Raw genomic sequence first — 72,089 nt, 5'->3', positions numbered from 1 at the left:
TAGTTGGGATTTATGCAGTTTTCTCTATATTTGATCTTGAGACATTTCTATATTTATAGATACAAGCCATAAATGTACTATATTTCTGGATTATTCTCCATGATTCAAAGTGTCTGGACCATAAAGGATCCTTGTGCGTGGAACCAGCCAGCACCATCCTTCTCATTGTTCTTCCACCTGGACTGTTTCAGTCTCCACATGCATGAAAACCTTCACTCATCCTTCTGAGCTGATCTTAAAAGTGTGTTCTTCACTTCCAGGTGGAAGAGCAGTCCTCCTTCATCTCTAATTCTAGAAAATTTCACCTCTAGTACATTGAACATTTTTTTTTCAAATATTCGTTGATGTATTTCTTCTTGTTGTCTGTTTAGTTCCTTAGGTTTCACTTTTAAGAATGGACTTCTCCTTGCATTATATCTGTCATTAGCATCCCAACAAGCAGCAGGCATCATGATGTACACTCTGCATGTTCCAAATGCAAATTAGGCTGAGAGCTTTTAACACCAGAGCTGTGGTCCAATTAAGGTCTGATATTTGTGGGTTGCAGGTAACTTCATGTTTCTGCATTAAGGGATTGACCTGGACTATTCTTGGAAGGGTTTTATTGCTGTCACCCCAGGCCACTGATGAACTCACCAATCGTGATGAGAAAAACACCATTTGTGTCACCTCTCCTGGGCACCCATAGTTTGCACTTTGTATTTACAAGCATCACCCCCTTGACCCCTTAAAATATTCCCATGAAGTTTATATAATTAAGGCTGTTTTTCTGGGGAAATTGTACTGCAACACCATGTGGAGCTTCTTTAACACAACTGTAGATGTGCAAACTGAATTCTGGCACTAATTGTTGACAGATGTTGGTCTGAGTTATGACCAAACACAATCGCCCTGAAGTGAATCTTGCTCTGCTTCTCCTTCTTTTTCTCAAGGTTCTCCCCATGATGACCAGGTTTAGAGACATGTTGGTAAACAGTATACATTGCCCTCCATACATGAGAGATTTTACATGGGATTATTTCTATTGCTATAGTTGTGTGTACTATTCTTTTAATTTTCCCTTAATCCCTTATAGCATGGGAAGTGAAGGTATGACCAGGCAGCATCATACTTATTTTCTTTTTCTTCACTTTGGCCCTTTAGCATCTCAATCACATTTTTGCCCTTGATTCCCAAATCATATTAGCTTTTCCCATCATCTACAGTCTTGCACTGAACCCCTGAAGAACTTGCTGACTGCTTAAGGTCAACCTGCTCCAAAAAAGTCTTTTAATTTCATTTTTCACAAATTCCAATCATTCAACTAGTAACCACAGGTTCAGTTTTGGCTCCTTGTTTCCATGCAAACCAGCTGTCAAGAAATAGTGAGTTGTATCTTTCCAATGTACTTCCTGACCTCCCTCCTCCAGGATTTCTTTATCCCAACCTGTTCTATATCTCTCTCAGTATGGTTCTGATCACACTAGCTCTGCTGAAAAACATTGGCATTCAACAAGAAGTACTGAAACTACTCAATCTCCTGTTGGAAGCTTCCCGTTCCCCCGGATCAGAACCATATTGAGAGAAATATAGAACATGTTGGGATAATGGGACCCTTGATTAGACAGAGGGGAGTGAAGGAAGAAGGGGAGGGGGATGAGGGTAGGAAGAATAGTAGAATGGATTGATCTTTATCACCCTATGGACATATAAGATAACATAACTGGTATGATTCTACATCATGTACAACCAGAAGAATGAGAAGTTATACACCATTTATATAGGATGTGTCAAAATGAATTCTACTGTCATATATAATGAATTAAAACAAATTTTAAAAAGGAAATATAAGCATTCAAAAAAAAGTGAAATGTACAACATGAACATTAATACCACACTTCTGATGATCTCATGACAAAGCATTCACTGCAAACACTGGTCATATTTTCGTTTTATTAGAAATATTATAGAAATATTATTTTGTTCTATTCTTAAGTCATTGAAATGAGTTTCATATACTCAGTCTTAAAATTTCTCTGTGTTACAACATGTAAATAAACAGTGTAATACTCAATCCTAATTTCCACATTCATCCAGTTAAGCTGAAGTGATGGCAACAAGGACACCATTTGGTCTTGTGGAATACCCTCGCATCTCCTGTTCATCCCTGTAGCATTATCTTAACTATTGCTGGAGGCATCATTGCTCTGCTTCTGGGCTTTCACTATTTTTGCATGGGTGTTCTGTAACTTAACCAATAAAGATTAGATAGACACATGGGTCGATAGGTGGACAGATTGAGAAATATAGTATGAGATATATAATATAAATTATGCACAATTATTTTTTACTTTCTAATTCTTAAAACAAGAATACATAAAATCTATTCATAGATATATTAATTTTATATAGAATTGCATTTGTAAAACAAGGACAATTTATAACCTCCTTTATTTTCCTGTAGATTCTGTGAGGTTTATGGGACACATATCATTGTTTGAATTTGACAGATGAAAAGTTGCAGTTTATAGGTTTAAAAACATTTTTTTAGTTGTAGATAGACACAATGTCTTTATTTATTTTTATGTGGTGCTGAAGATCAAACCCAGTGCCTTACACATTTGAGGCAAGTACTCTACCACTGAGCTATCGCCCCAGCCCCAGTTTATAGATTCTTAAAGACTCGCTGAAGGTTGCTTAATAACAAAGAGATAATCCTTGTATTAATTATGGCATTTTTGTTGCATGCAAAATAAAACTATCTGAAGTGAAAAAATGAATTTGTTAGAGACACTTGGAGGTACTTGAAGAAATGATAGGAAAGCTGAAGAATAAAACTCAAGAAATCACTTAGAATGTCTCAGCTTCACAACCACTCTTGCACTGAAGAGCATTTTTGGAACAAATGATTTCTTACTGTATTAAGTCTGCTCTGTTTATTCCTCAAGATTCAAGAATCTATGAAGAAGAGCCTTGTTGATCTTATTTGGAAGACATGTTCGCTTATTCTACAGAGGTGTGCTCAACTGTTGATTAACAGTCCCACTGGATTATCAACTGGAGGAAGAGAATCCCTACATACAAAGAGGGAGAGTAGATGATGCATAGTCACAAAGTCACAAATATCCCTATAGGCCTGTATCCTAGATTTTCTGTTCTCAATTCAAATACCTTTTCTGTGATGGGAATAGATTTTTTCTCTTTCCATTAGCAGCTGTGAGATTTGCAGATATATTGATGGTTTGCTTAAATAATCTGGGATGTAAGCCATAGAGTTACCACCTTAGAATTATATTGGGATGTCCGTATCCTATTTCCTAGCTGTCTTCATCACCAGTTACAAACTACTCTTTCATGTTTGTAAGGATCAATCAGATTGCTTTGGGTGGTTCCATTAAGGATGGAATACAATACAAGATAATTGGCAAAAGTAATAACACCATGGTCACAGGTCGGGTAACTTTTAGAGGATAGACTGTGTTGCAATAAGGTAATAAATTATATAGATTTAATCAGCTTAGAATATGAGCTATAACCTCATGTTGAGGGAGGGGATCAATTTGCAGGAGGGGAAAAGAATTCTGAAAATTTTCAACACAAAGAGGTAATACAGTTTCCTATGGCTAAAGCTAATTTTCTAAATATAAGGGTTATGGTTACCACTTTTGACTTCTGTAATAAGAGGACAAAGCAAATGCGAAGAGGAAACAAGACAGAGGAAAGAAAAGGATAGGGAAATATGGGAGATTTAATAAAATTTAACTTTCTGGTAGTGATCTTCATAGCGTACCATTTATTCTATGGTAGGTGTCAATCAACAGGATAGATGTATGGTCAATACACATATGGCTCTAAAGCTAACTGGATTATTTTACTCATTAAATTTATAAAACAACACGTTTCTTTGATCCTAGGATTGGTAGTCAGCCAAAATATAGTAGAATTTATTGAGCACCCACTCATTTGCCTAGACCCATGGAAATTACATTGGAATGATAAAATAACATAACTTTGAAATAACGCACCTGCGTTCATATTTGGTCTTTAATACTAAAAAATTAGGAAATTTTATTAACCTCTGAGCTTTAATTAAATCCTCCGTAAAAATTGTGTTAACACTTGTCTCACAGTCGTATTGAAGAATGAAACAAATATGTAAAATTTCTCATATATATTGGATAATTGGAAGCATTCTTTCAAATTTGCTCAAGATGCTATAGGGAAAACAAAATATTTTAAGACAATGACAGTAACTTAATTTCCAACCAGAAAGTAAAATAAAACGAAGACTCAATCAAACCAGACTTGCAAAAATTAAAATCTTATCTAATGTAAAGTTTTACTAATAAAGAACAGAAGTGATCGTACGGCACAGATGAAATCAGAAAATCCCTGGGACCATGAATATGGTTTCCAAGATTCTTGTATTTCCCTTCAGAGGCACTGCAACCCAGTTACCAAGAGTTTCTCAAGCAATATGAGTGATTTGTACCACTCACTCAAAGGAGAGTTAGCTCATACATGAAACACAATCATGTCATAATCAGGGAACGGTTATGTAATATTTTCCAAGGAGACAATTCCCATATCCTGTAGATTCCAGACTCATTTACCATGAGTAATCCTAGATGAACTAGATACACCCAGCCCAAAACATCCACAGGCAAGGATTCCTTAGCCAGAAAATGCTGTTAATGTGTTTTCTAGAAGGATTCTTAGTAGAGACTAGACACAGTCAACAAAACCTGCTTTATTTTTTTCAAAGAGAGGTGATAACAGACGTGCTTCTTGACCCTTTATTTCCCCAACGACATAAGAAAACAAAACATAAGCTCATTTAAAGAAGTATAAATGAATGTTTGTATGTAGAGTGTACACGCCTGTACATTTTAGATCATCCCCTGCCACTTTATTCTCAAGCCCATTATAATAACAGTGGACACAAGATGCTCTTAGAACACATGGAGCCACTCATCTTTGTGTCATCCTTTGTAGAATGGTGCTTTATACTTGACGGATGCTGAATTAGTGAATCATGATCATGTCCAGTACTTTTAGATCTTTGAAGAGAATAGATTATGCTTTCCATCTAAAACATTTAGCAGTATCCAACACATACTAGGTGTTCAATGAAAGTTTGTTGGAGATTGAATATATCATGGGCAGTGACTTCTTGTGGACATTAGGAAAGGCAAAAAAGGTCGATTTTGCATGCTTACATTGAAATCTAAGTACATTTTATAAACATCAGAGTGTACTAATTAAGAAAAATTACCTACTCAGAAGTGAATTTGAGACTTCTGTGAATGTTGATATTTGGAAATTTGGGCCTTTGGCAACATTACCAATTCTTATTTATGTACTTAACTTACATATAAACACAAAAATCTTCAATGAAAGCCATTTGCCTAAAAAAAAAAAAAAAAAAAAAAAAAAGGTTTGTATTAATTTCCTAGGGCTTCTGTAAGCAAGTACCAGAAACTGGGTGCTTTGAAATAACAGAAATTACTCTTCGTAGTTCTGGATACTAATTATTCAAAATAAGCACATTGACAGGACCATGCTCCCCCCAAGACTGTAGGGAATCACCTTCCTGTGCCTCTTCTAGCTCTTAGAACTACCAGGTGATCCTTAGATTGCAGTAAACTTACTCCAGTCTCTGTGGACTTTGTCATCACATGACTGCCTTTTTTTCTGTTGCCTGTATCATTTTTTTTTTCTTTCCTGTATGTTTTTCTCTGGGTCCAACTTTCCCCTTCTCATCAGGACATAGTCATATTTGATATGAACTCATTACAACTTAATTATAACTGTAAAGTCCCTACTTCTGAATAAGTTTATCATATTTGCAGATGCTAGAAGTTAGGACTGTGAGCAAACCTTTTGACAATGCAAACTATAACAAGGATCATTTATGTGTTTTTATTTCAACTCCACTTTGGACCTTCTGTCCTATCACAACTTGAATTTTTCTAACACATTTCTTGTTGAGTATGTTGTCCCTTTTTTGTCCTATTTCTCATTATGTAATGGGTTCTAAATCAATGTATAACATCACCTGACTAGAATAAATGACTTCATATTAACCTCAGATTTCTTTTAACCCAACAATATTCACTCCTCCCTTTCTTCCTTCTTTTTCCTCCCTCCCTCCCTCTTTCTTTCCTTTCTTCCTTCCTTCATTCCTTCCTTCCTTTATTCATTAATTTGTTCCTTTAGTGACTCTTATTTTTCTATAAACATTTGAAGTCATTTAATAGATGAAAGAACCAGTAGATTCAATGGCTTGGTCATGGTAATTTTTACCAATGAAAACACACATTGACTTCAGTGCCAATCAAGGTCTTATCTGAATAATAAGGATGGTAAAACCTGAGCTAATAGTGAAGCCGCATTGTGTGTTTTGAAAGTGGACTCAGACTAGTTTTAAATGTTTATTGAAACTCTAATGTAACCACTGAAAATTCTAAAAAGACTTACTAACAGAAAAGATTTTTTTATATAAAATGCTCAATTAAAACCAAGCAAGGAAGAAAAATAAGCAAAGGAAAAGAAAATCACAAATCTTTTGCAGAGGACAGAAAAGTGTTACAAATTCAGTAGACATTAATTTAACAATATAAATAATTTCTTCAAGTGTAAATGGTCTAAACCAACCCGTGGAAAGATATAAATAGTGAATTATAAAAACACCACTGTATACTCTACAAGAGACCAACTTTAAATGCAAGTATACTCAGATTAAAAATAAAAAATACATTAACACAACCTCAAAGAAATCAGTAGTAACTATATTATTTCATATAACAAAGACTTCTGAGCAAAGAAAATTATCAGAAATAATCAGGGCATTTCATTATGATAGGGCCAAACCTCTAAGAAAATATAACAACACATAGCATATGTGTGCCTTTCCAAAGAGCATCAAAAATTGTAGGGCAGGGGCTGGGGATGTGGCTCAAGGGGTAGCGCGCTCGCCTGGCATGCGTGCGGCCGGGGTTCGATCCTCAACACCACATACAAACAAAGATGTTGTGTCCGCTGAAAAATAAAAAAAATAAATATTAAAAAATTCTCTCTCTCTCTTTAAAAAAAATAAAAAAAAATAAAAATTGTAGGGCAGCTTTATATGGTGACCTGTGCCTGTCGTCCTAGTTCCTGGGGAGGTTGAGGCATGAAGATCACTTCAGCCCAGAAGTTGGGACCAACCAGACTAGAATAGCAAATAACTTGCAAGGAAAAAACTGATAGAACAACAAGGAGAATAGATAATAAATCCACTATTAGAGCTGATGACTTCAACATCCCTCCTTCCATAATTGACACATCAAACACACAGAAAATCATTAAAGACACAGATGGTCTGAAGAGCACTAACCAACTAGATCCTATTGACATTTATAGAACACTATGTTCAATAGCAGAATATAGTCTTTTCAACCTCACACGGAATATTCACCAAGATATCTCAGATCTGGGCCCTAAAACACAACTTAAGATAATGCTTAGGGAAGGAGATTGAGTTAGAGTAAGGGAGTGGTGAAAGAGGGTAGAGTCCTGGGAGGGTCATTACAATCAAAGCATGCTATATGCACATATGGAAATGTCACAATGGAAACATTAATTGGTACAATCAATGTGTGCTAAATATTAAATATTCAAAACATTTTAAAAACACCTTAGCGGAATTTTCACAAAGAAAATTCATGCAAAATAAATATGTTCTCAGATTACCATAATATGAAAGTAGAAGTGAATGATAGATGAATACTAGAAAATCCAAACATATTTGGAGGTTAAATGACAAACTTCTTAATAATACATTGGCAAAACATGTTCAAAAGAAATACAAGAACATTTAAACTCAATGAAAGGCAAATGCAACTTATCAAAAATGATGGGATTCAGTAAAAACAGTGTTTAGGGTAAAAGTTATAGCCCCATGGATATATGTTTTTATAAGAAAAAAGATCTAAAATCAATAATCAAAATATCCACCTGTCTATGTTATTTTGGTATTACATGGTATTATTATGGTATTACATCCTAAACTGCATAATAAAATGTATATATGCAAGGCTGTTTCAATATTTGAAAAATTAATTAGTGTAGTAGAACATATTAATGGGCTATCATCATATTAGTTGAAACAGAAAAATATATTTGACAAAATACTACACCCATTCATCAAAAATGTATCAGAAAATGCCAAATACATAGGGCACTTGCTCAACTTGATAAGAACATCTAGAAAACAATCAACAGCTAATATACTTAAGAGCAAGTCAGAGTAATGCTTTCCTTCTATGATCAGAAAGAGTTAAGGATGTGCCCTCCCACAACCCATTTGCCTCACTGTAATGGAGTGTTAATTAGTAAAAGTCAATAAAAAGAAATTAAATATATATAGATTAAAATGGGAGAAATAAAATTATATTTATTTGTGGATGAATGATCATCTATACAGAAATTCCAAATAAACTGACCAACATATGTTTAGAAATATTGTGTGATAAAACAATGTTATAGGATACAAAGTTAGTATATTACATTCAACTGATTCTTTACCAACTAGGGAAAATTTTAGAGAACAATGAAAATAATTCCATTTACAATGGTACTGAAATAGCAAAGTACTTTGGTATAAATCTATAAAAATATATATAGGATCTATTTGAGGAAAAATACAAAGTTCTTATGAAAGAGATCAAAGATTATATAAATAAAAGGAAAAGCATTCTACATTCTTGGATTGAAATATTCAATGTTAAGTTTTCAAATCTTATGTCTTGATCTGTAGTTTCAAAGTAATCCCTATCTGCCGCAGTCTGGCTGGGCACAAATCAGGAGCCACTCACAGCTTTGTAGATTCAAACAGCAATTCTTTATTTCCGATCTCACACCGGCCTTCTACAAACACATACTGGGGAAATCCACGTTCTCTGCCCAAATCCACACATCCTGGGCTTCTGTCTCCCCAATATACTGTCTGACCCTAAGAACTCAAGAGGAACTCAGGCAGCAGGATACGCCCTATTCTAAATGGGGAACACACTAATCTCCTATTATGCTAAACCGGGAACACCCTAAACACCGATCCGCCCTGGTCCTTGAGCAAGGTCACCATACATGCAATGTCGCTGCAAAATGTCCTATTTCCATGAGTCCTTCCACTAAAGAAACATGGGGGTACGCTGGCAAGGAAATTGTCATACCTACTTGGCTGATGGTTCCCAACACCTATCACTATCACAGCAAGTTGTTTTTTTTTTTTTTTTTTTTTTTGTGGGTATAAACAAACTGATTCTAAGATTTCTATGGAAAAGGAAGAGATTCAGAATAGCAAATTCAGAACTAAAAGAGGAAAAAGTGGAGAACTTATCTTACCCAGATATTAGACATTAGTATAAAAGAACAATAATTGAGCAAGCATGGATTTAGCAAAAGAATAAACAGACAGGTCAATGAAATGGGAGAGACATCATAGGCATCATAGATGCAGGAAACAGATCTTTGACAAATACTCCCAGCTAATTCACTGAGAGCCTTTTCTACAAATGGTGCTGGAACACATTGATATTTTCATGCAAATGGACTAATGTAGAAATTTATATTTCACAAAAGTTAATGTAAAATGGGTCACAGACTTAAATATGTAATGCAGAACTATAAAACGTCTAGAAGAATACAATGTAACCAGAGACAGGCTATCAAAAGTTCAATTCATAAAAGAAAAGATGATAAGTTGGAGTTCATTACAATCAAAAGCTTTTCTCTGTAGAAGACTTTGGTAAAATAATGAAAAGGCAACCCAACAATTGGGATAAATGTTTGGAAAACATTTATCTTATATAGAACTTGTATGAAAAACATCAAAAAGGAAGTATTAAAAATCAAAAATAAGTTAGCAACCCAAGTTTTTAAAAATGAATAATATATCTGAAAAACCACCTGGAGATGTACAGAATCAAATAAGCATATGAAAAGATAGTCATCATCATGTGTCACTGGTGATTTTCAAATTAAAACAACAACAAAGTGTCAGTGTAATCTATTAGAATGGCAAAAGTGCAAAATGGGGACAGCACTAAATATTTACCAGGATGTGGAGCAATAGGAACTCTCGCTCACGGCTGCTGGGAATGCAAAGTGGTACTGCCACAAAAGCTTGGTAACTTCTTACAAGGCTAAACACGTGTCATATTTCTGAGCAATTGTACTCCTAGGTGTTCATCCATTACAGTTGAAAACTTATTTCTAAAAAAGGAAAGAAAATAAAACTTACCGTATTTGAATGTTTGTAGGAACTTTATGTAAATTGCCTAGAACTGGAAGTAGTCAAGATATTTTTCAATAGGTGAATGGACATTTAAAAACTGTAGGATGCCCATATAATGAAATGCTATTCAACAACAAAAAGAAATGGTCTATCATGTCTAAAGGATCTGGAGGAACCTCAAACACACATTTCTATTGAATAAAGAAAGTTTGAAAATGCTACTTATGATTCCAGTTATATAACATCCAGGAAAAGACAAAACTATGGTGACAGTAAAAAGATCAGCAGTTGCCAGGCTTTTGAGTTCAAGTGGAAGAATGAATAGTGAAGAATAGGAGGTTTGGAGGTGATGAAACTATTGTTCATGGTATTAAAATGTATCATACATGACCATAGTACTTTCTGAAATGCATGGATCTTTATGGAATATGTTATATATCTATTGCATTGATGTACACAAATTTAAAAAGTCATTTAGTAGCTCAGAAAATTGAGGAAAAAATATCTAAATATATGAAACAATATTAATGAAGAGAGTGAGAGGAATAGGTATGAACCAAATAACTTTGGAAATGAGTGAAGACTGTGTATTAATTAGCCAGTGTTCTCTGAAGAGTATCAATAGAATATTTACCTATTTATCATATCTATCCAGAATGAGATTGATTAGAGGGTATGGCATAATAACATGGCTATGGTTGCTGAGAAGTCTCATGATCTGCCATCCACAAGCTTGGAGCCCCAGGAAAGCGTGGTAAATTCTAGTGTGAGATGAAGGACCTTAGAATGAGGAGTGACATTGGTGTGAATCCCAAGCCAAGGACAGGAGTAAACGAAGGTGTCAGCACAAGGAGTTCAGGAGACAGAATTCGACATCCTTTGTAATTTTTATTCTATTTGGGCCTTCAACATGTAGCTGTCCACCAGTGTAGGCTTCTCTACATAGGTAATAATACCCCAACAATTAGGAAAAATGAGCTCGCTGTTCCACTGAGTTTCCTCTTAGTTGTATCTCAGCATAACACTAAAATATATTTAACACCTTTGTCAGCATGACTGAAAAGTAGGAGGTACAGATGGTCATTTTTGAAGATTTTAGAAAAATAGTTTTAATACCTGTCTTCCTCCTCTCTGAAATATCCCTTATCCTTCTTTTTGCTTTGTGTTCTACTAGAAAAATCTTGTGTGTGTGTGTGTGTGTGTGTGTGTGTGTCTATGCAAATTAAGAAGATCATTTACCTCTCCAGTGAAAACACAAGGTTCTATGAGTACATGAATTTGTATTTTTGTCGATGCTACTTTACCATCCTCTGGAAACATACTATCAAGGAATAGATGCTCAGTAAATATTTGACACATGAGTGCATTACTGTATGGTCAGCATTTATCTTTACAATTTTTCCTTCTACCTTGAGAGATAGTACCTGAAGTCATGGAAGTGACTGGGGTTGTCATGCTAAAATGACTTTTGGTGTATGCAAGCATTTTGGACTAAATGAGGAAGCAATGTTGTCAACATGGAGAGAGAGTGTTAAGGAGATGAAGGAAAGCTCAGATGGTGTAGGGTCAAGGTATTTGAGGAAGGCCAAAATTTTAAAAATGAGATTCTCAAAGAGTATTTCAGAGAGCAACAAGGGGCAAGCTGTTGCATTTGTTGACATGCAAGACAATCATGAATTTTGAGTCAGAACTTGAATCTACCACGTAGATCTCAAGATGTCAGTTATCAAGTATGGCTCAGAGGAAATTGAGACAGTGAATAAAGATTTATCTTATTTTTACTTCCTGGTTGCTTATATGTGTGTAAAGTCATATATGCTGTAAATATTTTCTGGCACACAATAAATGTTTTTGCTCTTGCTTATATATAATAATAATTGTACTTTGAAATATATTCTCTATCAACCTTAAAAGTGAGAATCTATATATTATATATTGTTTAAGTAAGTTTTGTGATCCTTCCCAATCTTGAGCATAATGTTGAATATATTTTGGACTTTTAATAAACATCATTCATCTAATTTGTTATGTTAATTATTCCATATTCTGATTTCCCCTTCCTTGACATTCTTGAAAGTCTTTCTTCTGTATCAAAACATGGGAAAATTATTTTTTTAAATGTATGGAAATAACAGTTTGTTACATCTAGCTCATCAATAGTTAGAAACAAATGTTTAATAGTTTGAGAATCATGAACAATAACAACTCATTTGTGTCCAGTCCAATTCACAGAGTACCTTAACATTCATTGTGGGTCTTTTTTTTTTTTTTTTTTTTGGTACCCGGGATTGAACTCAGGGGCACTCAACCACTGAGCCACATCTCCAGCACTATTTTGTATTTCACAGATAGGGTCTCACCGAGCTGCTTACTGTCTCACCATTGCTAAGTCTGGCTTTGAACTCATGATCCTCCTGTCCCAGCCTCCTGAGCTGCTGGGATTATAGGCATGCACCACCACACCTGGCTTCTTAACATTTATTGTTTTAATGAACTTCATAGCAGCTCACAAGGGAGCAAGGTATGATGTCATTATTTTATGCCATGGTAATAAAGTTCATCATTAGATTGGAGCTTAGATAACTGTCACTGTTATTTATAATTAGTGGGTGACCTTAGTCAATTCACCTAACCAGTTCTAGCTTCAGTTTCTTCCTCTGTAAAACGAAGTTATGTCTACCCTCCTAGACTGGTTTAGACAATTAATACAGATAATCAAGTGCTCAGTATCTTATCTCCCTTCATCCATGCCATGTACAAGAAGATATGGCCATGACTCCATTCTGCGTTAGTTCAAAGGAAATAAGGAAACAAATGGGATATGAACCTGGCAAGTATCATAGTTGTGATTAAACTCAATACTTTTGATGCTCATAAGCCTTTTCTGTACTTTAATATAAAATGAATGCTAACATTTGCTATATTCTTTATCAATTTCACATTGTACTTCATTTTTAAGTAGTTAAATTTATTCAAGAATATTTTAATAATTATTCGGCTGAAAATGTGATGTGAAGTTTAAGACTCTCTAAAGGTAGATTTCCACTCCCTTAATAATAGCATCAAGGAATTACTCAGAAGTTCCTTTATTTTACAGACTCAGAAATTGAGATCAGATAATGAAAATGTATTCTCAGGCTTAATGTAGTAATTCCCAGTGGAGATCTTCACATTTTTAATTATTTAATGATGTCATTTAAATATTATCTGTCCTCTATGAATATTTCATGTTCATCAAAAATTCCCTGAAAAAGTAAAAATAACCTGTACATTTGTTAAAGGAGACAGTATCAATAATAGCATCCAAAGGGTATTTCGCTGCCTTTAGCCTAGTGAATAGTTTTTTAATCTGATGGTTCCAGTCAATCATTTAATTTTTTAAGAGTACACAGACTCAGGGCTTATTAACCAAAAGATTCTTAGAAACAGGGCTGAATAATGAAATAGAACTGGAAATAAGCTGTGTCTCAAGCTCAGATGTATTTCAGGAATTTAGAGAAGAAATTCTAACAGTGAAACTTGAGCCATTTCCATTGATATGGTTATTTTGACGAGCACGTTTTATGGGTTGAATTAAATTCTCCCCAAATTTATACTGAAGTCTTGGCCTCCAGTATTACTTTATTTAGAGACAGGTACTTTAAAGAGAGTAGGATTAAATGAATCATAAAGGTGTGGACTCTAATACAGTAAGACTAGTGTCCTTATAAGAGGAGACAACAGGAATGTGTACACACAGACAGAAGGCATGAGAGACAGAAGACAGCAATAGTCAGGCATCCGGAAGACAAAGAGAGAAATCAACCCTTCTGGCACCTTGGCTTTGGACTTCCAGCATTCAAAACTGTGAGAAAATACATTTCTGTTGTATAAACTACTAAATTTTAGTTCAGTCTGAGATCTTTTGTTATGGTTGCTCTAGCAAACTAATACATGCTTCCAGTAATGACGTTCTCACCAAGCTAGTAAGTGATGGTATGTCTGAATATGAGTTCTCTGTTTTTAAAACTGTAATATTGCTTTGTACCTTTCAAAAATGGGCATTAAGAGCATCATACTTTGTTCATTCTTTTGCAATGTTTTTATTTTCAACTTCACATGTTTTAGAGAAATATCTAGCTTGATACCTATAATTTTACTTCTGTCCTTTTAACTCAAAGTATCCCATTGTATAATGAAATTACAATTATTTGCCCATTTATCTTCAGTTAAAGGTATAGATCATTTTCACTTAATGGCTGTTAAATAATGCTGCATTAACCATTATTGTATGTTTTTTACACAGATGTGTGATTCCCTAGAAGAGGAATTGTTACTTGGTAATGTATGCATAAGTGCATAAAATTAGGAGAATTATAGGGTTAGGATGTGCATTAAGTGAAATTGTATCACACACACATACACACACACACAGACAAACACACACACACACACACACACACACACACACAGAGTGTTCTCTTAGAAGGCCTGAAACATGATGAGGATTTAATAAATGCTATCCTAAAACTATGATTATTAGTGATTTATTTTCCATTTGCATTTGCTTTTCATTCTTTTCAGTTATTGTAGATAATTTGAGAATCACTATCTTCATAATATAATAATTTTTCTTGGAATTTATGATATATATTCAATGAATTTTAGTTCAATAAAGGTCTTTCTTGCACATAATTACTTTACATCTATTATGAGGATAGTTTTATTTTCTATTGCTGTCTGAAATCAACATATATCAAAAACTATTATAAAAAAATTCACATGTATATCAAAGTTAAAAATTTTTACACATGAACAATTATACATGCCACCTAAAATACACACTAATATTTTCTTATATTTGCTTTATCACAGATCCAAGTGTACATCCCTTTACATGTCCATCAACCCATCTTATTTTATTAATTAATATCACAGTGAACTTCAAATATTGCTACATTCCTTCCTGGCATAAATTATAGACATAAATATACTATTCAATATTCATATTATTACTAGTTTAACATGTTTACAAATGTGTTACTGTAAAATTTACATTCAATAAAATTCACAAATTTCAGATATATATTCACTGACTTTTAACAATTGCACATATATATGCAACTGAAGCAATAATCAGGACGTTTCAGGGTATTGCCATCAACCCATGAAACCCCTTTGGAATTACTGAACCTCTGGTAGCAGGGAACTGAGTGCCAGACATAGGATAGCTGACTGCCTTGCCACACCTAGACCTTTACATACAGCCAGCCACTCTTCTGACTTTTCTCCACTATAGACAATTTTCCATGCTGAAAACACTTCTGTCCAATAGAGCTGTTTATGATGATGGAAATAATCTCTATTTCCTCCAATATAGTAACCACCAGCCATAAGTGGATATTAAACTCAAATATAGCTGGTAGTTGTGAGTCACTAAATTTCAAATTTTATTTCCTTTAGATTAATTTCAATTAAAATTTAATTAGCACATGGGATTGGTTGCTCCTGTCAAAATCTGTGAATACCCCAAGATTTTTACTTTACTGGTAAGCTAACAATTTAGTCTGTCAGAGTTTCAGGTATTGTATTTAGAGAACTAGGACTCTTGGGATACACACAAAGGACCTTATTATTCAACATACAACAAATATCAGGAACATCTTCAGTTGTTCATATATCTCCAAATATGCAGAATTCAGGAGGGCAATGAATAATAGGCTTTCAACAGTGACCACATTACACAACATGGGTTTAGAACTTCATGCAAATGAAGAGTAGTCTTTAGCATTAGGCTTCTTCCATTCAATATACTATTATGAGAGAGATACATGATTTTTTTGTATATCATCAATTCATAATGACCTCTCTTCACTTTGTATTGCTTAGTATTATTTCATTGAATGAATTTACTAAACTTTTCTTTCTTAATACCTTTGACTCTTTCCAATTTTAGTTTATCATGGCTAAATATGCTTCAAACACTCTTGCGCAATTCTTTTATAAGCATATAGTTTCATTTATCTTGAGTTAAAGCACATGTGTGGAACTGCTAGGGCATAAGTTGATAAAAGTATAGTTTCATAAGAACTCACTATAGAACTTTTTCCCAAATAGTTTCATCAGTTTGCACTTGTACCAATGACATATGAGACTTCTAGCTGTTCCATATTCTTGCAGGTTTTTGTTTTTATCAATCATTTGCAACTTTTTTTTTCAATTCTAGTAGGGGTATTTAGTTGAAATTGAGTGATTTGGGGAAATTTTTCATTTGGTTGCTTCTGCTTTATTGTGAAGTGCTTATTTGAATATATTGCTTCTTTCTTACTGAGCCATTCTTATTTTTATTTTGAATTGTGGGAGGACTTCATCCCAGATAGCAGATTTTGTCACATATATATCTTGCAAATATTTTCTCTCAGTATGTGGTTTGTCTCTTCATTTTCTTAATGATGCTTTAGATAGGAAGCATTTAATTTTGATGAACTCTTGATTTATCAATTTGTTATTTTATGGTTATTGCTTGAAGTGACCTATTTTGGCTTACTTTCAACTTGTAAATGCATTCTTTATGTTTTATTCCTAAAGCTTTATATTATTTCTTTTATAGGTAGATATTTTATCGTTCATGAATTAATTTGTGTATATTATGTGAGATAGGAATCAAATTCATTTTTTAATACAAATATTCAGTTATCCCCACATCTTGTGCTGCTTTGGTTCCTTGATGTCAATAAACAGATGTTTAAATGGAGGTGTATGGCTGGTATTTCTTTTCAGTTACAGGGGTTTATATGCTTATTCTTTTTGCAATTTCCATATATTGTTATAACTTTATAGTAAAGGCTTCAGGTTATGTCATGTAACTTCTTAAACTTTATCTTTTACAGTATTGCTTAGGGTATGCTTTGCCATTTGCATGTCCATATAACTTTTAGATTGATTTGTTAATTTCTAGAAAAAAGATAACTAGATTTAGTAAAATCTACAAATTGTTTGTGAATAGTTAACATATAATAATACTGAGTCTCTTCCAATTTGTGAACATTAAATATAGCTCAATTGTTTTGACCTTTTTATTTACCTTTAGCAAAATTTTGTAGTTTTCAGTATAGTTTTCTTCAAAATTTTGTGAAAAAAATTAATATTTTTTGAGATTATTGTATATAGAATTATTTTCATGTTTCTCTCTACTAGTTGTATGAAAATTTTGCATAGTGTATGACAATTTTGCACATTAACTTTGTGTTCTGCAAATTTTCTTAATTAACCTATTCTATTATTGTTGTGAGTTCTCTGGGATTTTCTACATAAAAAAAAAACTGTACTACTTGCAATTAAAGACATCTTTAATTGTTTTTTCAATATTTGACCTTGTATTTCTGTTTATTGTCATATTACAAAGGCTAGAGCATTCAGTATAATATTGAATGGAAATGCCTTATTCTTGATATCAGCTTTTTTTTTTTAAGAAAAAAACCTCATTCTCAAGTTGATACGAGATTTGTTATCAATGAACTTTATTAGATAAATATCCCTTCTATTTTAACTTTTTAAAAAATATACTTAGGGATATTGCATTCATGGTTATAAGGGATATGATTCTATCATGCTTTTTTATAATATAGTTTGGTATTAATTTTATGTGACTTCATGAGTTGAGAAATATTCTCTTCTTTGTATTTGATGAAAGACTAGTTAATTTTGTACTGTTTCTACTTCAATCAGCAAAATAATTGAGATTTGATATTTTTCTTATTGGAAAATTTTTGAAATGAAATTCACATACTAAAGTCTGTTCAATTTTTCTTTTTTTCTTTGACCAATTTTAGTTTTGCCAGTGGTATGTCTCATAAAATTTGGCAAAGTCATGCAAATTATAAAATTTTTCACATAGAGGGGTACATAATATTTTCTTATCATCTTTTTAATATCTGTACTAACAGCTTCCTTTTCATGTCTGATATTGATATTTTGTCTCTCTTTCTTGGTCTATCACTTTAGAGGTTAATCAATTTTGTTGATCTCTGTAAATAACCAACTTCTGACTGTTAATTTTCCCTATGGGTTAACACTTTTTATTTCGTTGATCTTGCTTTTCTGCTTATTTCTGTAGTATTGTTTGTTTTCTTTTTTAATATTAGAGTAAAATTTAGGCTACTGAATTTTTCTTTTCTAATGTTAACATCTGAAGAATTTCCATCTATATTTTTGCTTATCCTACAAACTCCAATACACTTTCATCTTAATTCAAAATATCACTCCACTCAATTTTCTTTTCAAGATTTTCTTTGATCCATTAATTACTAAATTTTAAGAACTTCCAAATATTTTCTTAGACAAATTTTACCTAGCGTGTTCTGCCTGATGTAATTAAGATCTCTGAACATAGATAGACTTTAATGAGTACAAAAAAGAAGGGAATTAAGATTATATCAATCTATGTTGTGTATACACATATTTTTATAGTTTGTGCAGCAAACCTAATAAAATTAATTTGCATTTAAGATGCATTCATTCCTGGGTTTCAATTTCAGTTGAGTCCTAGGCAAATTACTTAATTACTCCAGGCCTGTTTCCTCATATAACTGTACTTGTATGAAAGGTTTGCTGAGAGCACAAAATCAGTTAATATTTGGAAAGCATGTAAACAATTATCTGAGAAATAATAAGTCTACGTTGTTATGTGTTATATAGAGTAGCGGCAAAACTTCTTTATTTACCCTTCTTTCTCCAGACTCTACTACAGAATGGGTGCTCCTTACCTAATTAAAAAAAAAAAAATTCATATGTGAACAGCTTTGTTTTTAAGGATAGGATTACTGATGTTAAAAACAATAAGCATAGAAAACTTGAACAATTCCTTTTGTTGTTGTTAAAAATGCTAAATGTTTTACAGTAGAACAAGAAAGTAGAATCCTCAATTGCATAATCTGTGTCCTCTCTGTCCATCTGTCTTTCTTTGACTGTAGTTTTGCCTCTATCTTCTTTCTTTCTCTTTTTTCCTTCTTCTCTTCCTCCTTCCATCCTTCCTTCCTTCTTTCCTTCCTTCCTTCCTTCCCTCCTTCCCTCTTTCTTTCCTTCCCTCCTTTAATCCTTTTCCTCTCTGTTACTTTCTGTTTTTCCATTTCATTTATGCTCTCTCTCCTGTCTTTAATACTGCCATTGTTCATGTTCACACATTTTCTATGCTGAGAAATACAGCATCCTACAATAAATAACTTTCTGTAGTTTATTTCAACATGAGAGAACAAGAGGAAGAACGGATTTGCTTGTTCATTTTTGACTATTTATTGAGGACAGCTTGGTGTCAGCTCAACCTACAACTGAATTTGCCTGCTTCTAATCACGTTGTTTTCAATTAATATTTTACCCAAGAAACAAAATCATAAACCTTAAATTTTTCTTAGTACCATTGCTAATTAAATTAAAATACAGCATAAAACAAGCACCTGCTTCCTATCTTTCTGAATTACTTGGGTACTTGGAAACAAGTGGGCAACCTTTGGAAAGTGACCTATTTTTTTTTAAAAAAAATATTTTTTAGTTGTAGTTGGACACAGCACCTTTATTTCATTTATTTTTATGTGGTGCTGAGGATCGAACCAAGCACCTCATACATGCTGAGCCCCAACCCCAGCAGGAAAGTGACCTATTTAAAAAATATTTTATTCGTTTGTTTGTTTGTTTATTTATTTATTTAGTACCAGATATTGAATTCAGTCAGAGGCACTTAAATACTGAGGCATATCCCCAGCCCTTTTTACTTTTTGTTTGGACACAAGTTGTTTAGGGCCTCACGAAGTTGCTGAGAATGGCCACAAACTTGTGGTTCTCCTGCCTCAGCCTCCTGAGCTGCTGGAATTACAGGTGTGCTCCACTATGCCTGGATATTAAAGGTTATTAAGAATGGAAAAGGATTGGGGAGCTCTGCCTTATGATCAGAAAATGAAACAATATTGAGCCTATTGGCCTTCTTTCTATTCTATTTGATTTCTTCCTTCCTTTATTCACTCTTTCTCTACCACCTGCTCCCTCTCCTTATCCCCATGTCTCATAACAGTACACTTTGAAGACTTGAGTTTACATCTAAAGAGTCACAGAAGAAATGAAATTGAGCAATTATGGATTTGCGATCTTGGCAATTTTATTGAATTTTTGTTTTTGAAATAAAGAAATTTTGATGTGAATCATTCCAGATGCATATACTCATTGATACATATCTAAATGTTTAAGTCTAATTATGTCAAAAGGATAGATATATGGAATATTTCTGCATCAGATGCAGAAATCATCTTATAGACAGGTCAAGTTATTTCTCAGACACCATACAGCATATTGGAATAGAAGTCAGTAATCTAATCTAGAGCCTACATTTTTTATCAGGGAGTTGTCTGAGTATTATGCAATTCATATTGCTCATTTGAGAGAGTGGAAAAGTAGCAATCCCCTTCTTCAATTTGCAATAAACAAATCATTTTTCATATATTTATCTATTTCGAAATGAGCCATAACTGTAAGCTTCTTAAGACTGGTAAACTTAACTTCTCAGATGTAGATAAATACATTTCTTACTAAACTCAAATATGTGAGAAATAATATGAATATTCAACTATGAGTTGTGAGAGGACATGAGAAAATTAACTTCTCTTGTTAGGACTTGACTTATAATTTTTAGTCAGGCGTTCTTGTGCATTTGTGTTGCACAAATGTTCATTTTATGTTGAGGTTTGAAGTGAGAAAGTTTATGACCAATGGCTGAATGTGAGCTTTGGAATAAAAGTGAGTTAAGAAAGTATAAACATATTATGTTGGACAAGTTATTTACCCATTCAAGTCTCAGGTTCTTAATTTGAAAATGGGGGAATAATAGTCCTTTCAGATTACATTCTTGAGGAATTTTATAAGTTGCATGCAAAAATATTCATTGATCATCAAATTATGACTCCTCACCAAAAGTCAGCTATTTTTGCTATTTTTGTTGGGTATGGTGGCATACGCCTGTAATTCCAGTTGCTCAGGAGGCTGAAGCAGGGGAATTGCAATTTGAGGTCAGACTTAGCAACTGAGCAAAGCCCTAAGTAACTTAGTGAGACCCTGTCTCAAAAAAAGGTGGGTGAGAGATATGGTTCAATTATTAAGTGCCCCTCAGTTCAATCCTTGTTACCAAAAAAAATAAAGCCATCTATTTTTCTTCCCATAGCACATTATTGTTGCTTTTATTTATTTCATCTAAAGAGAGGATAATGGATATATTCTCATGGCAATAAAAGATTACCATACTGGAGGCAAATGTACCTTTTTGATACTCTATAAAACTAATACTGTTAGTGGTATCTTCAGATTGCCAGAGATTGGTTGCCAGAAATTCAGCATTACTTAGAGAAATACATTTTAAACGTCAATTATAAGGAACTGGAAGACAATCCGAGCTCTGGCCACATTTGTTATTGAGTAACTGAAAAAAAAAATCTGTTGGGAGAAGAGATTTCTCACCCGTCACAAGGCTTATGGATGAGATCCCTAAAAAATAAAACAGATTATTAAGAAAGAAGCACAGAAGTTTATTTATTTCATGTTTTATGTGACATCAGAGTCTTCAGAAATGAAGACTGGAAGAACAGGCAAGTCTGTGTGTTTATGGTTAGTCATGTAGAAGTTTGATTGGAGGATGAGGGTGTGAGACCTATTTGGTCAGATTCTTCTTAGTGTCCCTATGTAGAATTCCTTTCCTCCAGGTATTTGAATGTCGCCTCTATAACAAGGAACTCATGTCCTACTTTAATGGAGGGTCTAAGAATTCTTTTATGGCTTGCTTCAGGGAGAAGAATGGGACAGGGTCAGGGAGAATTTCCTGCCTCTTCCCTTTCCTCAAATGTTAAAGTTCCAAATCTTGGGATAGTGTTTTTAGCTCCATCACTACATAGTAGTGTATGCAGCATTTCAAAGTGGCATTCACTGAGGTAAGGTAATACTTCACCTGGGGATCCAATATAGTCTCTCCAAGTCTTTCTGAGATGTCTTCTTAATTTCCATCCTTGTCTGATTATACACACAACACCCAGAATATATCAAGGTGCTAACACAAAGAGTGTGTTTCTTCTGATTAAATAATATTTACATTTCTGATTATGGAAGTTAATTAACTCGCTAACATTAGTAATATGCAGAAAAATATACAGAAAACAATTATCCATCAGTTTTGTCATAGAAATAAGGAGACTACCTAAATGAGAAAAAAAGGCAATTTATTCAGAACTTGCTATACAAGGGAGGCAGCCACCATCACTCGAGTTTAGTAGACACTCAAAGGTAGAAAGATGAGTGGAAAACTTATTATTAAAAAGAAGGGGTCCTCAGGTACACCCTGAGAGGAGACTTGCTATGGGTAACTGGACACTTGCTAACTGAAGAGGGAGTCTTGTGGGATTGGTTGGGGTATGCATTTCATATTCTCTGGTTAGCTCTCTATTGGAAGCAGGGACAAAAGTTAGGGATGTCAGTTATTTGTGAAGTCTTGGCCATTTGGGGCTAGTTTTTATGGTCATTATTATTTGCCTTCCTGGATTGTTTTCTAGACATGGTGCTCTGAAGCCTGAGAAGTCTGACTGGTAAAAAGCAGGCTAGCCTCCTGCTCTCTGTAGATCATGATTTGGTTTTCTGGACTGTTTGATGCCAATTGTGGGTCAGATTCCAGTACTTGTATAAGATCTGGTTATTGTCTATTTATGTATTCTGTTTTTTACTGTACTTAACAGAGAGTTTTATTTCATGTCCCCTTTCCTAACCTTTGCTACCAAGACATATTTATTTGTGGAGTGACTTACAATATTTTATAGATAGAAAAGTGTATACTAACTACTTAGTATCCAGTTCTTCAAAGAATAATGTCATTATTTAATTTTCTGCTTATTTCTGGGCGCCATCAGTTGGTAATGACATGATGCCCTGTTCTGAATAACCTAACTTGTATAAAAGTAGAAATGGTATGGGTTAAATATCCTGTTTACTTACATGTTTTCATGAATAATGTTAAGTACTTACAGCAAAAGTAATGATTTATTAATTGATGGTCTTTGATCCATGTAACTATATAGAATCACTACGCAAATGGAGAAATATCGACATCTAAAATGTGTAATGGTCTAAGTTAGACAAGTGTTTAAAAAAATTAAGTTAATTCTATATTTCAAATTGAAGTAATTAGCTTCCTGACGAATCTTTAATTAGTATATCATTTGAATTTAGAATTAATATTGCAGATATTAAATTACTGCTCATTTCAGATAAATTTTGATAGCTAAATCAAGTGCAATTGAATGTGTTTGGATGTTCTTAGTGTACTCTATTGTTCTTTTTAATGAAAATTAATTTAAACTTGGATTGCATAATTTGCCTGTGTATACAATGTTAAATTTGTAATTGTTATTAAATATCAACTCAAGAATCATCACTAGTACAAAATTTTGAATAAGTTTTATTTACCCAGTCACCAAATAAAACACTCATGTATGTTAAATATGTGTAATATTTCCAGCATTTATAATATGTTGTATGTGAAGGCAATTTATATTCATTTTTAGATATTGATGATATTAGTTCCTTGAGAATTGACTATTCTAACATAAAAGTATTTGAGTATTTGTCCTTGTCTATGAAATCAGTGAATCTGGAATCTGGAACTTCTTTGTTTAGTGAATTCTGTAATATTACAGTGAATTTTTCTCTCATTGGATACTATGGTCTAAGTTAAACAAGTGAAACTAAACTGTGAGTGTATATGTATGTGTGTACACTCACACATTTGGTTGCCTACGTTTAGTTTATATTTTATGATACTGTATTTTCACCACTCACAAAAGATACAGTTTAGGATGTATTAATGAAAACTATGGCTTTACTTGAATCAGGCTATTCTGCAAATTCAGACTTTGACCATGGATTTTAATTGAATTTTCTATCTTTCACCAACTAAAGAGATGCTTAAAAAATCTTGACCCTGCTGCGGCATTAAAAATATAAAAAGAAAATTGTTGGGTGTGGTGGCATATACTTGTAATCCTAGCAGCTCAGGAAGCTGAGGCAGAAGGATTAAAAGTGCTGGGGATGTGGCTCAGTGGTAAAGTGTGTATGGAGTTTAATTCCCAGTACCAAATTCATATATTTATAATTATATGTGTTTAATTATAATTATATTTATAATTATATTTATAATATATGTGATCATAAATTAATTATATTTATAATATGTAATTATATTTTAAATTATATATATAAATTTGTGGAAAGAACTTAAATCTGAGGAACAAAACTCAGTTCATCAAAGAGTTTAACTAAAAATGTATTATTACTTCTCTTAACAAACTAATGTCAATAGTCAAATAAAACCACAGTGTATTTTTTCTGTTGCTGCCAAAACATTTTTATAAGGGTAGTAGGATGGATGCTGTCCCCTGAAATGGCTTATGATGATGAGTTGGTCCTAGTCTTGGTCTCTTATTTTTTTCTGATCTGTGACTTGTTCTAAATCATCCTTTGATCCATCTTTTGGTGCTCCTTCAAAATCCCAAATGGAATCCATACTTACTTACATCAATGCTAATATGCAAATTTCCCATTATTCTTTATTCCCCTCAGCAATATATCAAAGATGAGATATTCTGATCCAGAAATCATTAGCTATATATTTTGGCCATTTTGCTATTCATTTTCTTATTTGATACTGCAGTGATTCATGTAAATATTAAAATTTTCCCCAATTGTCAACATTTGCTTTCTATAGCTTTTGCTACTGTTTGGGGATTACTCCTCTCTTTTAGCTGATACAATAAATAGCCATCATATTGCTGCTACTCTTTTCTAGAAACGAACAATTTATGATCTGAAAGCTTGTAAAATGTTTTATTACTTGGAAGTTTTATATGGATTGTTTTGTGTGTTATCATATCATTTCAATCCCTAGGGTTGACATCTGGAGTTTACCTGTCTTCCAATTACCTCTGTAGAATAACAATTTCATATATATATATATATATATATATTTTTTTTTCATGCATATTCACAAACCAGCTCATGCTAAATGGTCAATTTCACCTGAAATAGAACAACTTGTGCAATGATTTTACTGAGTTTAGTTAGAAGAGACTAAAAAGGCACTAATTATTGTTGAGTGTTTATGGTTCTTTAGCTGCTGCCTTGTCTTATATATTTCTATATATATTTTCTTGGACCAAACCTATAAGGTAATAATCAGCAGGCAATTTTGCAAGTGAAGAAACTCAGAGAGGTAAAAATTGAATAAAGGTCCTCAACTACTATATTATGGAGTCAAGTTAATATTCCAAACCTACTGACCCCAAAGCTTGTGATTTTTCCAAAGCATTACATTCTGTCCAAAGCAGTATCATCCAGTCTTCTTATTACTGCAAATAACTTAAAGGGAATGGACACGGTAGTTTAGGAAGACAGTTTCCAAAGACATCAAGTCATAGCCTTAGAAGAGAGTTTTAGAAAGCATTTCTTTTACTTCAAGTAGGACTACGCTAAGTGGCTGAGAATGAATGTTATTTACAAATATGTCTTTGAAATGGGATTTGATGGCACCTTCTTGGCAATATATCCCATTGTTAGAAAATCCTCACTTTATCAATCCACAATTAATCTGTCAACAGGCTTCTGTTCAGGCTTACTGTATGCCAAGTTCCATAATATGCAATGCCTGTTAGAGGTAATGTTTTTCTTTAAAGATAATTTAGCATAGTTGGGGTTAGAAGGTAAATAAATAAAATCACTTAAAGGCCAAGTCTCAAATAAGTAAAGGATTTCAGAGGATGATCAGGAATCTGTGGGATATATGAATTTCCTAGAAGGATTCTGGGAAATTATAGTTTGAAATTGGATTTGAAAGAGGGAGGTGAATTCCTTTCTTCAGATTAAAAAATAATTACCTTGAACATAAGACACACCTTGCCAAAGCATAAACTTTAGTTGCTGGTATATTATTAATTGGCTACTGTAATGTGTTTTCCAAGAGTAGAGACTTTGACATCCAGCTGAGTTCAACTCCTGGCTTCACCATTACTCTCCTGGAAACTTGGGAAAATATTTAAGTGCCTCATGCTTCAATTTCTTTATCTTTAAGATGCAACCTTTATAATATCATGTTTGCATGGGTGTTGTGAAGCTGAGATGAATTATTGTATACAAAGTGTTCACAAATTACTTGATACCTAGTAAAAGCTCAATGATAATAATTAGGAGAAAGAAGAGGGAGATAAGGAGGCAATGATAGGGTCTTTAATAGAAGACCCTAAACCCTATTAGAATGCTGTGTAGTTGGGGTTTGCTACCCTCTCCTCATGAACGGTGAGATCTATCAATACTTTAAAGGTCTCTTCTTCTATTTTCTCTTACCTGAATGGAACCCCAGAGTCTTCCAGATCAATCTCTAACACAAAGGGAGAATTATACTATAGTATCTTTACTAACCTCATTTTAGACCAAATCAGTCACTATCCATGGGTTTCAGCTGTCTATTTTCTATTGAACAATCTAGAATCTTGTTGTAAATCTGAACCCATCATCTGATCCAAGTGAGCTTCTTTACTAAAAACTCAAATACTGGTTTTGGTCATACTCATGGTAATTACTAAAAACTGAACATTTTGATTCTTTTTCAGTACCAAAAAGTTACTGCTTAAAACCCTAGTCTGACACTCTACAGAGCATCTCACATCTACTTACACTAGGCTTTTTGGAATTATTCCCTAGATGGAGTGTGGTTTTATACCATGCCTTAGAGAGGGCAGGATTTTGTTTTGTTTATTACTTTTGTTTTTCCAGTGTTGTGGATAAAACCCAGGGCCTTTCACATTCTAGGCAAGGGCTCTATTGATGAAGTACTTCTCCAGCACAGATTGCAATTTTTCACTAAATTTTTATTATATGCCTGTACCCAGTGGGTGGGGTCAGCCCTGCAGTCATAGATGGTCTTTCTCTGCCTTTACCAAAGACTCCTATGTAGTCCTTTAGCATAGGATCAGCATCATTGTCAAAATGTCTGACTTGTCCTAGAATTAATAGTTATTATTTACTCTGATAATATTTTCCTACATTCTAAATAGTTATTATTAAGCCACAAAAGTCCTTGGGTCAAACAAAATTATGTGTACGACAAACCTGTCATCTCATGAGAGGTGGAATTAGTATGTCATGGTAATGTGTTACTTCAGATGTAAAGGGTCTTGCTAGATGAGTTAACAAAGGAAGCTATTTAACAAGAATTAAGGTTAATAATTGTGATTCTTGCTTAAGAAGAAGTACTCATCTTTTTATTTTACCTAGTTTAAGATACATATTTTCTTGGCATAAAAAAAGGGAGATGTTCTGCATTTTACATTACTTTTAGATAGCTTAAAAAGTTTTGTGTGATTTCATCATAGGTAAAAATACACTCTTTTCTCTTATTTACAACATAGTTTTTATATAATTTAGGTCCAAAATATTGAAAATACTCTCATGCATTTGAAATTCAAATATGTTAACTGCTATTGTTATAAAGAATTGTTAAAGAATTTGCAAGGTGCAAATTAGGCTGTCAGTCATACAACCAATAATAAACATCTTTATCCTAGGAGGACATTCTACTGTAGGCTGCCTCCTCCCAACTATATTGGTATCTTGGTTGTGTATTATGAAATTTGAGTGGCTATAGTGATGAAAATTGATGGATATAAGATGAGCGTTAACTAGAAAAAATAGTAGGAAATTGTGATACATATATATATATATATATATATATATATATATATATATCATATGATTATATATGTACATTATATACACATGTATGTATGTATGTATGTATATGTACAATTTGATATATCGAATACTTGAACTATCATACACCTTATACCTAGGATGCCAGTGCACATTATAAAACTCTTGTTACTTCTCACTATTAGTTCTTATCATTACTAAACTCACTATTACTTCTCTTATTGTTTGTGTTTATGATGAGGTTTTGCTTTTGCTGTATCATAGCAGTACCATAGGGAAATTTGAATATGGTTTGGGAAAATAATAGTTGAGGAATTAAATCAATGCCCTGTCTTATGCCTGTGTGTTGATAGGATTCTACTTTTTGTTCCCCCACAAATCTGATGATTCCATTTGCCTGGGGATTCATTCTCTAGAAGCAGACCCTGCAATTAGGAATTGTGACAATTAATTTATTAAAGACATGAGCCCAAAAGAGATCCTTAAAATACTAGGAGAAGCTGGGCAAGAAAAAAGATCTCAGAAGGTTCTAGAATACAAATTACGCTATGAATTTGTCCTATCCAAGAAAGGCAGCTGAAGTTCATAGCCAACAATTTTCAGTTTTGTTAAAGGGTCACCTCAGTGGGACACAGTCCACTAACCACTTTTGGCAAATGGCTAGAGCAGCACAAGGGTGGACTTCTATGACAAAACATTACAGGTGCTCCCCAGTACACTGAAAACAGTACCCAGAAATCTGTCAAGGGAAGGCCAGACACACTAAAAGGAAAGTGAGGGAATCACTATAGGCCTAGCTGTTTCCCTGCGACCTGCACACAGATCCAAGGAGCGGGTCTCAGTTTCTGAGAGGGCACTAATGCACAGTAAATTAAAGTTTAAGGATAAGATTGATTCTGGTCTCTGAGCTCTTTCATTACCCATAAGGTTTGGTTTAGTAGACTGCCATTGCTAACAATAATGTTGGGAAAGAGGAACATACTTTTGTCTCAGTAGTGGAAAAGTAGTTGGAAAGGTACTTTTGGCTCAATAGTCTTCCTGCAGAAATACCTCTTAAATCAGCTTCAGATTGTGCTTCACTTTCTTTATGTCATTTCCACGAGCCTCATTTTCTGCAATAAATGAACAATTTCGTTTGCTTGCCTGTGGGAACATATTCTGTCCTCTGAGGGAACTGGGTAAAGAAAGGAAAAGTGTGCTTAAGAGAATGACTCTCTCCACTCTTCACGTATAGTTCTCATTCTCCTTTCATTGAGCAAATAGTCATTGCTTTCGACTAGTGCCAGGACTGGGTCTTGGAGCAGAAAATTCAAAAGACAAATAAGACTTGGTCTTTGGCTAAGGAAAAGCTTTTTGGAGAAAGCAGACATATCAACAAACTGTTACAATAGAGTTTCTGCATCTGTTTTGTGGCAATGTTAGCTATTCATTTTGTTATTTAATTAGTTACCTAGTTCTGTATAAAACATGCTTTAAAACCCTTCCATAGTTTCCATGGGTCAGGCACATCAGAGATGTTTGCCTCTGCCCAATGATTTCTATGGCCTCAGCCGGAGTCTGAAAGGTTGACGAGCTAATATGATCTGAAGGCTCATTGGTGCACATGCTTGGAAGCTGACATCATTTAATTGCTGGGGGCTTAACTAGAGTATTGGATGAATTTCTCACATTTGGCCTCTGCATGTGGCCTGGGCTTCTTGGTGGCTAGATTCCAAGAGGGAGTAATCCATCTGTCTGGGAGGATTAAATCAATTAATTATTATAAAATGTTAAGATTATTATCCGGCACATAGTTCTTAATAAGAGCTAGTTTATTATATATATATATATATATATATATATATATATATATATATATATATATATATATTATATATATACACACACACATACACACATTGTGTTCCTCTTTACTGAAAAGTTTTCCTCTTTATTGTATACTTTTGCAAATGCATTCCTCTCTTAACTTGGAAATCTCTTACTTAACTCTGCAGAATTTCTCACTTCCTCTTTTGTTCTTCTATAACATTGAACACATATGGATCTTATAGATCACCTACCATTGTGTTATTACTTCTTCTGTGTTGTTGCTCAGGATACTGGGACTTTCTATAGAGGAGGGATTATTTTTTTTTTTCCATTATGTTCATCTGTTTAGTTTATATGACTTGGCCTTGAACATGCTTGATACAATGCCTGGTCAGTGGAAGTACTTGAATTTGTAAGGGTTCTACCTGGCATGACATATGCCTTTTCCTCCACAATGTAGCCTTTTTTTCTAGAATTCTAGACTGTAAAAATTGAGTTTTTATTTTTGTTTTCTACTTACCTGCAATTGTTTAACAGAGTATCTCCCAAATCAGTGGCTTCAAGCCATACTATTTTTGTTTTGTTTATCCCTATTGTTCTAGAGAGTTAATGAATGCAGCCAAGTGGTTCTTAATCAGTTTCATGCAGTTATCAATAGATGATGGCTTGGATGGAATCTTTGTGAAAACTTCTTCCCTTACCTACTTAGCAATAGATATTGGTTGTCAACTGAGACTCAGCTATGCTAACTTTACTAGGACATGGGGTAGTCAGATATTTGGTTAAAATATCATTCTAAGTGTGTCTGCAACTATGTCTCTGGATGAGATTAACGTTTGAATAAGTAGACCAAGTAAAGCAGATAGCCCTCCCTGATGCTGGATTTCTATCTCATCCAATGTGTTGAGGGCCTGGATAGAACAAAAAGACACAACCAGGGAGAATTTTTTCTGTCTGCCTGACAGTTTCTGAGCTAGGACAATGGTCTTCTCCTGCCTTCCAACTCAGATTGGAATGTACACCATTCATTCTCCTGGATCTCAACCATTTGGACCTAGACTGGAACACTACCATCTGCTCTTTCAAACTTTGAAAACAGAGCTGCTCTTCTGGGTGTCCAGTTTGCTATTATGTTATAACTATCATATATAAAATTTTGAAAAAGATAACCAAACATAAAAAAATGGGCAAAATATCAATATGGGAATTCTTTAAAAATCCTAATGGACTTAAAAACATAGGAAAAAGTTTTCCAAAATCAGGAAAATGCTAAACAGAAAGGATTTCTGCCTTAAGATGTACATGAATTCAATGAAGAGCAATGATATTGCAAGAATATGATTGCCAGAAAAAAATAATTCCTATACATTGATCATAAAAATTAGAATTTTTCCATACATTCAAGGAAGCAAACTAGCAACATAAATCAAATTTTATACTGCACACATGTCTCTGTTTGTGCTGCTACATCAGAATGTGATAGACTGGTAATTTATAAAGAACAGCTGTGGTAGCTGGCAGGTCCAAAATCAAGAGAGCAATAGGTGCAGTTTTCTGGTGAGGTTGCTCTCTGCTTACACATGGCGACTTTCATGCTGCAACCTCTAGAGGGAGGAGGAGCATTGCATCCTTGCATGGCAGATGGCTAAAGGGGGGTCATAACCGACCACTCTGTGAAGCCTCATTTTTATAGGATTTACTCCCATTAATAGCGAAGGGGGGTATTTGTGTTTTTTGTTTTTGTTTTTTGTTTTTTGTTTTTTGTTTTTTTTTTTTTTGGGTACCAGAGATTGAACCCAAGGGCATTCAACCACTAACACCCTGGCCTTTTTTTTTTTTTTTTTGAGACAGATTTCTTACTAGGTAAATTACTGAGGCTGCCTTTGAACTTGTGATCCTCCTGCCTCAGCCTCCTGAGATTTTGGGATCACAAGCATGTATCACTATGCCTGGCTCCAAATCACCTCTTAAGGGTCCTTTCTCTTAACACTGTCACACTGGCAAACACCTAAATTTGGAAGAAACACATAATAATAATACACATCAAACCATAATAAAATACATCTGAACCCAGCAATCCCACTCCTGGCAAAATATGAGTAATAAGTAAATCTACAGTATATAAAAACACCTTTATCAGGATATTTATCATAACACTGTTTATAGTGGAAACAAAAAATGATAAAGTAAAATCCTATCAATAGAAGAATAAAATAATAAGAACACTGGAAATGTTATTTAACCAATAAAAAAATGAATGGAGATGTCCTGATTGTATTTGAAAGAATTTCTGCAAGATATCAGTGAGTGAGATAAACAAAATAAGAAAAAACCCATACGAATTATGATTCTATTTTCTTGGAAAATAAATCTTTATATATATGTGTATATGTGTTTATGTCCTATAATTCATTGAACCTATTGTAACATGGATTGTAAAAATACCATCATTTCTTATAATATAAAGAAAGAAAACATGCTGAGATTAAACTATGACAGAAGGCTTTTTTATCACTTAGAAATTGAACTCTCATTTAAAGAGCCCTTTTAGGTTTAACTAAACATCAATTGTTGTCTTATATAACTTTCAATTTGATGTCATAGATATTTTGAATTTCTGTACAATGTGTTCTGAAATCTAGAGCACCAATTTTTTCTTAAAATCATACTGCAGCATTGGTTTTAAATATGTATGTACACTTGTATAATATTGCATGGTCATGGAGAAAACAGTGGGCTGTTAACATGTGATATCAACAGTGGAACTGGTATATGGTATGTTAAGAGAGGAGGACATATTAGAAAGGGATAAAATAATGCAAATGAAAGCAAAGCCACAAAATGTATGACATGATCACATGTTTGTATTATTGTTATGCTTATATATTTCTAGATAAAAAAATTTAAACTGTTCTTCAATGCAAGGGAAGTGGGGTTGGTGAAAGTTTTCATATATTTTTGTGCCTCTTATATATTCTATAGGGTTGTAGAAGTTCATATAACACTGGAAAGGATTAAATGAGAAAGCATGAGTCCTTATAGTAATTAAAGTTATTATATAATAATGTATTACAAGTAAGGAAATGCTACTTCTCTTTTTTTGCCCCCCACCCCTTTTTGGAGAATGTCAGTCATTCAATAGTCTATGGAAAAGTAGTTTCCATGAGTTTAGTTCAAGGAAAACTCTAATACTGTTTTTTACTTTTTTCACTGAAGACACACATTGCTTTGTAGAATCTGAAGTAAAGGATTTTATTGTAGTGGTCATTTTGAAAAACACTTTATAAAAGATTTTTTTTTTTTTTTTTTTTTGGTACTGGGGATTGAACCCAGGGACACTTAACCACTGAGCCACATCTCCAGGCCTTTTAAAATATCTTATTTAGAAACAGGGTCTCAGCTGAGTTGCTTTGGTTCTCACTAAATTGCTAAGGCTGGCTTTGAACTTGCCATCCTCCTGCTTCAGCCTCCCTAGATGCTGGGATTACAGGCATGCACCACCACGCCCAGCTGAAAAAAAACTTCTTATTGTGAGTGTAAAACTTATTCTTAACCTTTAGAATTTGTGTTTTATCAAGAAGAGATAGAGTGGTTTAGAAAAACTGGTTTAGATTACTCACAGAAACTGGAAGGACTTGGGCCTATTCCTTCACACATCTCTAATGCAGAAAGCTGGGATTTTTCTTATGATGTTTTAGGACAATGATTTTAGAAGAAATTGGTAAGTATCCTTAAATAGCAACTTTTTTTTTCTTTCTTACTATGTCTCACCTTGACATAGGGAATAGAGCAATTGAAAAATTTGGAGGCAATGATGTCAGTCATGAGGACTGCATGTACTTACATCCTAGTGATAAAGTTCTAACATTAATTTTTCTGTCAGTTTTACTATTTTAACAAGAGTCAGACTTTCCATTTGGTGATCTAAAGAAAAGTGAATAGCATTTGAGACTCTGCATGAATGACCTTCTGTAGAAACAGGCTCTTTTGTGTTTTCCAAGTCTAACCTTTTAAAAACCAATCAAGCTGTATTGGTAAAGAGAAGTAGTACAATCAGTTTCTTGGGATAAAGTATAAAAAATGACAAGTTTCCAGAGAGAGGGTAAGGCAGAGCGGAAACTGGAAGTTTCACGTATCTGTTCTGGGTCCAGGGTTTTCTGCCTCACTGAAGCTTTTGAAATTGAGGGGCCAGTTGAGGAAGCCACATCTGTGACTCCTAGGGGTTGTAAAGGGATGGCTGTGTTTGAGATTAAAATTGTCACCTGGGTATTGAGCAGACTTCCCGGTACTCATTAAATGATTTAAGTCACTTTTTCTTAAATATCCAGGATGTAAAAAAATACCAACTTTTAGTAGCAGTAGTGTGACATGGAGAAAAACAGAAGCAATGACCCACCAGTGACTCATCTGTCTCTAGGACTCTTGCTGATGACTTCATAAGTAGAACCAATAAATTGCACAAGCTTTTGTTTGTTTGTTTTCAACAGTGGTGATAAGGAGTCTGGTTTCCTCTAAGAGAAAACTACAAGACATGCTTTATTGGAGATGATGTTTTGAACTTTTAATAATTCAGTTTTTAGCAATGAGAGATAAGACTATAATTCTACTTCATCTCTAGTGGAATGAAGTAGCTCCCGTACTCATTACAGACTGAATTGACCTGGGAAAATTGTTTAAAATATAGAGTCCCCAGGTTTTGTATTTTTTATCATCATTTGTTCTGAAGATGCTGATTTAACAGAGTATGTACACTTAGGCTTCCCAGGTAATGGTGAGATACCTAATCTGGGAATGAAATTTGGAAAAGACAGTTCTCTCCTAATTTATCATTTTATATGGGGATGTAAAAGGTACATTTACTTTTTCATCCTAGTTGTTTTTGTCAGAGTAATAGTGATCAGGGTAAGTATTGTTCTGAAAATTTAGATGGTATCCTATTATAGCTGAAAAGAGCAATTATGATTATCATATGAAATTTTAGAATATATTCCAAGTTAAAATCATCATCGGTTTTGCAATAGAGCATGAAATTTTCCACGGAACTCGTCTATGTTGAAATAAACCCGAGGAACAAATAACAAAGTTATGTGTTCTGTATCTTTGACATGTGGGTTGGGATTCAAGCCTAGTGAATAGAACAGGTTTGGGAGCAAAGAAGACCAAGGTTCTGGTTCTGACTCCAACCCTTGCTGCTTACGTGAACATAGACAAAACATTTTATTTCTCTGAAACAAAGTTTGCATCTTTGTAAAAAGCAGATAATAATATCTTCTAGAGGGAGTCTGGGGGTCTGAGCCCACTGATCTTCTCTGTTTGACTGCTGCTTGTATCCAGGATTCTCGAAGTATGTGCTGAATCACACCACACCACACTTCCAGGGATGCATCAAGACATTTCAAATTGTTGAGAGAAAAATGATATCTGGCTCTCTGGTCAGACACTGTATCAATCACTAGCTTGAAGTAGTTCTTGTTTCCCATACTCACTTCCCATTCTTTTTTAATGATGTCATTGCTTGGGAAGAGATACTAAGTTAGTAGTACAAATACTTCCTAAATTGCTGGAACAATTAAGTTGTGAACAATGATTCTTCAAGTATGGTTTGTGGCCTTCCTGCACCAGAATCTCTTAGACCACTTATGGGTATTCCTGAAACAGAATCTCTAGAATCTACATTCTTAGTTAGTTTTCTAGTTTATTCACATATATGATGAAATTTAAAGGCAGGGGGGAGAAGAACACTCACCCAAATCCCCACTGGTGTCCAACATCCCAGATTATATTTTGTTTACTTTTTATCCAAGACCCTTTACCTCTGTTTGCATCTACAGCTTAAGAATAACCATCCAGTTCTTTCACCTTTCTGTCTTTCAAGAGATAGTTCCTGCAGAAAAATAACAGGGGAGGGGTAGCTAAGATCTGGAATCCTAGTCTTCCCTGTTATCATTGTTTATGGGAACAGCCAGGTAGTATTGATTGGTCACCTGGTGATGTTAATTACTAGTGAAGCATTCAGATTGTTTCTTTTTTCTCAGTTCTCAGCTTGATCTTTTAAGTTTCAGCATGGAGTCAGGAAGCATTTAATGGAAAGTTAATCAGCCAAATCCTCCCAGTTCAGAAGTTATTCCCTGGTCCTGGCCCATGCTTGGAACACCAGGGTATCTATATAAATTGGGGAAGTAATTATTTACAGAATGCTTCCCAGAGGGCCTGAAAGAGGTAATGACCCTCAACAGGGGCCTTCTGGAGTCCTCTGGAGCCACTTATACACCACAGAGAGAAAGTCCTGAGTCATTATGTTTTTAAAGATTTGTTGATTCTTGTCAATAATAATAATAATAATAATAAAAAGCAAATAAGCAAAGGGGTGCAGGATTCTGAGATGCCAACAAGGAGGATGGTTTAATTCTTTTTTAAGCACCGACAGCCTATCTGTGTTCTTAGAAAATGATGTGTATGAGAGACGCAGATAATATAGATTGGATTTGCACATTAACTGCCCTGCTTTTAATCAATAACTGCTTAACAAAGTCTCTGGGTAAGCATTCTGAAATTGATTTTAAAAGATAATTTGCATTTGATAATTTGAAGTGTTTTGCACAACAGCTGGTATTAGGGGGAAGAAACAGAGGGAGGTATGATTGCCATATGGAAAAGACTCAAGGGACTTTGGAGTTAGTGGTCTTCATCAGACATTGAAGTTTTCAAATATCTGGGTCATCAAGCAATCGAGAGATGCTATCATGTTATGAAATGGGTCAGGCTTCGGGGTTTATTTGGTCTTGAGTTCCTCCTCACTTCTTAGACAAATCTTTGTCCTCATTTAATCTTGAAATCTCTTATTTCTAAAGTAGACAAAAGGATACCCACCACACAAGATGTGGACTCTCTCCTTAATATTAAAAAAAAAAAAATGCCCCAGTGGCTCAGGAGGATCACGAGTTCAAAGCCAGTCTCAGCAAAAGTGAGGTGCTAAGCAACTCAGTGAGACCCTGTCTCTAAATAAAATACGGAATATGGAACACCAGTGGCTCAGTGGTTAAATGCCCGTGAGTCCAATTTCTGATATATATATATATATATATATATATATATATATATATATATATATATATTCCCTATCCCCAGTCATTTACCTTCTTTATTAAAGGCCACTATTGCCCTTTACTGAGGGATGTTTTCTACCTGGTCCTCATCTACTTCCTCTGGTTTTTGCCCTTCTTCGGTCCATTTTGAGAAAATTTAAAATTGAATCTGCATACTTTCCATTCCTTAAAACCTTATCATTGTTCCTTTGAACTTTAGGTCCAGTCCCAGAAGCCACCCTCCTCTCCTACAACTCCTCACTTACATCTCTGTCTTACATCCACACCAAACTTCTCTGGATTCCTCACTGTACCAGCCAGATGTCTCACAGGCTTCTTATTTCCAACTCTCTCCTCTGGAAAACTCATTCACTGTCTGTTGTCTGGTTATCTGCTTCTTAATCTTTCAGTATTGAAATAAAATCATTTATTTGGAAAAGTTTCCCTTATCTAGGGAGATTTTTAAGTGTCATTTCATGTGGTTTCGCATACCATGTACATTGAATTTCTAGAAATAATTTTTATATCGGAACTTCCTGTGCCATCCTATAATTGTCTTTGTTATACTCCATGAAATCGCAGACCAGCTCTGTGCTATGTTTAAGAAATGGTGAATTTAATCAGTTTTGTTATCTGTTAACAGGAGATACTTCTCAAAAATTGTGGTATGAATTAATAAAGTTTTTAGATTAAAACTCTCTGGAATCAACATTCAACAAATGATTTCCCATCAATTCTTGCAGTATGAATTATCAGAGTATGTTTGAACATTTCATTCATTTATTAAAAATTGTGTGAAGTGTTATTTGGTAGGTACTGTTTCGGGCACTGAAGACACAGAAGCAATCAAACACACCTTTTATTCAAAATGTTCAGATAATAGCAGGAAGTTTATGTACCAGGTTAATTTTGTCAAGTTCTATGGAGTACCTTTTGTTATTGAAGAAGCTATATCTCACTGTTAAATATGGGCTTGAAATTCAAATATATACTCTTAGAACAAATCCATATTATCAGAAATGTTGAATCTTCAAGGGTACATTTTGACTATGTCCTACTAAATAAAGCCTAATCTAAATCAAGCCAAGAAAACATTTGAGTGTTTTGTCAGGAGCGCTAGTCTTCCCCTAAAGGGCTCATACGTAACTCTCTGCATCCCTCTGGACTCTTCTGTGTTTGCATATGTTATGGACTGAATGTCTGTGTCTTTCACACTCCATGGGATTGTATTAGGTGGAATCTTTAAGAAGTGATCTGGTCATGAAGGTGGAGCCCACATGAATAGGAATAGCACCTTTGTAAGATAAGTCAAGAGAGAGTGCTCTCTGTCTCTGCTTTCCATCATGTGAGAACTTAATAAGAATATACCATCAGCAAATTAGAAAGCAGACCCTCACCTGACTCTGGATCTGCCATGCCTTGATCTTGGATTTCCAGCCTCTATGACAATGAGAAACAAATTTCTGTGCTTAGGCCACCCAGTTTATGATGTTTGCAAGGCAGTGTCTTATTTCAGGTATATGGGGAAAGGGAAGAGGACAACCGAGAAGCAGTTCTATTGCTTGGTTGTACCGCGACCATTTTCTTGGATCCAGATGATGATTCCCATTTGTTATACAGTGGATGTACCTGCCTCTAATGGAGAAGCAATTTCATTAGTCAGCTTTTCATCACCGTGAGTTAAATATCCAACAAGAACAACTTCACAGAGGAGAGATTTATTTTGACTTATGGTTTCAGTTGTTACAGTCTATGGTTGGCTGACTCCATTGTTTTGGTCTTACAGAAGGCAAAACATCTTGGCAGCGCTGTGTGGTACAGGAAAGCTACTCAGTTGAGGAAGGGACCAGGGACAATGTACAGTTCTTAAGAATGCCTCCAGTGACCTACTTCCTCAACCATGCCTCACCTACCTACAATTTCCACCTCCATCCAGTATTCCATTTAATTATTAATATGTTGAGTAGATTAATCTATTGATGAGGTTTAAACCTCATAATCCAATCACTTCTCAAAAGCTCCAGCCCTGGACATTGCTGCATTGGGAACCATGTCTTTAACACATGAGCTTTTTGGGAACTTTTCTGATCCAAACCATAATAACAATGCTCCCTGATTTTTCTTCCCATGAATCACATACAGGGAATGGAACTACCATTTAATCCACAGGATTGACTGACTAACTCTTGAGTACTAGTTACTGTGGTGGGGGCTCAGTGTTACTGGTCAGCAAGACTATTGGGCTTTTTTTCCTTTCATAGACCTTTCAGTTCAGCAGAAGATATGATCATTTAAAAAGATAATTTATAAAATACATTTAAGCTACTTTAATCAATGCAATATGAGAAAACCGCAAGGGTACTAAGAAAAACAAAACACACACACATGTGAAATGTCACCTGTTCTGTGGCTAGAGAAGTCTGACGTGAGTAATTCCATTTAAAAGGTGCAACCAAAAGGTTGGAAAACATCACTGCTGCAAAAACAATGTTCAAAACTGGGAGAGTGGGCTGTGAAAAATGTGACAAATAACAATCTAGAATCTAGAAAAAGTCTAGCAGATGTAGGAAAAAAAAATAATACCAAGGTGACATAACAGTAAAGATAGACTAGGAAATTGGTTCAAAATGAGGACAGTAGGAAAGGCAGGGTGCAATTCATACTATGCTAGGTCATGTTCATTTTTAGGCACTGTGCTAAGTGCTTTACAGACACTACCCAATTTAATTGTCATAGTAACCTGTATATATTAATATTTTTTGACAACCGAAGGAGCCAAATTGGGGCAGCTAAGGTAATTGGTTTGAAATCTTTCCACAAGGAAGTATGCCTGGGATTCAAATCAAAGTCTATCTGATTGCAAAAACTATTATTATTATTACTATTATTATTAAACTCTATTGCGCTGCCTTTATGCATATCATACGTCAAGGATTTTCACTGTCTCACAAAAACTGGAAACAAAGAAGGAAAATTCTCCATTCATCCATCTCATAGCACATCTGCTTTCTCTTCTTTTACCTTATGTAGCTCATCAGATAGGCTGCTCTGGAACTATTCAAAGAGAACTACCTGGTGCACCTGAGTCCAGGTGTCCAGGGATGAAAAGGGTGCTTCACAAGGGCAGCTGCCACTCCCATTCCTAGAGACTGTGCCACCACCTTGAGGCTGGGAATTCACAGTTATGGCTGCCTGAAGTGAAATGGCTGTGTTTTAAAACCTCACTTGGGACATTCCATCTACATTTCTTTTATATATTCAAGTTTTCTTCTTCAGAGCCCAAGCCTCCAGCAGAAAAGAATCATCTCGTTAAAGGAAAAATTGTGCTTTATCCCCAATACCCTGAGACACAACCATCTCCCTGGTCACAGTCACTTTTTTCTTTTCTTCTTTAAGTACAGGATCCAACATTTACACAAATGAAAAAAGCTGTGTCTAGAATAATAATTTCTGTAGGCTCAGCAAGACTATTCTTCACTGCATTTGTGTTTGAAATTGCAGTAAAACTGAGTGAACTCCCCCCCCTCCCTTCTGACACAGCCACTGCAGATTGTGAATTATGGCTAAATACCAAAGTGTTATTTAATGCAGCCAGGAAGGAATGGCGTGAATGATAGCCCATTACCACTTTATACTCAGAGATCAGTCTCCAAGTTCAAGGCTATTCTCTTAGCCATGCCAGAAAAATTACACAGGCTGCTACTAGTTTTTATAACCCCCTTAGGCAATGCTGGAGCAATAAACATGATGAGAATGAAGTCTTGCCATGTGTGTCTAACAGCACCAAGGAGAGTGGCTAGCTCTGTGCTGACACAGCATTCGGCTTGTGTTAAAGGTTTAATACATTACCTAGTTCTCTCTTTGGGTACATCATTCTGGGCAGGAGCAGACTGTGTGTGCATGGTTACCTTTCCTCAGATATACCCTCTTATGCAACTTGGCTCCTGCTGTCACTCTAGGGAGGATGAAAAGCTTTACACTCAGCTTAAACTGCAGCAAGATGGGGCTTATTTCCATGGTTTCTGAGCTAATAGGTATCCTGGATAGGTTAAGTCTTCAATATCTGCCCTGCCAGATCCACTTTCTATGAAATTCCCATTTCTAAGTGCTTAGTAATGGTCTTTTACCATCTCTGATGCCTGGTCAGTTCTATATGACCCCATCATCCATACCTGATGGATCCAAAACGATCACCTGCCTCAAAGGAAGTCAATCTACTGGTCCATGAGGTGAACTGCAATAAAAACTCTGCCTAACAGGTCTAATGGACACGAAGTGACACTCTTTCTGGAGGAATTATGACTTGGGTATACAGAGAGCTCAGAGATTGGTAGAATAGATATGCCAAGATACGCAACGCATAGTGTAATTAGGATGGCAATAGAATGGGGATTAACAGACTCTTGCTGTGAAGGTATAGAAAGAGGTCAGTACAGTCAATAGGTATTGAATATGGATTCAGTTGCTCATCTAGGTTTTTATCTCCGTGACTACATGGCTTTTTCTTCTTCTTTTTTCTTTTCTTTTCTTTTTCTTTCTTTCTTTCTTTCTTTTTTTTTTAGTTGTAGTTGAACACATATCTTTATACCTTTATTTTATTTATTTATTTTTATCTGGTGCTGAGGATTGAACCCAGAGCCTCCCACATGTTAGGCGAGCACTCTACCACTGAACCACTTATCCCAGCCTTTTTTGTACTTTTGAATACACATCTTTGCTTGAGATCTTGTAAACTTGTAGCTATCTATTCATTCTCAGAGTTTATGAGGACTGGATGCATAGCTAAGCCCCTGCTTTAATTATTTCTGGAGAATGTCTACTGCCATTTTACTGTTACATATTTGTTACCATTGAGTAAGTATCCATTGCTCAAGTAACCTGAGTAGCCTGGAACTTTTGTAACCAAAACAATGGAAGTAACCAGACAATAGGTGGGAAGATATGGACAGGGAGAATTTACCTTGCACGATGGTTTCCTCAGAAGTCTTTAGTATGAAGTTTCAGTGTGACTGTTTTGTCACCCAGGACTCCATTTTGTATAAGAGGGAATAATCTCGTTCCACTATGAGAAGGTAAGTGATCCTGTTAACAAATAGGTTTTCTCTGTTTTCATGTGTTCCTGATGAGCTGTAGGACTCAACAAAACCTTGTATTCTGAAGGACAAACACACGCTTGCAAGAATGTCATCATATATGACAGAAGATTAAAATAGTCTCTCTGTAACTGTGGAGATACATGCCAAGACCCCCTGTGGATGCCTGAAACTAGAGATAGAATCAAACTCCAAATACACTGTTTTTTTTTCTACATTTATGTATAAAAATATATGTGCATATCTCTGATAAACTTTAGTTTATAAACTAGGCACAGTAAAGTATTAAAATATATAATATCAAAATAGAACAACTATGAAAATATGCTGCAATATCAATTATGCAAAGCTTATGAAAGTCTATTTCTGGAATTTTCCATTTAGTAATTTCAGACCTTGGTGGACTTTGGGTGACTAGAATAGCAGGTGACAGAAACTGGACAAGAGGGGATGGCTGTATTGCAGAAATAATCCTGCCACAAAAGGAAACTCTTAAAACAAGGGGAATAACCAGAAAATTGGATAGAAAGAGAAGTAGACACCAAAGCGGAGAGAATCTATTTCAGTCTACCAGAGCACTCTCTAGAGAAAAAAAAAAAGAGAGAGAATTTTCCTTAGATGAACAAAATGGTATATATACTTCTTAATTTTTGATAATATTTGGAAAGGAAAATATGAGGGAAGCCTGGACTTTTGAGTCCACTAGTTGAGCAGATACAGATTTGAGCATATTCATTTGGGGAGTTTCTGCAAATGAGTCAGCAGAATAAAGTATTGTGAGTGAGAATGGAACATTTGACTAGTACTGTTTCTTTTCTATAGATTTCCTAGGGAACTGAATTTTTTTATAATGAATTTGTTGATGCTCGAGAGATTTTAGATAAGAAAGTGGTTAAAAATAACAGCAACAACAAAAACAGTTTTATTAGGACTCTCTTAGTAACGATTGGCATTTCAAAGGTTGGTTGATGGATTCCAAAAGTGGAGCCATCTCAAATGTGCCAGGTGCTCTCCCACCCTGGCTCCTTCACCTCACGCTGCTCTTCATGCCTTCTAGTCTCTGCTCCCTGCAGCTCCCAGCTTGGGCTTTTCCTTACTGGCCCTTCCTGACTCAGTTTAAAAGTTGCTTCTTCAGATTGACCACTCCACCTAAGTTAGATCTTCCTTCTGCAGCTCTGCCATTTTAGTATGTCCTACTGCTTCAGAGTACGTGGAACAACTGGACCATATGCACTTAGAGATGAGGCCATTGCTTGGTGTCTGTCCTCTGGTACCCTGCATGATTTATGACTCCACTCCTGGAGCATGAAAGTGTCAAGGATGGTGGGAATTGTCTGGTGCTTTGGAGCACCAGAGATTTTTCAAGCACTCAGAAGTAAGCTTATACATTTTTGTCATCTTTCAAAATTACTTAATTTTAAACTTGTTTCTTATGGAAATAGAGCAAGATGTTCTGGAAGGCAGGGACTATAAATGTTTTCACCTCATAGGAGCTCTCTCCCTCAGCCCTCAGTTGCAGATTGGCTCTATGAGACAGATCCTGATGCCCAAGAGAGGAGTCCTATATGGCTCTTCTTTCAAACTTCACCCCACAGTCAGATAACCCAGAATCACCCTACCATGTAGTGGGAAGAACTCTGTTAAATCCTATCATCATGAGAAATGTTCCTTGCTCATAATAAGGACCAGATGACATTATTAAATGAAATATTTCAGGCAGGATTGTTTTTGCCTAAAGTAGTGACTGGATCTAGTTAGGGGATTTATAAATGTCTATAGAAAAGAAAACCAGATTTCAAACATATATCCCTCTTTTCAGTTTGCAAAGGACTTTCAAAATGCTTTCCTCACACGCACTTGAGATGAAGCAGGCGCCAGCTCCATGCCTTTCTTTGGCTCATGAAACATGGGTTCTCTTACCCTCCTGGCACTCAAATGTGTTGTCAGATTGCTCTACTCCCCTTTTCCTTCACTTTAGCTTGAGGGATGTGTGTCTTAGAATTATTCTTAGAGTTGAAATGAGCCTTAGAACTGACTGTAACTATCTCTTTTTACACAGGAGGGGAAGTGGCTTGAGGAATGATGAGTTAGTTAATGAAAAGAAAAGGAAAAAAAAAAACAGTGGGGAATGGGTCCCCTTTGTCTTATTCTGCCTCTCCAGCATCTTCTTCTTTTCCCCATAATAACAACCTGTGAATATTTGTCAGTAAGTATTGTTGAAGAAAATGATGCCTGTTAGCTAGCTGGATCTCAGATCTCAGTGGCTCTCCATATCAGGCCCTTTAGCACTCCATTTCTCTATGTGCCCAATCTATTATCTTAAATGGCTAAAGCCTACATCTGCCGCCTTGTACACTTCTCTCCTCTATGGGAACTTTTGAAATCTTAAAGGTTACAGTCAATTAAACAAAGGGTTTCCTCATCTTGTCCAGAGAAGGAGGGACATGTGTCTGAGATTCATAGTCCCTTAGAGTGGGAAGGAACCTTAGAAATTAATGCAACTCTTGCTTTTTACACAAAAGGATGGTAAGTTACTTGAAGAAAAATGAGCTAGTTAATGGAAATAAAAAAAAAAAAGAACTTGTAAGGAATGGTGAGGAAGGAAGAGGACACAGTCTAGCCACAGTGAGTGCAAGAATAAACTCTGACAGTCACTTTCAAACTAATGTCACCATCATACCACTTGCATTCTTCTGGTGGTGAAATAGTTAAAATATACAAATATAAAATATACAAAAGATGCAGAAATACCTTGGAATTTTTAAAAAATTAAAATTCTCTTGCTTTTAAAATTATGACCTATTAAAATCCATCTGCCTGAATCACAGCTTTCTTTGCTGGAACTTTGAGCAAATTTTAGCAAAGTTTTCATACATCTAGAGAGGAATTCAAAGGACGGTTATTAAGTTTGAGATGTCTACCTAAGCATGGCTGAGGTGAAGCATATTACTGCTTCCTAAGGCAGAAGACTGGACTCAGAAACAAACAAACAAAAAATCAATTAAAAAGCTAATATTTGATCTTTCTTTGAATGTATAAATTTGGCCTATATGTCTGCAATGGAGTGAATGTTTATGTTGCTCCAAATTCAAGTTGGAATTGTAACCTACCCTTAACGTGCTGATATTTAGAGACAGGCCCATGTGAGGTGATTTAGAGGTGCTTCACCTCATGCTTGGAGTTAGGACCCTTGATATTAAAGGAATTTGGAAAAATTCATTCAGATGTTCCCCTATGTATGTAAGAACGCAGGAATGATGCCGTCTATGAATCAAGAAGTGGACTCTGAATCTGTGTGTTCCTTGACCTTGGATTTACCAACCTCCATAAATCTGAAAAACGCATTTCTATTGTTTATAAGCTACCCAGGTTATGATAGTTTGTTAGAGCGGCCTAAATTGACTAAGATGATGTCTCATTCTGCAAAATGAGCTAAATAACAATTATCTTAGAGAGCTGCTGTGAGGATTAAATGAGATGAATAAAAAGATTTTTGCATGAAGTTTGGAGTATAATGAATGATTAAATTCCTCACCCTCCCTCCTGCTAGTATATTTCCTTTGCTTTCCCTTTCTCCCTTCTGTGAGTTTATCCAAATGATCCAGAAAACAGCAATACATCTGCCTGGGGAGGATTCACAGCGTGATTGCTGGGAAGTAGTAAGAATCAGAATCACTAAGCGACCACACTCGTTGCACAGGGAGGCCAAAGGCAAACAGGGAGATGATGTCTGGTTAAAGTTGCAAAAAGGCCGCCATTCCTCTGGAGCCAAGAAATTAGGCAATGCTCTGCAAAGTGATTGTCTTCCTTTGCCCACCTTGATTTATTGATGGTTTATTAATACCTAGAACACATATTCTCAGCAGGTGAACATGGATTTTCATTCATTTCAACCACAGAAGTAAACAGATCTCCAAAACTCGCTTAATATGTGAGGAAGACCAAAGAAGAAACTACCAGGAAGATGAATGGGTGCTGAAACAGTTAAGTAAACAGTGGAAGACTTTACATTTAATTAAATTATTTATCTTTAGAGAGCTTCAAGGGCATATAAAATAAGAGCAGGCTTCTATAAATAAAAAATCATAGAAATATTGTAAATTAAAAATAAAGTGGTCAAACTTAGGAAGAAAAATGGGAAGAGATGACTTGGAGAGAAAGTCTGGTTGCCTCTTGAGAACTATGTTCTAGTAATGTCAGGTTTAAAGAGACTCTCTCTCTATGCAGAATACAAGTCTCTCCTGTGGGTCACTCCTAGAATAAGAAATAAGACTGAAGAGAAAAAGTTCCAATTGGAAGTGAGGCTCCCTATCACCCCAACAGGACACTCCCAACAAAACCTGCAAAACAAAGAAAATGGGTATTGGGTGCTGACCAGGACCTTCGTTGGTTGTCTCCAAAATGGGAATTCTAATCCACTTCAGAAAAGATTGAGGTAGGTGATTTCACTAACACAATTAATAAAAATGTTGATGTCAATACATTTCAATACATTTTTAATTATCTTAAAATAATTGATCACCAATAGACCACATATAGAAACAAATATAAATAAATAACAAAACACAATAATTCCAAAAGCCATAAACTTTCACTAACGGTTTATGAGAAAATACTTTCCACCCCATAAAATTCTATCAATTTGGGAAACAGTTGTCATATTCATTGTTAGTGGAAGTATAAATGAGAGGGACCCTTGTTTTTAAGATTGATCAAAAAGATACCTTATGCACAGAACCAAATACATGTAAAGGATATGCTTCACAGTATGAGCCAAACTCTTTGAATAGAGCTTATTACTTATCATTAGGAAATCAAAGCGGCAAGTCAGCACACACAGCAGGAGTGTTATTTCTATTCTCTTCTGGGTTATGGGGACATTTCTAATTAGTGAAGCTCAGGTCAATCTGGGTCACGGAATATTCCACATTTGTTCCCTCATTTCCTACCCCAAGGAGGAGGGGTTTCTCATCCTCCCACACAGAAGAGTTTATGATTCTCTAGAACTGCTAGAGACCTTCACATAGGTAAGGAGTTGCAAACAATTCCTAGCTCTTTTTCTTTTTTTTTTTTTTTTAATTTGTTCTAATTAGTTATACCTGACACATTTTAACACATTTTACACAAATGGAGCACAACTTCTCATTCCTCTGACTGTGCATGTTGCAGTCACAAGGGATATGCAGGGCTGGGGATGTGGCTCAAGCAGTAGTGAGCTTGCCTGGCGTGTGTGCGGCCTGGGTTCAATCCTCAGCACCACATACAAATAAACATGTTGTGTCCGCTGAAAAACTAAAAAATAAATATTAAAATTTTCTCTCTCTCTTAAAAATAAATAAATAAATAAATAAAATAAAATAAATAAGATCTCCCATACCACAAAGAACAAAAAATGAACATAATTTAAAAAAAAAAAAAACAAGGGTTATGCAATCATACATGTACATAGGGTAATAATGTATGTCTCATTTCATGACTATTCCCACCCCCATACCCTCTCCCCTACTTTCACTTCCCTCTGCACAATCCACAATTCCTCCATTCTTCCCAACTCCCATCCCCATTAAGGATCAGCATTCGCATATCAGAAAGAACATTTGGCCTTTGGATTTTTTTGTTTGGCTTATTTCTCTTAGCATGATATTCTCCTATGCCATCCATTTACCTGCAAATGTCATAATGTCATTCTTCTTTGAGGCTGGGTCATAGTCCATTGTGTATTTTTATCACATTTTTTTTATCTACTCATCTGTTGAAAAGCATCATACTTTAGCTACTGTGAATTGAACTGTTATAAACTTTGATGTGGCTGCATCACTGTACTATGCTGATTTTAAGTCCTTTGGGTGTAAACCAAGAAGTGGGATAGCTGCATCAAATGGTGGTTCCATTCCAAGTTTTCTGAGGAATCTCCATACTGCTTTCCATAGTGGTTGCATCAATTTGCATTCTCACCAGCAATATATAAATGTATCTTTTCTCCCACATTCTCGCCAACATTTATTGTTGCTTGTATTCTTGAAAACTGCCCTCTGACTGGAATGAAAGAAAATCCCCATTCTGGTATCCCCAGATCCCAGCTCATTTTGTTTCTAATCATCTATGACTTTCTGCCTGGTTCTTGACTCTGTGTCTTTTGGTGTGTTTTACTCATCTGATAAAAGGGGAGGAGAAAGGGGACCTTCAGCTCAATGCTAAAAGATCAGGAGGAAGGAAATCACACGCAAAAAATACCCAGGTCAACATTTCAAAGTATAGCTCAGCCATGACACCAAGTACAGATGTAATACTAGAAGAGGACAAAGGAATTCTTGGTGTCTATACAGGTCCCCCTGATGTTTGCGCACGTATTTCTATAGCAAGTTTAATGACTTGCTGCTCATTGTAAGTTTCATAGATGTGAGTGTACAAACATTCCTACCTGCAAATACATCTTTATTTATTTCTTTATTTCCAATATCCCACATTTTTCTCATAACACTTTCTCTTTCCTCAAATCTCACACAAACCTCTCACCTCCTTATTTTCAACAGATGACCTCTCTTCCTCTACTTTGAGCAAACAGAACTTTTAATTGGCATTTGCTTATTTTAATCTCCACCAAATTTACAAATACGCCTACTTTGTGCCCACAGTGTCTCACTAAAATGGTAGACCTTTGCTTCTATGAAAGGTCAATTCCCCCATTCGTATGCTGGATCCTAACGTGTTCTCTTTGCTTAAGGATTTTACTTCTATAGAAATTCATTTATTTATATTACCTCTTAGTTTTTTATTTTCCCTCATCTTCCTCTCTACTGAATTACTACCATCAGCAAAAGAATCACCAGATACCATCAGCTAGAATTACTCATCTTAAAAGCAAGGCAAACCTTCTTTGGGAACATATTTTGCCCTAATGGCTATGTTTCTTCTGCTTTTCTCAGTAAAATTTCTTGGAATGACTGTTTTGTGTGTTGCCTCTATATCTTCCCTCTTTTTCACTCTTCAGCTGATTCCATTCTGGTCCCCATTCCTACGGCTCTATTAGAATCCTTCAGGTCATGTTCACCAATGACCTTGATGTGATCAAATCCAACATTCAGTTTTAAATGTAATCCATCAGTGTGTTCAGCACAGTTGACATTTCTGAACAAGCTCTCATTTTGATCTTTATAGCCTTTTCCTCACAATTTTTAGCTCACCACCTATAGATTGTAATCTCACCGTCTTTAACTAGTCCATAAAATATTATCAATATTTAATGAATATTTTATTATCAATAGTTTTTAATTTATTAAATAAACGATTTATTTAATAAATGTTTGTTGAATTAGTAAGTACAACAAAAGATCATTTAAAAATGCTCAACAATCTATTATCTTTTTTGTATGTGTGTGGTATTATTAAAAATATTTTTTGAATTTTAGCAAATACCTTCTTTGACAATACTGAAATGTCATTAAGTTCCTTTACTTTCATTTGACCTACCAAACACATTATGGCTTGCCCAAACAGATTTCTTTTTATCAAACCACCCTTCACCCTTCACATTGTACATTTAGGTTATGCTAATATTTAACGCTTTGGTATAATCTATTTTGAGATACCTATTTACAATTTTCATTAAGAGAGATAAGACATTATAGTCCATAATTTATGTCCTTTGTGGTTTTATTTATTTATCCATTTAATTTTTATTCACTAGGCTATTTGTTATACCTCCAGGTCAGCTCTTCTCAACAGTGTGAAAATTTGCTTTCCAGGTAACATTTGATAATGTACAGAGAAATTATTTTTGTTGCTAAAATTGGTGGGAGAGAGATGTTATTGCTATCAAGTGGGTTGAATCCACAGATGCTGCTAACTCTCTCAATGCAAAGGACAGGCATCCAGATGAAAGAATTAGCTGGTCCTAAATTATTGCTACATTTGAGTTACAGTTGACAAATCTTGCTCTGGAGTTAATTACATCTGCAACCTTTACTCCCTAGATCTGTGCAGGATCTTAAAGCCTGGTACACACCCTAGCTCAATCCACAGAGAGGATGCTTTCAAGTTCTTGGCAGAAGCATCCATTGGGACAGAAAACATAGGATAAAGCTCACCAGGCAATTTCTGGGGGATCAAATTAATGTGACTTTAACTCTAGGTCTGCGTTTGAGCTGACTGGATGAAGTTTGCTCATCCACACCTACGACGTTTATTTCTCTTTATCTCTTGGACATTTTTGTTAAAATAAAAATCCAGAGTGGTTACTACTGAAGACTGTGGTCTCTGCTTACTTTCCTCCCCCTGAAACCTTTCCTGTTTGAAGATCTCAATTTTATCCAAGCAATACAGTACAAAGTCCTAGTACAGTTTTAATATGTCAAATCCATTGCATTTATTTCTTTTGATTATTTATTTTATGACTAGTCTGCATTGTAATTTCTTTAAAATATGACTAATCTAGGTATTACAAAATTTGAATTATCAAAGAATCTGAAAGACAGAAATTGTTGTTAAAAATAAAGTCTTTTTATTTTAAATTAAAAAAAAAAAATCCCTCTGAAGAGACAAAACTGAAATCTCCATTTTGTGGATAACCTGAGACAAAAAAATATTAGGCAACCTGCCTAAGATCTTACATCTAGTGGGCCACCAAGACAGTGCAGATCATGATTTTATACTTCTTACCCTTCTGTCATCTTACCTCTTATAGAAAAAGTAATTAAAGTAGTAAGATAAAAGCTAAACCCAGTAACATGGATGTTTAGGCAGAGAAATTTTTGAATTATGAGTGATTTTTTCCATGTATGCATTTTTATTATATTCAATTTCCCTTTGAAGAAAAGGGTAACAGGTACTCAGTGTCTCAGGAAAATAAGCAAAATAATCAGGAGCAAAAAGTTTAAAAACTTAGAAAATCTATCCATTCAACTTAATGTTTAAATGTGAAATGTGAAAAAAATATTGTCCTTTTAGCCACAAAGCATTCAGTTGCTACACCACTGCTATAGGTAATAACAACTGTAAAAAAATATGATTTTATCATTTAAAGATCCTAGTATGTGCCAGCTGTTATGCCATCGATGCTATACATTTGGTCCTAGAGATGAAGAATCTACAGTGATTAGAGCTAAATTGACTTGCTTAAGGTCATGGAGGATTTAGTCTAGGTGTCGCTCTCTCCCTACAAAGCCTTGCATGATTTTCCACAATGGTAGCATTCATTAAAATTTTGCATTCTGAACATGGTTTGTGATAGATAACTTTGCTAAGGTAAGAGTCACCCATTCCCACCTGTGCTGCAACTCTTAACTAATTAAAAAGGATAGAGTGAAGGTAATTCTTAATTAGGGTGTTCATAAACAGTCAGAGTAACTGGAGCCAGTATTGGGTTTAGGAGGAAGACTTTCTGACGAAGGCATCTTCTCCTGGAGTGCTTGCGGGGCCTTTACTTGGGTGTCTACTTCTGGGATTGAATGAAACCTTACAGAATCTTACTTTATATCATTGTTAGCACTGTTTCTTAATTATCCCAGTAAGGGGAAAACAAGAACATTGCCAATTACCCCACATATGCTAAAAAAAAAAAAAAAAAGAAAGAAAGAAAAAAAAAAGTTAGCAAAGGTTCATAAATATCTCTCACGGTACATTTTAACTTTGCAATCCTGTTTTGATTTCAGATGTCCTGATTTCTGTTAACACTAACTGGTTTAATAAAAAAGAAAAAAAGGAAAAAAAAAATGTAAGGATTCCTGAATTTAAATGCTGAATTTCTGAGACTTTGGGTCTTGCTATAAACTTAGGTAAAAAATACAAAACAACAATCTCTTTACTTGAAATGTATATAATTTTGCTTTTTTATCTTTTGTTCCCATCTATTGAAAAAATAATTCCTAGAGGTGATTGTGGAATTGCGATTCATGCTCAAACTGGGTCCTTACAAATTGAGCATTGGTTGTACTGAAAGACTCAGTTCCAACAATTAATCTGAAATAGAGAAAGGAAAGATGGTGAGGAAGAAAGGTGGCTATCAAATATAAAGAACCAAGATATTTGTCAAGAACAGAGATGGAATATACAAACAATCTGGAAGCTGGGGACAGGTGAATGGCCTGATTCTACCACTGTAAGATATAAAACTGAAGCAGGTACTCCTTAAAGACTGGGGTCTAGTTTGAGAATAAGATCTTCAAACCCCTTCCCCAATAAAGCAGAGCCATCCTTCAACTCTTCCTATGTTACCTCCCCAAAAGAATAAAAGCAATGATCTCAATAAGCAAGCATTAGCTATGGAAGAAAATTAATCTTGCAAATTAAAGTCAAAAACTTGTTAGATGTAGACAAATACTAAGCTGCTTATAACAATATTTGCTTACATTATACACAGCTAATATAAGATGCTACTTTTGAGTTGATTAGAATGTGCTCCATGTTCCTGCAAGAAGCTTAGCTTTAGATTTTTCTTAATTTTAATGTCTTAAATTTGGAAATATAACTTGGAATTAAAGAATGTTTTTCATTTAATTAAGGAATGCTTTCTGAATATTGAGCACCAAATAAAATCTAGCATTTGTGAAATGTGAATGGGTTAACAATTATAGGGAAAGCTTGTATTTTTGCACTTCATGATTTAATGGCTATGTAACTTCATACTATTAGCACTCTAATTAATATGTGTGGCTCTATTTGCTTTTCTAAAAGAAGTGAAACACTATTACCCTTTCACTCTTCTTTTCAGTTTACTTAACATAACTTCATTTCTCTACTTAAATCTTCTCATGATATACTCGAGTAGAGATTTTTGACCAAACCAGTTGTTTTGCCTGAAATGTTATCTGGTCTATTTCCAAGCAAATGTCTTACATCATCAGTACCAGTCAAATCAGTTAGACTTATTTCATAGGTCTACATTTCTCAAATATTTTTTATGACATTTGGACTAAATCATGCAAATAAAAAATTAGATAGAAATAGGAAACATAAAATTATTATACTCAAGGAAATCACTCTCTAATTAAAGAAACAGATGAGTAAAATAAGTGTCAGCAAACCATGTGATAAAGGTGTGAATTACATACTTGAGGAGGGGAGGATCAGTAGGATTGAAACTTAAATGAGAAATTATGTAATAACTAAATTTCCTCAGTTTACATCTGATTTTTTTTTTTTTGGTAACTTAATGACCTATTTATATTTGTGACATAATTATTACCATAGTTACTTCCTGGGTTTCCCATACTGGTCAGTTGTATTACAAAGGTCAAATTAGTTAAATTATGTATCTGTAATTTCATTTTATAACAGAATGAAATGAAAGGAAGATATGTAAGTTCATAATCAATCCATCCTATTTAAGCTTACATACCATGTGCTTGGTTTTGAATTCAGATATTAAACCAATGTTTGGATGAAGAGCGATACCTATAGCAATAGATGTTTCCCGGGAAGCTTCTACATTACATGATCAGATCATACAGCAAGGTCACCTCTCTATAATAGAGAGTGGTTTATCGTATAAGCATATAAATAAAGGCATAAGTAGGAAGTTTCTAAAATAATTGTCAGGGGAAAGGTGTTCAAACTTATTCCTTCCCTGGAAAATTAGTATACTGAATCACGTATAAAATGTGTCAACTAGAATAATACCTGCCTTCTACCTTGTCTCTCACCTAGTCAAGTAATTTTCTCCCTGGAAGTCATCCAGGCATGTGGGAAAAGCTATTTGTCTAAATTTCAACTATATAGCAACATCCAGAGCATGTAAATGACCTCTGAACGTTTTATGTAATATAGTTATAACGTATTAATAATGCAAAAACAGTTGGAACATTTCCCTCAAAACAAACAAAAAAAGAAAAGAAAATGTTCCTTGGAGCAAAATCTAAGCCTACAGAAATTTTCCACACACACACACACACACACACACCCAACCAACTTTGAAAAGCTTAGAAAAAAAATGTTTTTGTAGGAGGGATTTAAGATACATGTTTGAGGACAAGAATATATCCATGGTATTATTATGTACATATTAGCTATGATATTTGTGTTTATAAATAATGATATCCCTAGTATTGCAGGTTATAAGAAAAATTCTAAAGCATTTTATAATTTTAGTAATAAAGTCTCTAAGAAAACTGAGTTAAACTAACCTATTATTCGATAAAATATTATATAGATATTTAAACTAATAATGCATGAGTTATATGAGCATACAACCACATGCTTTTCATTTATCAAGTCAATAAGAAACAAAGTTATTAATATATACAAAGAATAATTCCAAGTATGTAAAATGGAAACAAAAAGAAAACCAATATTATATGAAAAATATAATATAAAACAAAATACACAAAATTATTAATTCATTCATTTATAATGTATTTGTAATTTTATTAATTTATCTGCTCACTACCTTAGATGATATTTATAAATTCCATGTCATGTATTAATTGAGAATACAATAAAGGTAATAAACAAGCCATACCATAATGAAGAGTACTCTTAGTTGGTTCTTACGGTTGGGCAGAAGAAAGGCTTGAATATTCTTGTCTCTGAACTTCCCATTCTTTCTATGCAGACTCATTTTGCAATGGAAAATGTCTAAAACAAAAGCAATAACAAAAATATTAGCAGTCTATCACAGTCTTAAACCTGGATTTTGAACGTAGTAAAATGAAAGTCCATAGGTACAGCCAAGTTCCATTAGCTTTGGAAGTGGCTGTAAATTTTAATGTCAATTTAAATCTCAAAGGAAACTCACTGGCATTATCTGATGACCTAATCTGAAATGAATCCAAGGCCTTTGCAAATCAGTAGCTTAGCCCTGTGGAAGACACTTTGAAAGCTTTAAAAATTCAACATGATTGTAGTTATTTAGCCATGTGGGGCAAACTTATGGATGGATGCATGTATATCTTTTGCTATACAATTCACAATGAAGTTCACCAATTTACTCTGGGGATCCCACATATTTTTCTACCACTTAGTGAGTAGTAGTTCTTTTATTATATCATAACCCTCTGTCTTGGTGGCCATTAAGAAGAAATAAAAAATTAAATAAATAACATGAATATCTCATTAAAAAAAAAGAATGCCTGTGTCAACTGCTTTGACACCTGCTCATACACATTTAGCACGAATAATCCCAGTCTAGAAATACCAACATCTCTCAGAGAATATTCTCAGCCTTTACCCCATTTGCTACAGAGATTTAAAATCATCTTTCTCTACTTCACAGGACAAAAATGACAAACATTGCTCCTTCAATACTAATCTGACAGTACTTCTTTCCTGTCCCCATGTTTCCTGAGTTGACACCTGAATTCTCAGGCTACCATTCTAACACTACAATCCGCAGGCTACCATCCTAACTCTCATTCATCAAACTAGTGTAAACTTGGGAGTAGCCCAAGGTTCTGTTTCCCACCTTCAACTACAACTTTTCCCATATAGCTTCTTTTCTTGGACACACTCATCTGCTTGAAAATATCTCAGTAAGCTCTTCTGAAGTTTATATTTCGTACGTTAAGAAAGCTGCCAACTACCCAGCTTCAATCAATTTAAGATAAAAACAAAAAAAAATCACAAGATTTTATTCCTTCCCACACTACTAGTTTGTGTTCTGCCTTGTAGCTGGTTCATCACCGCCTTCTTTCTAGTCTAGCCTCTTCCATATTCAAGGAGGGATATTTGACAAATGGAGAAGTGGCAAAAACAAAATCATTCTACAGCAACCAGGAGAGTTAGCTAAATAAAGACGTTTCTTAGGCACATTTATTTTTGTTTTGCTGTGTTGGATTTAGCTATTTTCTTATACCATTTTCTGTTGCTTTAATAAACTACTTGAGACTGGGTAATAGAAATGTATTTAGATCTTTTATTTATTTATTTATTTATTTTCTGGAAGCTGGGAAATCCAAAACTAGATTCCAGCATCTGATATGGGCCTTCTTATTGGTGGAAACTCTGCAGGATCCCAAGGTGGTAGAGGCATCACATGGTGAAAGAAGCACATACAAGATACAGAGCCAAGCTGGCTTTTATAACAGACCCACTCTCAAGGTACACATTAACCCATTAATCCATTCACGAGAGCAGCGTTCTCATAAAGTATCATCTATTAAAATTCCTACCTGATCCTATTTCTTTGAACCTCACAATGAGCATTAAATTTCCACATGAGTTTTGATGGGCAGATCTGAACCACAGCAACTATAAACAGCAGATTACCAGGAGAAGGGATGGCTTCAGTGCTTTCAGTGTCTCAATTCTTAGCTCTCCCTGGTACCCAGGAACCCAAAAGTAGTTGTCCTGGCTTCAGAGTGGCCAGATCTCCACTTTCCAGGACAGGTTTATGCACTGGGCCTGGTGCAGTTAAGGCTGTAAAGCTCTATGGGGCTGCTTTTGCTTTCTACCTTCTACCCCATCTTGAAGCCCTCTTGATTCTTGAAGCATGGAAACTGGGATAAGACCATGCAGATAGACCCTTAAGAAGCAGAGTACCTTGAACTCCCAAATTTTGCCTAACTTTCTTCCCTTGCCAGTAGGATCAGTCTCCCTTCTCCTGTCTCAGTCAGAAGTTTATGTCCTTTGTTATGGAAACCCTGCCTTTCCCTCTGCCATCTCTCTTCCCAGATAACATACTAACTCAGAAGGCAGAGAGAGTGTAGTCAAGAGTTTCCAAAATGACAATTTATCTTACGAGTTGCAAAGCTTTGATCTTAGTCTAGACACAACCATTATCAAGCATAAACCAATATTAAAATTAAGTAATCTGTTTAATTGTGGAAAAATAAATAAGGCACAACATGGAACTCTGGATCCTTCAGCATGGCTGAGTTGTAATTGCTTTGCTGCCTCATTTCTGTGTGTAGCAGCACTATACTGTTGCTGATTTTTCCCTTTTCTTGACTAAAATTTCCAATGCTGTCCCAGTCTCCTTCAGAAGACTGCTTGGAACTGATAGGTTAGACATATGTTTATTGTATAGAAAGCTCAGTCTCTCTTCTTGGTTTCTTTCTGAATTTCTCTAATCCCCTAATATCCGTTGCTGTGTCCTGGTGGAAGGAGTCTGGTGGTGCATGCATGTATGTATATGTTTCTTGCTTTTCATTTCAATTTATTTCTTCTTAGCCTAGGTTATGTTTTTTTTTTTTTTCCATAGTGAATGTCTAATGACAATTTACTTATGAGGGACTCTATGTCAGGTACTTTAATTATCTTATCAAATATAATTTATCTTATTAAATATAATTTAGATGCAGCTAATATTACTGTTCCTATTTTACAGATGAAGAACTTGAGATAAATGCTATGTGACTTTTCAAATGTCGCAGATGTGGAGCTCAGTTATGCATGAGGCAGTCTAATTCAAACTGGGCACTCAATATACCACACTGCTCACACACTCCTCTGGCCTGGATCTTGAATGTCCTCCAAGTACCATTATGCTGAGGGGCTCAGTCTTCAGAGTGGCACTGTTGAGATTGGAGTCTTTGGGAGGTGGAGTCTAGTGGGAGTCTTTGGATCATTTGGAAAGTGCCCTTCAGGAGCATTGCGAGACCCTGGCCTCTGTAGCTTCCTACTTATGAGGTGAGCATCTTTTCTATGCCACATTACAGGCCCAAAACAATGGGGCTGAATGATCATGGAGTGAATATGTAAAATGATAATTCAAAAACATTTTATCTTTATAAACTGATTATCTTAAGTATTTATTTATAGCAAAGGAAAACTGACTGTGACAACCCTCAAACTATATTTCACTAAGAAAAAACCTGGAACATAGAGGAAAGTTTAGGCAGAATGTAAGCCATGAATCTCATTTCATCTTATCACCCACAACCCTGACTTCTGACTTCTATCAGTCTTGATTAGCCTTTCCAAACAGTATTCAGATCTGTTTGCATAAAAAGTTTTTAAGTATACTTTAATGGGTTTTTGTGACTGTGAGAGATAATTTATTGATGAGAGTGAACTTTTCTCAATGAATTAATTTGTACCATTGTCAAATATCACATAATTCTGAATATGTAGGTTCCCCCTTCTCTGGCATTGAACAATAGCACATTCTTAATTTTAGCATACTTGATGTGTGTAGTTTTATAGTAAGATTTGAAATATAAAGGTTAATGTTCTTTAATTGTTCATTTATTAACATTGTTTTGATTAATCTTTTTGTTTCCCATTATTATGTAATTTTATGATGTTGTCATTTTTGAAATTTATAAGTCTTAATAGGAATTGTTCGTCTATATGATCAATTTAGGGGTTATTTAGCAATAGAGTTATTCAATATAAATGTAAAATTTCTATCATTTACATAAATTTTCTTTAATATTCCTTAGCCATGTTTTATAATTATTGGCATACAAGTCATGCCTTTATTTTATTCACTTTATGCACTGGGCCTGGTGCATAAATTTTAAAAAAGCTAAATATTGGGGCTGGGATTGTGGTTCAGTGGTTGAGCACTCGCCTACCATGGGCGGGACCCGGGTTTGATGCTCAGCACCACATAAAAATAAAGGCATTGTGTGGTGTCCATCTACAAAAAAATTCTCTCTCTCTCTCTCTCTCTCTCTCTCTCTCTCTCTTAAAAAAGTGCTAAATATTATTTAAATATTTTATTCTTACTGATTACTCTGGAGACTAAAATTTATATTTTTAACTTAAAAGACTCTAGTGTATATTAATACTAACTTAAGTAGCATATGAAAATATTGCTCTAATATTTCCCCTCTTTTTTCTTTGTGCTTTGTAAATTACCTATTTATAACATAAAAATCCATCAAAGTGGTTTTATAATTATCACATTATATACAATATTAATTGTCTTTTATACAAGAAAAGTTGAGTTGCACATTATATTTGTATTATCTTTCAATTTATCTATGCCATCACCTCTAAGAAGTCTGTCTCTCTTTTCATGGATATAAGTTATCATCTAAAAAATAGTCTTCAGCTTGAAGACTCCCTTTATTATTTCTTATAAGGCAGGATTTTGTTTATCTGTGAATGCCTTCTTCTTAATTTTTGAAATAAAGTTTTAATGAATATAAAATTCTAGTTTGATGGAGCATTTTTTGTTTTCATTTTTTATTTTACTTTTTTTCACTCTTTTTAATATGTTATCTAATTGTCTTCTGGCATTCATGGCTTTTGGTAAAAAGCTGTTAGTATTACTGATAATCCCTTGTAAGTAATTAGTCATTCTCTTGATGATTTAAAATTTTTTGTCTTTATAGTTTGATAGTTGGACTATTTTGTGTCTAAGTATGAATCTACCTATCTTAATTTGAGTTCCTTGAGGTTTTAGAATGTATAGATTAATATTTTTCATTAAATTAGAAAAATCTCCCAACATTATTTTTTTAAATGTACTTTCTACTCCTTTCTTCCTCTTATCTCCTTCTTAGAATCCCATGATTGATGTATTGGTATGTTAGATGGTGTGCCAAGTCTGAGACTTTTGTGTTTTTCTACAATTTTTCTGTCTTCCAAAGTTTTCTGATCTTCAAGATTGCTGACACTTTATTTTGTCAACTCAGATCTGTTCTCAAAACCCTTCATTCCACATTTCAGTTATTGTACTTCACAACTCAGGAATGTTTATTTTCTCCCTTTGAAAACACCATTAGTGTTTTCTCTGGGTAAGACATCATTTTTATATTTTCCAAATTTTCTTCATGCATGTTTGCCTTGTTTTCTTTGAGTGTACTATAGTAAATGATTTCAAAAACATGTCTAGGTAATTCAAGATTTAGGACTTCTCAGTGTCAATTTAAATGACTGGTTATTTTTCTCTGTGTGGACCATGCTTTCCTGATTCTTTTTGTGCCTAAAGTTGTTTGTTGGATACTGGATATTTTGCAAACTACAAAGTGGCAATGACCAAAACCAGATGCTGCTCCTTCCCAAGACATGCTGCACCTTTGTCCCATTGTTGTGACTGCCAGTTGTTGAATGGATTTTCTGGAAAATGTTTATAAATCGTATATTCCTGGTAGTATGTTTCCTTGAAGTCTATACTTAGTTAGCTTAGTGATCAATTAGTGATTGTTCATAGATTTCTCTAAAGACCTGCTGTTAAAACACTGTGTGTGTTTGGGGGGGGGGCGGGAGATATGCTTTCAACCTTCAGCAGCTTTTTCTATTCTGTATGAACCTTAATTTAATTTTTCTTTAGAGCCTCCAAAACATTCTGAGATTAAAAGTCGGTGGCCTTTGGGGATATTCCCTAAGCATGTACACAATCCTGCACAGGAATTTGACCTTTTAAATTCTAAAGGATGTATCAGAACTTTTTGAAACTCCCATGGTAACTTATTCCCCAGACATTACTTTAAGTTTTAAATAATTGCTGCCATTTATTTTTGGTAAACATTTTGGAGATAAAATGAGTTTGAAGTTAGGTCAAAAAATAACAATGCTTTTTGAGTCGGGCTCTACCAGAAAACACTGAGATTCACAAAATAACAACAATCCTGTGGAGATGAAACTGTAGGGAGTCACCCAGACCTGGTCTGTCCTTTTCTGTGGCTGTAAGACCCTTGGTTTTCAAGATTTCCATGGTGTTGCAGAGAGGGGATGAGAGTAGATTTTAGTAAAATGGCACAAACTTCCACTCTCCTTACTGGTGTACCACAGTTTCTCTTGGATAAATGTTCCTCAAATTTTTGAAATCTTTGGGGTAATTTCCAGACCTTGTGAAAATATCAGGACAATGTAGCCAGTTTTGTTTTTGTGTGGTTATTCTTGTTGTTTTGTTGAGGGTATAGAGAAAAAGAATTATAGAGCTTTTCCCACTGCCATTCCCAAAGTCTCTCCCTCCAGTAATAAAAGTTTTCTAGTTTCTGAAAACATACAAACAAGAACTTCAGTTGAGAATTTAAACCTGTGTGCATTGTTCTCTCTTCACATGCACCCAAGATCACTCGCCAATAAAACCACCTTCATAGTGTTACACATTTTATTTCTCCTGAATTGTTTTATGGTATCTCAAAGATTTTTCTTTTATAGATATTTTGTCCTGGATAACTACAGGTGAATAATTTAAATGACTGCTTCTCCATTGCATGCCGTGACCTACCAACACTCTGTTTACTATCAGTGCACCTGATATTAGTGGCTTTAAATATCACTCCTCAGATATAAGTCTCAATTTCATCCTTAATATTATGTTCCTTTGAAACCACTTCTGGGATCAATAGGATTATCAGAGAAGCAGAACTATAGTAAATGCTATAGCATAAAATATTATCAAAACGAATATGAACTACAGTATTGTCAGTAGTACTCGACAAAGCACATCTAGAAAAGGAGTTGAAATATCATCAAAGTGTTCTTAAGTTTTCCTCTCAAGGTATAGATTTGAGAGACACATCAGAAACTAGGGGAGTTGCAGACATCAACTGCATCCAGCTGCCTAGTGGATGCACCAAGGGGAAGCTCAGGGTCATATCTGGGGGAAGATTCTTATCTTTGTGGTAGTAGTCTGTAGAGTCTGTTAGTACACAGTTCAGCAATCAGGGAAAATAATGAGACTTGGAAAGAAGAGATAAGAAGGACATTTCATCTGTCCTTTATACTCTGTGCAAAGACCTTTAGAATGTAATAGGAACTGCTTTACTTTTCTTCCTTTGAAGTCTCAAAAAAAAATTCATTTCAACAAATTGTAACTCAGAGTCACACAGGGAAAGGAGTTTTAGGAAATACAGTTCCTGGATTAACCAAGTTGGCAACAGAAACTGAAACTGCAGATCTCTATTATGGAGGAATTGAGCTGAGATGGGGCTATAGACTTGAGGAGAGTCATGTCCAGTTTTTGGATTAAGATATGTTTCTATTATGTCTTCAGTATCCAGTATTATAAAAAATGCATCTCAGCTGTCATTTTCTTATAGTGGTTTCCATGACCACCCTATTAATAGGAACCTGCACAGGCAGCCCTGCCACTGATCACATTAATTAGCTTTTATTCTTTCATAGAATTTTTTAATATATTCAATTACTTATTTATTTGCTGTTTTATTTCTCTAGTTTGTTGTTTGACTCCCTAGTTTTCATATAAGTTCCTTGAGGCAAATAACCTTATTTGGTTCATTTGTTGTACTCATGGTATTTACATGGTACGCAATGGGAATACTGAACATTTCTGCTACATGAGTGAGATAAAAATCAGAATTCAAGAAGACCATGTTTTATGATTTTAATTGATTAGATATTAATAATAAAGCCACAAGTCACTATGTAGTTGATTTCTTACTGGATGCTCTATAAATATTTTTTTAAATAATGAATTGATTAATGAATGGTGGTTTTAAGTTCTTTGCAAATTGAAAAAAAAAGGAAGTGCTGAATTTATGATTGCAATGAATACTTAAGGACGCTGTTACTACAAAGTGGCAGCAGCACTAATTGAAGAGTGGATAACATTTTGGAAATATTAGAAGCAAAGCAAGCATTGCCAAAGGAAGTGTGAACCATGACAGTCTGGAAATATGATGCTGGGGTAGAAGATCAGCTCTCACCTGAATCTAGAAAGGAGGTGACATGGGCCAATACTCAAGTTTACAATCCCTTTGCAAAGTTTACTAGATTTGGCAGGGTTTATTTTGTTGCAAGACATGTCCTGCCATTAAGCATATGGGACTTTTAAGTCAGAAGTCATTTGGTTTCCTAGTAGAATGGACTGAATATTTGTGTCTCATAGAAATTTGCATGTTGGATTCTACCTTCAAAGTGGTAGAAGTGTAAGGTGAAGTCTTCTGTCATAATTAGGTCATGGGAGTGCCCCCTTTGGAAATGATATTAGTGTTCTTATAAGAGGACTCCAGAGATCTCTCTAGCCCTCTATCCTTATGTTAGAATAAAAAGAGAAGTCAAAAGTCTGCAACTTGGAAGAGGACCTTCACCAAAATCTGACCATGCGGGAACTCTGACTTTGGACTTTCAGCCTACATAACTTTAAGAAATGTATTTCTATTACTGAAGGTACCCAGGCTATTTCATTTGTGTGATAGTAGCCTGAAGATACTATGGCCCAAAATTATTGGGTCATTTTTGAAACATCATTGAAATATGATCTCCTGGAGATTATTTAGGATTGATGTCGTATTCAGCATTGATACAGACTGATGATTTAATAGACAGTAGCTTTCCCACAGATAATTACTGAGTGATAACTTCCCATTTGTGGTACACACGTCCTTTCTTATGATGTCAGCGGAGATCTAACCATCTGCAAGGCAGTGTCCCTTCACAGACCCTTAGGGATTCTGGCTACAAGTATTCTGAGAGACCTTCTCTGCCTGAGCCACACATTGCAATGCTAAGAGTGAAAGCTGATTCCCTGTGGTGCTGTGTCAATTCCACTTTATACACCACTCCAATGCTAGCCCATCTTGCTTGGACTTTAATTAAATAACCTTCAAGGATGAAGTACAGCAGGGGGCAAGGTCACAGAAATAGCTACAATTATTTCCTGCAGCTATTGATTTTACACTAATGATCTTAAATGATGCATAGCTCTGCATCTAGCAATCTCTCTCAGAATGGCAGGTGGGGACTTGAGCTTCAGTTCCCACAAGGGACCAGAGCAATTTGGACAGATTTAAACTTGTTGATGCTATTTTCTAAGTGTGAAGGAGGATGAAAGTCTGAAACCTGGAAAGTACATGAATTTAATAGAAGGTAGAATATAAATATGAGAGGATTTGGAGCTAGAAAAAAAATGAACTCAAATTGTAGTTTTCTCTATAATTCATCTTGAGCCAGGATCTCAATTTCTCTGGTCCTTGGTTTCTTCATTTGTAAAGCAGGAATAATGATATGCATTTGAGGATTTGTGAAAAAGTAGAGAAGACAATTTTAAATCATTAAGCATTATAGTGTGACAGTTCCTGCTACTCTTCTGCTTTTATTTAAGTCATTGGATGTATATTTAATTCCTTAAAATAGCTATCTTTTATTCTTGGAGCACCAAAACCTATAAATGTCGAATAAATACATCTCTAACAGTGGTCTTAGAGACAACCTAGTAAGAATTTAATCCCAGCTCTAGTAAAATAGGAAAGACAATTGACTTAGACTTCAAAGAATTGGGTTTGGAACAAGGTTCTACCCAACTGTGTAACCTTAAGGAACTTTTTGGCCACTAAGTCTCCTTTTCTTTATTTGAAAAATGTGGACACTAATAGAGCCCATACTGGGCAGTTTTAATGATAAAGAGGATTAAACATCTGAAGGCCTATGACTGAGAGAAAAGTGCTATGAAATTCCATTAGACATTATCTCACCAATAAGCCTTCAGGGCCAGACTACCTGAAGGATCAGGAATGGAGGTATTTTAACAGTCTTGCAGATAATATTGATTTACAATGTCTGCTTGTAGGTTGGGCAATAGTACACACATGTATGAAGGTTTTTGTTGTTATTTCTTCTCTTTGGCTGTTGAAGCCAAAAAGAGACAAACAATTAAGTAGGAGAAGAAATCAAATCTAAATCTTAGACCACACTAAGGAATAAAGTTCTGAAAGAAATCATGAGTCATAGTAGCTCCACACCCACAGTTCAGGCATTCACCCAGCCAGGGTTCTGGTAATGTAGCTGTGCTCCTTGCATTATTGGAGCTTTTTAATATGAAAATCTCCTGTGTCCAACTCATGTTTTCTCCTTTTTATTACTATGTTTTAATATTTTTCACTTTTTGGGATGGTGTTTCCAGTCTTTTGGATTGAGATATTTGCAAACATTTTCTGATTTACTGCTTCTGATATTCACACATTCATTTATTTTTACTTATATTTTTAAACAAAGATGCATGTAATTAATATTTACTCCATTACCTCAGGGACTAGGTGTCAGAAGACCCATGAAATACCTTCAAGTTGATTACATTGATGACAAAACTCTGGTATGTGAAGAAATCATGATTAGCAGCACATAGTGAGCAAGGAATAATTAATTTAACACACACCCAGGATGTTCTGGAACCATCCAGGAGTGATATCCAAGCTGAGACTATAGGGAGTCGTAGATAAGGTTAGTGGTGATATGGGTAGGTAGAAAGTATATATTCAGGGCACTTTCCAGAAATTGCAATTAATTTTATATAGGTGAAACAGAGTTGGAGTATGGAAGGGAGGGTAGTAAAAAATCAGGATAGAAAATAATAAGAGCTGCACTGTGGTGGGTACTGATGTGCCACTCAGGCACCCCCTCCAAAGACTTTCTGTTCACTAAGAGTGCTATAGGCCAGTAGCCTTAACTATCAGCACCTCTTTGTGTCAGGAGTATTGGGTAAAAGTTCAAGTTGGGGATTGTTGAAAGAAAAAGACTGCATACACTATTCTTGAGGTAAATGTCAGGCAGAACTTCCCAAACCACATCCATTGTTGTAGGCAAACAACATAAAAATATTGAAACTGGTGCAAACAGATCTGACCATAAGAATTTGACAGAAAGTAATTGAGACTTTCATCTGAAGGCATTTGCATTCTAAAATATATGCCTGAGGGGTAGACCTAAAACAATTTTAGAGACATTTTGGACCTTGTGCAAATTTGTGCTGGTGCAACAATGGATCACAATATATATTAATAATATATTCAGATACTTTCTGAATATATTAATTGCTAATCTGAATGTGTGTGAATATATATATATATATTCACACACATTCAGATTAGCAATTAATATATATATATGCTAATTAATATATATATATATATATATGTATATATATATATATATATATATATGCTAATCACCCCTTGATTTCCTTTCCACTCTGCCTATGTGGTAATCATGTTGCTATGTGAATCAATGCAATAAATAATTCTTAATGACCCCCTGTTTGGTGGTCATACTTGAGTTCTGTCTTGCATCAATTAAAGTACCTACTGATTTGGTGACATCTGAAGGGATCATGCCACTTGTAGAGCCACCTTGCTCAAAGTTTTACCTCCTTCTGGTATAATCCAGTGCTTGGTCAGTGTAGGAATATGGGGTTCTGGCTATGGCCACCCAACAAAAGGCCACTGTAGCTTGGGAACAACCAGTAGAGTTGGTTGAGGCTTCCCTTGGTTTTATATCACAGCTCAGCCACTCCTTCTGCTCATTCTTGAACTTCTCACCTCATTTCCAAATGTTTTAGTTTGGAATGCACCCCTCAGCAATGCTGCCAATAAATATGTTTCCCAGATCTTTAATATGTTGTCAATGCAGGTTAATCTATGGCACTTAACTCATACACCCAGTAACACTCATTTTGCAGTTAGACAAATGGGGCTTAGAAAGGAAAAGTAATTTTTCAAATAATCACTATTAGCCAATGGCTAAATAGGTTCTGGAATTCAGGTTTCTTGACACCCAGTTAAGCCTCTTTCCCTGTAATGCAAACATGGATATTGGTTTGTGACTGCTGTGAATTAGAAGTGGAAAACTTTTTCCACTTTCCCATTGTCATTTATCATCACTTCTCTTTTTTTTCTCTGTGGTTTAGCTATAATAAACTATTTTTAGTTCTCTAAGAATGGGTGATAAGTTATTTCCATTTTAATTGTTTATGTATAATTCTTTAGTTCAGAAACTCATTATTGTACCCATTGGCTGCTTGGCTACACATGCAAGCAAGATTTTATTTACAGAGAATTCTTGTCTCTCCTCATGGCAGAATTAGACAAAGTTACCAGATTCATTACATCCTCATAATGTTCAGAATTCCTACAAATCATACTTTATTCTCTTGCATGTTTCCATTTCTGGTTTAAAGGTTCTTAAAGCCTTAAAAGTCCTTCCTTCATCTCAGTCTGAAACACTTAGAAAGATGAGTAAAAAAGTGCCAAAGAAATAAATTCACAAAGACTTCTGGGCATACATATAAGGTCCTTCAAAATAAATAATGATTCTATCAATGACAGTAGTAGCAATTACAGTAATAATAAATATCAGAAAAGCATAACAACATTAAACAATTTTGATAAATATTTGTCATTAATAAATGTTATCCTTGTTCATCTTCTTGATGTGCAAGAAGATGATTTTGTGTATTTTCAAAGTTATACTGGAGTATTGCCTAACAGGTCTGCTGAAGAATTATTTCGTTCTCTAGGTAAATGTACTTTTGATTGGCACACTATTTACTACTTATTAGAACCATGACTCTGTAAAATGATATGTTTCAAGATGTATTTTCTAGTAGACATGCAAATTACTTCTGTACAGTGGAAAAGATGACTGTAAAGATTATGTGGTAATCTTTTCTCTGGAATTTTTTTTTTTAGTGCTTGTATTTATTCAGTTTCTCTTAAGCCTTTTCTATTATGTATTTATTGTTGTATATTAATTATACAGAATGCTGGGTTTCATTCACACATACAGAAAAACACAATTTAATCAATTTCACTTCCTGATACCTCCCCTACTCTCCCTTCCCCCTTTCCCTGATCTCCTTCCTCTACCCTAATTGTTTCCCTTCAATGTATAATATTTGCTTCTCTTGAGTCTTATTTTGTTCAAAATTATGGTCTCCTGTTCCATCCATTTTTCCTGTAAATGAGATAACATCATTCTTTAAGGCTAAGTAAAACTCTCTTGTGTACATATACCACCTTTTCTTTATCCATTCATCTGTATGTCAACCCCCTATGCTGATCCCATAACTTGGTTATTGTGAATTGTGCTGCAATAAACATGGGTATGCATGTATCTCTAAAGTATGTTGACTTTAAATTTTTTAGTAAATACCCAGGAATGGTATCACTGGATTGATCATATGGTACTTCTATTTTTAGCTTTTTGAGGCATCTCCATACTGGTTTCCACAGTGACCATACCAATTTATTTCTCTCCTGAATCCTTCCCAGGATTTACTTAGGATTGAATTAAGGTGCTCTACCTTTCAGCTACATCCACAGCTGTTTTTTTTTTTTTTTTTTTTCATTTGTTTGAAATCATGAGACAAGGTCTCCTAAAGTACCCAGGCTGGTCATGAATTTGTGATCCTCCTTTAGCCTCATGAGACTCTGGGATCACAGGCAAGAGTCACCATGTCCAACATGATTGCCGCTCTAACTGAAGTGAGATGGAATCTCAGTGTAGTTTTAATTTCTATTTCTCTGATTAAAAGTGTTGAACATTTTTGTGTGTGTGTGTGTTTGTGTGTGTATGTGTGTGTGTAACTAACTTTTGTCCATTTGTGCTGATTCTTTTGAGAAGCATTTTTTTTTTCAGTTATTTTGCCTATTTATTGATCATGTCTAATTTTCCTTTGGATAAGTTTTACCACCCTCACTAATGATTTAAATAAACTTTTAATGTCTCACTATATGTTTGTATGAGAGGAATATTTTTCATTTTTTGAATATCATTTTTAATGTGTAGTGGGCAAAATAGAGGTATTTAGCCTAACTTTGCAAATGAGAAACTAAGGCTTAAGAAGTTGACTTACTTGGTGCAGGTTTCTACTAGTGTGAAATAGTGCCAGGCTTCAAATCCAAGTTTCTTGCCTTCAAAAATTGTGCTCTAGACAGAGTATTGTCTATCTTTGGGACAATGCCAAAAAGTAAGTCAGAAGTTCTTAGAAAAAAATGTGTAAGAGTGTTGGTTAATATGTTGATGACTGAATGGTTTTGTCAATTGTCTCCGATTTTCTCCATTATCTAAAAATTTTAAATCTTAGGCCACTATGCAGATGTTGATATATGCTAATGATTCTAGGTACATTCTAACTAGGAGTCTTGGCATGAAGAGTGTTAGTAGGAAAGCAAAAAAAGAAAGAGAGCCTTTTATAATAATAGTATGTGTATATAGCATATTATATATTTTTTACTCTTTTTCCCTTGTGAATGTTTCTGTGCAGAAAACAAGTTAGCATGTTGTAAGAAAGATTAGTGTTTGGGGCTAATACTGACAGAGATTCAAAACAACTAAATGTCTTTTCTTTTTGAGAAATTATATGTCTTTATGAGATTATCTCTGTCATTTGAGAGAGAAAAAAAACAAATATTTGTGATATTTTTACCATCTATATCTGACTGCAGAGATTAATGTTTGCTAAACTTATTCACTTGTAAGAAAGTTTAAACAATGAGAGAGAACTAAGATGTTTATGTAATTAATACTGGATAAATGTAATGACCCTTAGAAATGTGGAAATGGCATTTCTGAACAAATAGTTTGACACAATTTCATATTTCCCCCCCCCCAGGAACTTAATGAATGTCCACTGTGTAGAAGGTGCTACTGAGAGCCTCAACACCAAACATACCTTGTGCCTCATGAGCCTTACGAGGCACAGTGAGGATAACTTTTAACTCCATCTGTACAGCAATATCATAAAGCAGGTAGGGTGATTCCATTTGAACAATGATGAAACTGAGGCTCAGAATGCCTAAGTAACTCAGGGAGAAGGATAAAAGCAGGGGGCAATCACACTTACATACATATATCAGGCTCTGCTGAGGACCCAGAATCTGGAGAGGAATCCTGAGGAGGATGGGGATGGGGATGCTATCATCCCAATTGTTGTACTAGACAAAGTAACTGAGTGAATTCACATGGTGAAAGGTGAATTCGTATGTTCTGACAGGTCTCCAATCCAAACTAATTTCCTTCTTGTGTATTAACAGACACACAATTATAATTTATTTCCTCTGTTGCAATACATGGTTCAAATGTCTATATGTGTCAGCCTATATGAAATAGTACAAGTAGATAAAATTCTAAGAAGAAATAAGAAAGAAATTTGATAGAACTTACTGAAAACAATATAATGCAAGTATTTGGGGAATAAAGGTTGGAGAGAAATATGTCAGAAAAATTATAATACATGGAAACGGAAGGAAACCCTCATTTTTATACGAAATCACATATACAAGGTTGTGAGGGGAAAGGGGGGGAAGGGAGAGAACGGAACAACAACAGATGAGGTAGAGAGGGAAGATGAGAGGGGAGGGGAGGGGGGATAGTAGGGGATAGGAAAGTCAGCAGAATACAACAGTCACTAATATGGTATTATGTAAACATTGTGAATGTGTAACTGATGTGATTCTGCAATCTTATTTGGGGTAAAAATGGAAATGCATAACTCATTTGAATCAAATGTATGGAAGATGAAAAAAAATAAAAAATAAAAAAAAAACAACAAATATACTGTACCAATATTAAAAACAGATAAAATAAAATTTAAGGAAAGTTGGTTACGTACAGGGAGCAATAATTTTTGCTGATAAAAGGAATGTACAACTCACTGTCAAAATAATCATGCACATGTCCACATTTAATACAGTATCAAATAAATATAAAAATATTAGACAGGATAAATTGACAGATGCAGTGAAGAGTTTAACACATACCTTCTGGGAATTTTATTAAGTAGAAAGGAATACTTTTGAAAATATACATGATTTAAATATTGCACTTAGTAGCTTGACGTGAGGCATATAGAAACCCAACCCCTACCCCAAGGCTGTCTTATGTGAATTAAATCAGTGTAGTAACGATACAGTAATAGAAATTGGTTTATTTGCAGTAGAATAGAGAACATACATAAGTTTGGAAATTTAGAATATGATAAAGGTGGTACTTTAAATCAATGGAAACAAGTATATACTAATGCTGAAAAATTTGCCTATTTAAGAAAAACTATATTTAAGGAATATGAATATTACAGATATATCTTAAAAGCATGGTAAAAGAAATATACAAGAAAAGCCATAACCTTAATTTGTTTCAGAAGTATTTTAAATAGAACACCTGTTTGACCTCAGATAGAAAATAATTTATTAATTAACACACAGAAGACATGAAGAAAAGAATTTGCAAATTTGATTTTCTGATTTTTAAAGTCACATTTGCAACCTGTTAACAGAGAAATCATTAGTTTTTAGCACACATAGTCATCAATAAGAACAAACAATCCAACAAAAAAAAGTATGTTATTTAAACAAGAAATTCACAGAAGTCTGGTTTGATGGTGCACACATGTAATCCCAGCAACTTAGAAGGCTGAGGCAGGAGAATTGCAAGTTTGAAGCCAGCCTCAAGTTTGAGACCCTGCCTCAAATTAAAAGTAAATGAATAAAAACAGCTTTGGAATATAGCTCCAGTGGCAAAGCATCCGTGGGTTCAATTCCCAGTACCAAAACAAAACAATACAAACATAGAAAGGCTAAAAAAAAAAAATTCAGGAAGTATATATACAATAGTCAAACTCAGCAAAACCCAGAAAAAAATATGAGAGGCCATTTTTCATCTATAGTAAGTAACAAATTAAACTTTTCCTTATATGGGTGTTGAGGATAATGCTGAAAAATAACAACTCATGCTGCTGGTGAAGGTGAACACCACAGAAGAGGTAAGACAAGTATATGTAGTATGGCTGATTGAGTAACTGACCATCAAAAATGTTCCAATCCTCTTTCCCAGAACCTATGCATATCTGATTGACTTGTGATTAATTTAAGGATTTTGAGATGAAAATAGTAAACCTGATGTAAACACAAGGGTCCTTTAAATCCTATGAAGTTTAAGTTTAATCCTTTAAATCCTATGAAGTTTCCTATAAGTCATAGCTGTAGAATATATAGAAAATCCCACAAAATTTTCAACTTTGCAAAATAAATTTTCTTAAGATTTTGGAGGCCAGAAGTCCAAAATCAGTTCCACTGGATGAAAGACAAGGCATCAGAGGGTTATCTCTTCCTGGAAACTGCAGGATATAATCTACTTCTTTGCCTTTTTAGCTTCCACTGGGCCATCTGAACCACTTGGCTCAGGACCTCTTCTTCACATTCCTACCTTGTTTCTTCTGCTTTCTGCTTGGATCTTCTTGCCTTTCTCTCTCTCTCTCTCTCTCTCTCTCTCTCTCTCTCTCTCTCTTTTTTTTTTTTTTTTTTTTTTTTTTACTGAAAATATCAAGTATATTATCCTAGTCTACTTACTTAGGCTACTAAAGCAGAATTATTAGACTGGGTCGTTTGCAAACAATAGAAATTTATTGCCAATAGTTCTGGAGGCCAGAAAATCCAAGACCAAGTCACCAGAGATTCAATGTCTGAAAAGAGGATTCTCAAAGATGGTGCCTTCTATGTTGTCCAAATGGTGCAGGCTGGG

This window comes from Callospermophilus lateralis, chromosome 2 (genome assembly GCF_048772815.1).
Source record: "Callospermophilus lateralis isolate mCalLat2 chromosome 2, mCalLat2.hap1, whole genome shotgun sequence".
NCBI classification, from domain to species: domain Eukaryota; kingdom Metazoa; phylum Chordata; class Mammalia; order Rodentia; family Sciuridae; genus Callospermophilus; species Callospermophilus lateralis.
Note: the sequence above shows the minus strand (reverse complement) of the source record.